Source organism: Coregonus clupeaformis, chromosome 10, assembly GCF_020615455.1.
Source record: "Coregonus clupeaformis isolate EN_2021a chromosome 10, ASM2061545v1, whole genome shotgun sequence".
NCBI lineage: Eukaryota > Metazoa > Chordata > Actinopteri > Salmoniformes > Salmonidae > Coregonus > Coregonus clupeaformis.
The window spans coordinates 48,826,502-48,883,154 of NC_059201.1; the positions used below are offsets into that span (position 1 = coordinate 48,826,502).

Below are 56,653 nucleotides of genomic sequence, written 5' to 3' on the forward strand. Positions count from 1 at the left end.
ACTGTTCAAATAAACCTACCATTAAAATTATAGACTCATCATGTCTTTGTCAGTTGGCAAACATAAAATCAGCAGGGGATCAAATACTTTTTCCCCTCACTGTACATGTTGCTTATGAGTGCATTTCACACTACATTTGGATTATAATTGGAGTTTAAGGCTCGAATGAATGTCCTGCTTAATATAATGTTTGTGTCATCACCGCAAATCAACCGCATTATATTTAAAAATAACTTCAACTTCAACCAGTAAAATGGCTCTTTGGTTATCCTTTGCTACAGCCTATGGCTATGTCAGTGATTGTTAGCATTCTAGCTAACAACTGCTGCATCCAAAATAGTTATTTTACAAAGATCACAACCTAATATAATCTTAGTGACTGTTCTAGCAAGAATCAAACCATCATTATAAGCGTAGGAGAGCCCAAAAAGTTATTTTGTTTAGAAGTAATAAAAACTTAAGTCTAGGCTATGTTGAATGGGTGCAGATGGCGATGGCTTTCTTACTGCAGCCAAGAGTCGTGCGCATCCGTGCGTGACGTCAGTGTGTCGTGCACTGGAAAGTATGGAACGCCATTTGGGTCTTTGCATTTCAAAAAAGATACACGTGAAATAACATTTTGATGCATCAAATAACACAATTCGAAGCATCAAATAAGCTTGTTGACCAATCAGGACCTGGATATGACTGCACGTCACATAATAATTTAACACGTTCATTACTTTTTTACGTAGTTATTACACATTGATTACACTATCACTTGTATTTCATATGTCACAGCGATTCACCGATATATATGATGCTGGTAAAGTTTTGTCTTGCGCACCTGCATCTGCCTTACAAGTGCAGACACAATTCCCCAAGCTCTGGGACAGTGCTGGTCAGAAAAAAAGCTGGCTAACTGATGGATACAAACAATGTTCTTCCCCAAAAACATAGCAAAACGAGATCTGTTTCTGTAGCTATAGTTAGCTAGCTGTCATCATCTAGAATACCCCTAATTTATAAAACAGGTCGTATTCAATTAATGAAGCTATGTGAAGCTAGCCAAAATAAGGATTAGCCACAATAATAGAATTTGCGGTTTTGCCTTCAAAATAAGAGTATTTAATTGAAAGTGATGCAAATTAATACAAATAGTGGAATCATGCCATAATTGAATAGATCATGCTAAACAAATTTGGAATGTTATTATGTAAATTCAACAAATTCATTTGTTAATTTGACAAATCTGTTGAAATCACACTGGCTGTATTAGACTTCAGAATTGCATTGGGGCGTCGTCCGGGTTTGGCCGGTGTAGGCCGTCATTGTAAATAAGAATTTGTTATTAACTGACATGCCTAGTTAAATAAAGGTAAAATAAATAAATAAATGTCATTGTACGGCCTTACTCCATTTAATTGATCCACAATTCATAGGTTATCAGTCAGGGAGACCCACAGAACACAAATATTAGTGTTAAAATATTTGGCATGGGTCCTCAGATGCTCAAAAAGTTATACAGCTGCACCATCGAGAGCATCCTGACTGGTTGCATCACTGCCTGGTATGGCAACTGCTCGGCCTCCGACTGCAAGGCAATACAGAGGGTAGTGCGTACGGCCCAGTACATCACTGGGGCCAAGCTTCCTGCCATCCAGGACCTCTATACCTTGCTGTGTCAGAGGAAGGCCCTAAAAATGGTCAAAGACTCCAGCCACCCTAGTCATAGACTGTTCTCTATGCTAACGCACGGCAAGCGGTACCGGAGCGCCAAGTCTAGGTCCAAAAGGCTTCTTAACAGCTTCTACCCCCAAGCCATAAGACTCATGAACAGTTAATCATGGCTACCCGGACTATTTGCCCCCCCCGCCTAACATTGACTCTGTACCAGGGCTATATACCCCCAGTATATAGCCTTCCTACTGTTATTTTACTTTACTGCTGCTCTTTAATTATTTGTTATTTGTTATTTTTTACTTATCTATTTTTTACTTAACCAACAATGCAGTTTTAAGTAAAAATAATGTTAAGGGCTTGTAAGTACTCGGTGCATGTGGCAAATAAAATTGGATTTGTAGCTCATATTGAGGGACTCTGAAACCACTGTGAGATGAGCCACATTTATTGAATCGGTCAACCTACTACTGTGCATTCGGAACGTATTCAGACCCCTTGACTTTTTCCACATTTTGTTACATTACAGCCTCATTCAAACAACAATCTACACACAATACCCCATAAAGACAAAGCAAAAACAGGTTATTGGACATTTTTGCTTATGTATAAAGGTTTTCATCAAGGATCTCTCTGTACTTTGCTCCATTCATCTTTCCCTTTATCCTGACTAGTATCCCAGTCCCTGCCGTTGAAAAACATCCCAACAGCATGATGCTGCCATCACAATGCTTCATCGTAGGGATGGTGCCAGGTTTCCTCCAGACGTGACGCTTGGCATTCTGGCCAAAAAGTTCAATCTTGGTTTCTGTTATGAGAATTATCTAACAAACTATTTCAGTGTCTCTGTGCATCTCCCAAAAGGTTGTAAGGCTTTTGGATCAAGAAACGGACAGAGTCCCGGTCTGCATAGTCAGGCCTTTATTCATTGAGAATTCTGCCACAAAATGGTCGTACAATATTTTTATACGCACACATCATGTGAAAATCCCACCCCTCTGTAGGCGGGCTGTAGTTTTCCACTTTAAAACTGCTCTCCTGACCATCAGTGCACACACACACACACACACACACACACACACACACACATATACACACATACATTTTCTTATCATAGTCTACTCCCTGCATTCCTTAGTTATCGCCGTTCTCACAATATTCTGCACCATGTTTAACAGTTCTCCTTCTTCTTCGCCGTCCGGTCTAACTCCTACTCACATTGCTAAATAGTAACACAATGTCATCATCTTTACTGGTCCTACACTCACACATTACCAGGTAGTAGATTCTAACACATCTCACACAGTTTCGGAGTATAATAATTAGTCACTACTAAGAAAGTACTAATCATACTTAAAACAAGAACATTTCACAACTATATTTAAGGGTGGAACATTTAGTCATTACTTTTAACCTCTATATATTTTCATTTCTATATCAGTTTCATCAGACCAAATAATCTTGTTTCTCATGGTCTGAGACTCCTTTAGGTGCCTTTTGGCAAACTTCAAGCGAGCTGTCATGTGCCTTTTACTTCCATCTGGCCACTCTACCATAAAGGGCTGATTGGTGGAGTGCTGCAGAGATGGTTGTCATTCTGGAAGGTTCTCCCATCTCCACAGAGGAACTCTGGAGCTCTGTCAGCGTGACCATCAGGTTCTTTGTTACCTCCCTGACCAAGGCCCTTCTCCCCCGATTGCTCAGTTTGGCCGGGCGGCCAGCTCTAGGACAATTCTGGGTGGTTCCAAACTTCTTCCATTTAAGAATGATGGAGGCCACTGTGTTCTTGGGGACCTTCAATGCTGCAGACATTTTTTGATACCCTCCCCCAGATCTGTGCCTCGACACAATCCTGTCTCGGCGCTCTACGGACAATTCCTTCGACCTCATGGCTTGGTTTTTGCTCTGACATGCACAGTTAACTGTGGGATCTTATATAGACAGGTGTGTGCGTTTCCAAATCATGTCCAATCAATTTAATTTACCACAGTTGGACTCCAATCAAGTTGTAGAAACATCTCAAGGATGATCAATGGAAACAGGATGTACCTGAGCTCAACCTGAGCTCAATTTCGAGTCTCATAGTAAAGGATCTGAATACTTATGTAAATAAGGTATTTCTGTGGGGTGATTTCCCACAGTCAATGTCCCTCAATAAGAGCTACAACGCTAATATTTGTGTAAACTCTTCACAGTTGTGTTCTGTGGGTGTAACTGAGTAGACTGTTACTCCATTTCATTGCTCCACATTCCAACACTCCAAAGTTGTTTAGCATGATCTGATCTAAATATGGCATGATTCCACTGTTTGTATTTATCCACTATTGTGGCTAATCCTTATTGTTGCTAGCTTCACAACACAAAATAATCTGAAACAACCTAAACAAACAGCAACTATATTCAACAAATTTGTAGAGTCACAAGCTTGAATATTTCGTGCTATGAATATTGGACCATATACTTTTTCTCCCCTAAAATGGGGGGACTATGTACAAAAAGTGCTATAATTTCTGAACGGTTCAGCCGATATGGATGAAAATACACGCAGATTCAAGTTGACAGTCTGCACTTTAACCACATAGTCATTATTTAATTTTAAATCCAACATTTTGAAGGATAGAGCCAAAATAATAAAAAATGCTTCACTGTCCCAATAATTATGGAGGGCACTGTATTCACTGCAGTATTAAGGCTAACATTGAGTTCATGAATTATGGGCTAATATGCATATGCTTCTAAATTAGGCTATAGGCTACATCTCGAGTCTGTCTTCATTGTTTTGGTGCTCAATTACGCACCTGTCCTCTCTGCTGCCACGGCTATTCCTTTTAAATCTTGTGGAGTCCCAGGAAAAGTCTGACTACAAAAACTTGTTGGACACTTATTTAGACTTGTTTTCTGTGGCTTATTGTAGCCTATTTAAGGAGAGATGCATGCTTGCTCTTGCTTGCTGAATGTAAAATAGGGTACAGCATTAACGGGCGGGGAGTTGGAAAGGAGAAGCCCATATTTACCGATAGTAGGCCTATCTTAACACTGGGCTACATCCTGACAAAATAGGCCTACACCATATGAGTGGCCTGCTAATGTACCTTTCTGGACCTTCTAAATCTAAACTGTCGAGAATGGAACCAAACTGATCCAAATTGTTACATAATCAGGCCTAGGCTGTTGGCCTCTGCAGTTATTTAGGCATGAAACAAAACAGGGCGCATGAGCGGTTATTCAAATTAGCACTGCAGTTTACAACCTATGTAGAATAATTGTGTATTCACTTGATAACAATAATACAGTGGGGGAAAAAAGTATTTAGTCAGCCACCAGTTGTGCAAGTTCTCCCACTTAAAAAGATGAGAGAGGCCTGTAATTTTCATCATAGGTACACGTCAACTATGACAGACAAAATGAGAAAATAAAATCCAGAAAATCACATTGTAGGATTTTTTATGAATTTATTTGCAAATTATGGTGGAAAATAAGTATTTGGTCAATAACAAAAGTTTCTCAATACTTTGTTATATATCCTTTGTTGTCAAACGTTTTCTGTAAGTCTTCACAAGGTTTTCACACACTGAAGATGGTATTTTGGCCCATTTCTCCATGCAGATCTCCTCTAGAGCAGTGATGTTTTGGGGCTGTCGCTGGGCAACACGGACTTTCAACTCCCTCCAAATATTTTCTATGGGGTTGAGATCTGGAGACTGGCTAGGCCACTCCAGGACCTTGACATGTTTCTTACGAAGCCACTCCTTCGTTGCCCGGGCGGTGTGTTTGGGATCATTGTCATGCTGAAAGACCCAGCCACGTTTCACCTTCAATGCCCTTGCTGATGGAAGGAGGTTTACACTCAAAATCTCATGATACATGGCCCCATTCATTCTTTCCTTTACACGGATCAGTCGTCCTGGTCCCTTTGCAGAAAAACAGCCCCAAAGCATGATGTTTCCACCCCCATGCTTCACAGTAGGTATGGTGTTCTTTGGATGCAACTCAGCATTCTTTGTCCTCCAAACACGACGAGTTGAGTTTTTACCAAAAAGTTATATTTTGGTTTCATCTGACATTTACATTTACATTTACGTCATTTAGCAGACGCTCTTATCCAGAGCGACTTACAAATTGGTGCATTCACCCTATAACCAGTGGGATAACCACTTTACAAATTTAAAAAAAAAAAAATTAAGAGGGGGGCGTAGAAGGATTACTTTATCCTATCCCAGGTATTCCTTAAAGAGGTGGGGTTTCAAATGTCTCCGGAAGGTGGTGAGTGACTCCGCTGTCCTGGCGTCGTGAGGGAGCTTGTTCCACCATTGGGGTGCCAGGGCAGCGAACAGTTTTGACTGGGATGAGCGGGAACTATGCTTCCGCAGAGGAAGGGGAGCCAGCAGGCCAGAGGTGGATGAACGCAATGCCCTCGTTTGGGTGTAGGGACTGATCAGAGCCCGAAGGTACGGAGGTGCCGTTCCCCTCACAGCTCCATAGGCAAGCACCATGGTCTTGTAACAGATGCGAGCTTCAACTGGAAGCCAGTGTAGTGTGCGGAGGAGCGGGGTGACGTGAGAGAACTTGGGAAGGTTGAACACCAGACGGGCTGCGGCATTCTGGATGAGTTGTAGGGGTTTAATGGCACAGGCAGGGAGCCCAGCCAACAGCGAGTTGCAGTAATCCAGACGGGAGATGACAATGCCTGGATTAGGACCTGTGCCGCTTCCTGTGTAAGGCAGGGTCGTACTCTCCGAATGTTGTAGAGCATGAACCTGCAGGATCGGGTCACCGCCTTGATGTTAGCGGAGAACGACAGGGTATTGTCCAGGGTCACGCCAAGGCTCTTCGCACTCTGGGAGGAGGACACAACGGAGTTGTCAACCGTGATGGCGAGATCATGGAACGGGCAGTCCTTCCCCGGGAGGAAGAGCAGTTCCGTCTTGCCAAGGTTCAGCTTGAGGTGGTGATCCGTCATCCATACTGATATGTCTGCCAGACATGCAGAGATGCGATTCGCCACCTGGTTATCAGAAGGGGGAAAGGAGAAGATTAGTTGTGTATCGTCAGCGTAGCAATGATAGGAGAGGCCATGTGAGGATATGACAGAGCCAAGTGACTTGGTGTATAGCGAGAATAGGAGAGGGCCTAGAACTGAGCCCTGGGGGACACCAGTGGTGAGAGCACGTGGTGCGGAGACAGCTTCTCGCCACGCCACTTGGTAGGAGCGACCGGTCAGGTAGGACGCAATCCAAGAGTGAGCCGCGCCGGAGATGCCCAGCTCGGAGAGGGTGGAGAGGAGGATCTGATGGTTCACAGTATCAAAGGCAGCAGACAGGTCTAGAAGGACAAGAGCAGAGGAGAGAGAGTTAGCTTTAGCTGTGCGGAGAGCCTCCGTGACACAGAGAAGAGCAGTCTCAGTTGAATGACCAGTCCTGAAACCTGACTGGTTAGGATCAAGAAGGTCATTCTGAGAGAGATAGCAAGAGAGTTGGCTAAAGACGGCACGCTCAATAGTTTTGGAAAGAAAAGAAAGAAGGGATACTGGTCTGTAGTGTTGGTTTTTTGAGAAGGGGTGCAACTCTCGCTCTCTTGAAGACGGAAGGGACATAGCCAGCGTTCAAGGATGAGTTGATCAGCGAGGTGAGGTAGGGGAGAAGGTCACCGGAGATGGTCTGGAGAAGAGAGGAGGGGATGGGGTCAAGCGGGCAGGTTGTTGGGCGGCCTGCAGTCACAAGTCGCAAGATTTTATCTGGAGAGAGAGGGGAGAAAGAAGTCAAAGCATAGGGTAGGGCAGTGTGAGCAGGACCAGCAGTGTCATTAGACTTAACAAACGAGGATCGGATGTCGTCAACCTTCTTTTCAAAGTGGTTGATGAAGTCATCCACAGAGAGGGGGGGGAGGAGGATTCAGCAGGGAGAAGAATGTGGCAAAGAGCTTCCTAGGGTTAGAACCATATGACATTCTCCCAATCCTCTTCTGGATCATCCAAATGCACTCTAGCAAACTTCAGACGGGCCTGGACATGTACTGGCTTAAGCAGGGGGACACGTCTGACACTGCAGGATTTGAGTCCCTGGCGGCGTAGTGTGTTACTGATGGTAGGCTTTGTTACTTTGGTCCCAGCTCTGCAGGTCATTCACTAGGTCCCCCCGTGTGGTTCTGGGATTTTTGCTCACCGTTCTTGTGATCATTTTGACCCCACGGGGTGAGATCTTGCGTGGAGCACCAGATCGAGGGAGATTATCAGTGGTCTTGTATGTCTTCCATTTCCTAATAATTGCTCCCACAGTTGATTTCTTCAAACCAAGCTGCTTACCTATTGCAGATTCAGTCTTCCCAGCCTGGTGCAGGTCTACAATTTTGTTTCTGGTGTCATTTGACAGCTCTTTGGTCTTGGCCATAGTGGAGTTTGGAGTGTGACTGTTTGAGGTTGTGGACAGGTGTCTTTTATACTGATAACAAGTTCAAACAGGTGCCATTAATACAGGTAACGAGTGGAGGACCGAGGAGCCTTGTAAAGAAGAAGTTACAGGTCTGTGAGAGACAGAAATCTTGCTTGTTTGTAGGTGAGCAAATACTTATTTTCCGCCATAATTTGCAAATAAATTCATTAAAAATCCTACAATGTGATTTTCTGGAGAAAAAAAATCTCAATTTGTCTGTCATAGTTGACGTGTACCTATGATGAAATTACAGGCCTCTCTCATCTTTTTAAGTGGGAGAACTTGCACAATTGGTGGCTGACTAAATACTTTTTTTCCCCACTGTACATTCCTCATTGCACTATATTGTTGTAGCCCAGGTATAATAATTGTATTGTCTAAATACGTAGGCCTAATCAATAGTGGAGCTTTGCGTGCCTGGGGACCACAGAGCGCAGCGTGGAGGAATGCACTACAGATCTACCATTTCATAACGTGTTAATTTATTTGACAGGTAAATATTTAGCCAACAGTCCTATTATTTAGCTAATGAATGGCCTAATATCTAGCTAATATTTAGCTTCTTACTTTGGCTACACATCACTAGCCACTCTTCCAGCTGTTCCCGTTCGCAACAGGCTATAGGCTACGCATGCCTCTCCGCAATGGGCCATTCCTATAGGCTACAAAAGCGATAGGACATTTATTTTGATACTTTTTTATACTAGGCCTAATAGCCTATTAGGGGAAAGAAGCAGGCTTGCTCTTTCTAATTGCTGAATCTAAAACAGGCCTACAGCATAGAAAATGTATGTCGGGGAAAGTTGAGGAGAGAAAATGCATTGGTGTGATCGCTTTTGGCCGGTTATGATAACATTGTTGCACTGATGTATTGCAAATAGTTGCACAGGACATACACAGATGAGCACAGTCAAAAAGAAGACCCAAAGGCATTGACAACCATTAGCAAAATGGGAATCACTTGCAAACCACTTGAGCAAGGAGGCAATGACATGCTATAAAAGATTAGCAGGCTAAACAGTGTTTGTTGTTGAATTGCTACATTTAAATACTATATTATTTTTCATTAGGTCTTCATGTAGCCTACATTGAAGTATTATTTGTAGTTGTCACTGACAATGAACACACCCTGAAAGCACTGAATGGTCTGAACCAGTATCTGTGCGTTAGAGACCTCATGAATGGTCTTGTGTTACCACCTAATTAATAGGCAGCGTGCAGTAGGATGCGTTGATCAGTTGATTGACAGGTATAGGACTGTAGAATGATAAACTATCAATGATCCTCTTGTATGGATGCTCACCAACGTTTTATAGTTATGTAGCCTATAGTTTATCATTATAGTTTTTGTTATAGTTATTGGCTTGGATGGCCCGGGCCTTAACACAACACAACTAACGTTTTCATCAAAACAGAACTAGCCTTGGCTACTAATAGGTATAGCTAACGTTACCGAACTTGAATGAAATAAATATAAAACTACACTTATACTTATTTACTTGACATTTATACTCTTTAAATGGACTCTTTTAAATAATTTACTCTGGCAAGTTAGCCACCAGCGCGTAGCAGTAGGTAAGTCAAGCGGAAGTCTGTCACGCTCGTTGAGAGACCGGTCAGACCAAGGTGCAGCGTGGTATGCGTACATATTTATTAATGAAGATAAACACTTGACAAAAGCAACTATGGGCTATACTCACAACAAGCCTAACAGGAAAACAAACAAGATCCCACAACTAAGGTAGGCAACCAGGCCTGATCCCCAATCAGAGACAACGAGCGACAGCTGCCTCTGATTGGGAATCACACCCGGCCAAACATAGAAATACAAATACTAGATCCTAAACATAGAATCTAATAACATAGATCTCAACAGAAACTCACACCCTGACCCAACCAACAAGAGTTCTCTCGATCAGGGCGTGACAAAGTCGAATCCATCACTTCCGTTGTTTGGCTGTGCCCATATAGCAACGTTCGAAAATGAGGCGCATATGTTCTGGTGGAAGGATTAAATAAAGCAAATTTACTCATTACAACAACGTCTTTAATGAAAACATGTCCTTAATCTTTTTTTTTTATGTTGGCAACCATTTTATAAAAGCAAAATTACCCTTGAACCCGGGGATTATTGTGTGATAACTCCCTCCTAAGGCTGTTCCTGGCCCGGGTTCTAATGGTTTATTGCTTAAATAGAAAACAGTGGCTTTTTTTGTCTTTCAAACTTATATAATGTTAAGTGGTACAGTATCTATATGAGTGGATGCTGCTGAGGGGAGGACGGCTCATAATAATGGCTTGAATGGAGCGAATGGAATGGCATCAAACACATGGAAACCATGTTTGATGTATTTGATACTGTTGTGGAGAATAACCACTATACTTTATTACAAATAAGGTCTTATAGAGTTTTTGTTGCATCAAGAAATGACTTTAATAAAGTTTCAACAAAGCCGATACAAGTCTACAGAGTGGCACACCGTTCTCTCTCTCTCACGTCACATTATATACCATCATCCCCAACTCTTCTAGCTCTAAATCCCTCCCCTCTTCAGTTTCCCGCTCTTTATCACTCCACGCCCACTTCCTTTGTCTCTGAGGGCGGCTAAACTCGACTTTTATTATGCACATAATACTCCAACCAATCACTCACTCCCCTGTCTTGCACACACACTCATGTTTAGTTTAAACATGACAAGGCCCTAACATACACAAACCTCACCCCATCATGCTGTAATCAATCAAGAAGATACCAAGGAGACAAAGGTCTAGCCCAAACTCCATTCAACCCTGGTTCCGCTCCCTTCATGGTGTTTGAAGAGAGAGACAAAAGGCCACAAGCTAGTTTCAGTCTCTCATTGGATAAGACAGCCATGGATTGAAGTACAGTGAGGGAAAAAAGTATTTGATCCCCTGCTGATTTTGTACGTTTTCCCACTGACAAAGACATGATCAGTCTATAATTTTTATGGTAGGTTTATTTGAACAGTGAGAGACAGAATAACAACAAAAAAATCCAGAAAAACACATGTCAAAAATGGTATAAATTGATTTGCATTTTAATGAAGGAAATAATTATTTGACCCCTCTGCATAACATGACTTAGTACTTGGTGGCAAAACCCTTGTTGGCAATCACAGAGGTCAGACGTTTCTTGTAGTTGGCCACCAGGTTTGCACACATCTCAGGAGGGATTTTGTACCACTCCTCTTTGCAGATCTTCTCCAAGTCATTAAGGTTTCGAGGCTGACGTTTGGCAACTCGAACCTTCAGCTCCCTCCACAGATTTTCTATGGGATTAAGGTCTGGAGACTGGCTAGGCCACTCCAGGACCTTAATGTGCTTCTTCTTGAGCCACTCCTTTGTTGCCTTGGCCATGTGTTTTGGGTTATTGAATACCCATCCACGGCCCATTTTCAATGCCCTGGCTGAGGGAAGGAGTTTCTCACCCAAGATTTGATGGTACATGGCCCCGTCCATCGTCCCTTTGATGCGGTGAAGTTGTCCTGTCCCCATAGCAGAAAAACACTCCCAAAGCATAATGTTTCCACCTCCATGTTTGACGGTGGGGATGGTGTTCTTGAGGTCATAGGCAGCATTCTTCCTCCTCCAAACACGGCGAGTTGAGTTGATGCCAAAGAGCTCCAGTTTGGTCTCATCTGACCACAACACTTTCACCCAGTTCTCCTCTGAATCATTCAGATGTTCATTGGCAAACTTCAGATGGCCCTGTAAATGTGCTTTCTTGAGCAGGGGAACCTTGCGGGCGCTGCAGGATTTCAGTCCTTCACCTTTAATGGTTTTAAACAATTTACTGTTGTAGTCGTTCTGGATAAGAGCGTCTGCTAACTGACTAAAATGTAAATGTAAATGTGCCATGATTACCATGTTCCTCTTGGGATATTTTATCATACTGTTTGTTGTAATAAGCTATTACATAAAGTAATCAAGCAATATATGATATCTCCTTAATTTCCCATAATATCGCTACATGAGATAATTCACTCAAGATCCTTAAATCTGAAATAACAAGGACGGATTAGGCTGTCAGTAAATTTCTCAAAACCATAAAATGCTAAATGCTTAATTCCCCTATTCTCACAGACCATCCTCAGCTGACAGTGAGTTCTACAGTCATCAGAGAGAGAGAATCAGTTCAGCTGAGTTGTGAGACTCCTCCATCTCTCCATGTGTCTCACTGTTACTTAAGAGTTCGACAGTATTCATAGATTTTACATACTGTTAGTATGTATGGCTTACCTGTAATGTTTTTAAATGCAACTTTCAAAGAAGCACACTCTGTTCTTCTGATCTCACTGACCCACCTCCTCCCAGGCTGACAGTCAGTTCTACAGTAATCAGAGAAAGAGACTCAGTTCAGCTGAGCTGTGAGACTCCTCCATCTGTCTCTGTGTCTCCCAAACTAACACAGCAGTTCATTCCCGATCGGTGGCCAATGTTCATTCAGGTCTTTCTGAACAGGGTGCGACTTTTCCTCCCGAGCAGGGATCGTAAGTCGATGGCTGGTCTGGTAGTCGATGGCTGGTCTGGTAGTCGATGGCTGGTCTGGTAGTCGATGGCTGGTCTGGTAGTCAATGGCTGGTCTGGTAGTCGATGGCTGGTCTGGTAGTCGATGGCTGGTCTGGTAGTCGATGGCTGGTCTGGTAGTCGATGGCTGGTCTGGTAGTCGATGGCTGGTCTGGTAGTCGATGGCTGGTCTGGTAGTCGATGGCTGGTCTGGTAGTCGATGGCTGGTCTGGTAGTCGATGGCTGGTCTGGTAGTCGATGGCTGGTCTGGTAGTCGATGGCTGGTCTGGTAGTCGATGGCTGGTTCGGTGTTCAACGGCAGGTCGCCTACTGTCCCTCGCTCCGCACCAGCCCAGCTGCGTGGTAGAGTTGGGTTTAGCCTATCACAGCAGCGTCGGGCGTGTCCCCAGTGTCTGTAGTCGTGGGAGACACAAAACATACAATTAGAGCCAACAATTGGGGTCACACTCAAACGTTCAAAGCAAGCACTTTCCTTTAGTAGTGCTATAGAGAGCGTTGTGATTTGTGTCTTTCCCACTGCAGGGGACCAGCGAGAGGAGCAGTGAGTCGATAGAGAGGTCTCTGGTCCAGTTCCTTTTAACTCTAGTTCTGGGGCGTGTTTAGTAATTCATTTGGGGAGGGAGTAGTTGATAGAGAATTGGCAACAGCTGTCTCAGTGTCACTTTATTCCATGCTAATCTGTGGAATCACAGGACTCCATACAAGCTGGCAAATTAGTCCAGTTCATACTTGAGAATGTAAGGAATTAAGGTAAAGTCAATTGTTGTAAACACACATTATTAAATGGCATTCATAAATAGGCATGATATCAAATAAGACATGCTGATACGTAATATAAAGAGAATGGTAGGCTCTAGTTTAGTAAGAGTCAGTGTCACTTGTGATATATACATCACATTCAAATAGAGTAATGCAAAAAGGAGTCTCTGTTCTTTCCTAACAGATCCAAAACCAGACATTACAGTCCATTTTGATGGGGACTTCAACATCATCTGTTTGATTTCTGGATCTGTGAGTCCTGACACCACCTGTAACCTGTATGTTGGAGAGGAGAGTCAGCCATCCTTCACAACAAAGATCAAGAAGAGAAAAGCATCCAAACAGTGGTTCTGTCAATTCTTTGTAACTGAGAGTGATCTGGTCAGTGGTCTTCAGTCAGTGAGGCGTAAGGAGGTGAGCTGTGACTACAGAGTGAGCTCAGGACCAAACTCTCTCTCTCCACACAGTGATGGGTACAGCTTTACAGGTGAGTCATTATCTATGCAATAATAATCTATCAGTGCTGCAGGTCTTCATTATCTGACTCACTTTAATTTTAGCATCTTCTTAGTATTACTATATTCATTCTGACCCACAAACTAAATACCACATTTCAATCCCAAATTAATTTAGATCTGGTGGGAGTTCACATTAGTGATCCAACAACTATACAGACACCTTCTATAGCAGGTAGGCTACACATTTGTTATTTTATAGTGGCACTGCTGTTATTTTAAAACATAGCAGGTTTCAGCAATAAGAATAGTTGTGTAAATGTGTAAATTAAGCTGTTCTGTTAGATAATTAAGCAGTTCTATAGATAGGACACCTGCCTCAACACTAATGCCTGGGATCATCAGCACAAGTAATATCATTTCTGTGTTCTTCTAGGAATAGACTAACTTAGTTTATTCAGCTAGTAACTTGGTAATTATTGCACTGATGTATTGCAAATAGTTGCACAGGACATACACAGATGAGCACAGTCAAAAATAAGACCCAAAGGCATTGACAACCATTAGCAAAATGGAAATCACTTCCAAACCACTTGAGCAAGGAGGCAATGACATACTGTAAAAGATTAGCAGGCTAAACAGCATTTGTTGTTGAATTGCTCCATTTAAATACTATATTATTTTTCATTAGGTCTACATGTAGCCTACATTGAAGTATTAGTTGTAGTTGTCACTGACAATGAACACACCCTGAAAGCATTGAATGGTCTGAACCAGTACTTGAATGAAATAAATATAAAATTTCACTTATACTTGTTTACTTAACATTTATACTCTATAAATGGACTCTTTTAAATAATTTACTCTGGCAAGTTTGCCACCAGCTTGCTGCAGTAGGTAAGTCAAGCAGAAGTCGAATCCATCACTTCCGTTGTTTGGCTGTGCCCATATAGCAACATTCGAAAATGAGGCACATATGTTCTGGTGGAAGGATTAAATATAGCAAATTTACTCATTACAATAACGTCTTTAATGAAAACATGTCCTTAATCTTTTTTTTTTAATGTTGGCAACCATTTTATAAAAGCAAAATGACCCTCGAACCCGGGGATTATTGTGTGATAACTCCCTCCTAAAGGCTGTTCCTGTCACGATCGTCCGATACAGAGGACCAAGGCGCAGCGTGGAAAGTGAACATACTTATATTTATTAGAGTAATCACACGAACAAAATAACAAACGATAACGAAACGTGAAGTCCTTGGCTACAATATAAACATTACATTACATTACATTTACATTTTAGTCATTTAGCAGACGCTCTTATCCAGAGCGACTTACAGGAGCAATTAGGGTTAAGTGCCTTGCTCAAGGGCACATTAACGTCATTTAGCAGACGCTCTTAGCCAGAGCGACTCACAAATTGGTGCGTTCACCCTATAGCCAGTGGGATAACCACTTTACAACTTGGGGGGTTAGAAGGAACACTCTATCCTATCCCAGGTACTCCCCAAAGAGGTGGGGCTTCAAATGTCTCCGGAAGGTGGTGAGTGACTCCGCTGTCCTGGCGTCGTGAGGGAGCTTGTTCCACCATTGGGGTGCCAGAGCAGCGAACAGTTTTGACTGGGCTGAGCGGGAGCTATGCTTCCGCAGAGGAAGGGGAGCCAGCAGGCCAGAGGTGGATGAACGCAATGCCCTCGTTTGGGTGTAGGGACTGATCAGAGCCTGAAGGTACAGAGGTGCCGTTCCCCTCACTGCTCCATAGGCAAGCACCATGGTCTTGTAGCGGATGCGAGCTTCAACTGGAAGCCAGTGGAGTGTGCGGAGGAGGGGGGTGACGTGAGAGAACTTGGGAAGGTTGAACACCAGACGGGCTGCGGCATTCTGGATGAGTTGTAGGGGTTTAATGGCACAGGCAGGGAGGCCAGCCAACAGCGAGTTGCAGTAGTCCAGACGGGAGATGACAAGTGCCTGGATTAGGACCTGTGCCGCTTCCTGTGTAAGGCAGGGTCGTACTCTCCGAATGTTGTAGAGCATGAACCTGCAGGAGCGGGTCACCGCCTTGATGTTGGCGGAGAACGACAGGGTGTTGTCCAGGGTCACGCCTAGGCTCTTCGCACTCTGGGAGGAGGACACAGCGGAGTTGTCAACCGTGATGGCGAGATCATGGAACGGGCAGTCCTTCCCCGGGAGGAAGAGCAGCTCCGTCTTGCCAGGGTTCAGCTTGAGGTGGTGATCCGTCATCCATACTGATATGTCTGCCAGACATGCAGAGATGCGATTCGCCACCTGGTTATCAGAAGGGGGAAAGGACCATAAACCATACGGAACAAGAAACCACACCAAACGAATGCCTAACGGCTACCTAAGTATGGCTCCCAATCAGAGATAAAGAGCTACAGCTGTCTCTGATTGGGAGCCACCCTGGCCAACATAGAAATACAAAACTAGACTATCACCCTAGCACACAAAACACAAAGAAACAACACACCCTGGCTCAACATAACAGAGTCCCAGAGCCAGGGCGTGACAGTACCCCCCCCCCCCCCAAAGGCGCGGACTGCGACCGCGCCAAACATAAACCGAACAGGGGAGGGCCGGGTGGGCATTCCTCGTCGGAGGCGGTTCCGGCTCCGGGCTTGACCACCACCCTCCAACCAACCCCCCAAAGCGCCCCTGGTCCGGTCTGGCCCTGCTGGCCGGAGCTGGACTGAACACTGGTGTGGAAGTCTGTCACGATCGTTGAGAGACGGGTCAGACCAAGGTGCAGCGTGGTATGCGTACATATTTATTAATGAAGATAAACACTTGACAAAAGCAACGTAACATGAAGTCCTGTAGGCTATACTCACAACAAGCCTAACAGGAAAACAAACAAGATCCCACAACTAAGGTAGGCAACCAGGCCTGATCCCCAATCAGAGACAACGAGCGACAGCTGCCTCTGATTGGGAATCACACCCGGCCAAACATAGAAATACAAATACTAGATCCTAAACATAGAATCTAATAACATAGATCTCAACAGAAACTCACACCCTGACCCAACCAACAAGAGTTCTCTCGATCAGGGCGTGACAAACTCGAATCCATCACTTCCGTTGTTTAGCTGTGCCCATATAGCAACGTTCGAAAATGAGGCGCATATATTCTGGTGGAAGGATTAAATAAAGCAAATTTACTCATTACAACAACGTCTTTAATGAAAACATGTCCTTAATCTTTTTTTTTTTTATGTTGGCAACCATTTTATAAAAGCAAAATGACCCTCGAACCCGGGGATTATTGTGTGATAACTTCCTCCTAAAGGCTGTTCCTGGCACAGGTTCTCATGGTTTATTGCTGAAATAGACAACAGTGACTTCATATTTTTTTGTCTTTCAAACTTATATAATATTAAGTGGTACAGTATCTATATGAGTGGATGCTGTTGAGGGGAGGACGGCTCATAATAATGGCTTGAATGGAGCGAATGGAATGGCATCAAACACATGGAAACCATGTTTGATGTATTTGATACCATTCCACTTATTCCGCTCTAGTCATTACCACGAGACCATTCTCCCCAATTAAGATGCCACCAACCTCCTGTGATATATATGAGTAGTTAAACATAGAAAATTAATTCATAATTAAATTAAGAGACACTCCATCATCCCTCTGATCTCACAGATCTTCCTCAGCCCAGTCTAACAGTGATTCCTGCAGTCATCAAAGAGAGAGACTCAGTTCAGATGAACTGTCAGACTGCTCCATCTGTCTCTGAGTGTTACTTCAAAATAGAGGGGCAAGTGGAATTTACCCTACCATCACCCTGTCAACAGACACTCACAGGAACACTACTGTTGAGGTGGACAGGTCAGAGTTCACCAGCTGAGGTCAAAATACAATGTCAGTACATTGCTACAGGTTCACAGTTTAGATCCATATACAGTGAGCCTTCTACAGTCACAATTCAGGGTAAGAAGATTGTTTTTAATGGTTGTAAACAATTTACTGTTGTGCCATGATTACCATGTTCCTCTTGGGATATTTTATCATACTGTTTGTTGTAATAAGCTATTACATGAAGTAATCAAGCAATATATGATATATCCTTAATTTCCCATAATGTCGCTACATGAGATAATTGACTCAAGATCCTTAAGTCTAAAATAACAAGGAGGGATTAGGCTGTCAGTAAATTTCTCAAAACCACAAAATGCTAAATGCTTAATTCCCCTATTCTCACAGACCATCCTCAGCTGACAGTGAGTTCTACAGTCATCAGAGTGACAGAATCAGTTCAGCTGAGTTGTGAGACTCCTCCATCTCTCCATGTGTCTCACTGTTACTTCTACATAGAGGGGGTGAAGAATCTTCCAGACTCATCGTGTACGCAGACAATAACAGGAACTGAGCTGCTCAAGAGGGCGGGTTCAACAATTCCAGCTGTGGTCAAAGTGAAATGTTACTACGCTATAGGGAAGTCTCACATATCTCCTATCAGTGACCCTGTCTCAGTCACTGTTCAGGGTAAGTAGGTGGTTTGTAAAATTATACACTTCACTGTTATACTGTATGCTCATTATGCTTGTTCAGAAAATTAGATCTTATGTCATATTTCACCAATGTCTTCATTTCACATAATAGGTCTTACTGTAGATTTTACTGTACTATGCAAACATAGATACTGATGTAGTTGAAAATGAAGAGTTCGACAGTATTTATCGATTTTACATACTGTTAGTATGTATGGATTACCTGTTTTTAAATGCAACAATCAAAGAATTACACTCTATTCTTCTGATCTCACATACCCACCTCCTCCCAGGCTGACAGTCATTTCTACAGTAATCAGAGAAAGAGACTCAGTTCAGCTGAGCTGTGAGACTCCTCCATCTGTCTCTTGTTCTCCCAAACTAACACAGCAGTTCATTCCCGATCGGTGGCCAATGTTCATTCGGGTCTTTCTGAGCAGGGTTCGTTTGTTCGGTTCTACCCGAGCAGGGTTCGTTCGGCTCTACCTGAGCAGGGTTCATCTCTTCCTCCCGAGCAGGGATCGTAAGTCGATTGCTGGTCTGGTAGTTGATGGCTGGTCTTGTAGTCGATGGCTGGTCTGGTAGTCGATGGCTGGTCTGGTAGTCGATGGCTGGTCTGGTAGTCGATGGCTGGTCTGGTAGTCGATGGCTGGTCTGGTAGTCGATGGCTGGTCTGGTAGTCGATGGCTGGTCTGGTAGTCGATGGCTGGTCTGGTGTTCAACGGCAGGTCGCCTACTGTCCCTCGCTCCGCACCAGCCCAGCTGCGTGGTAGAGTTGGGTTTAGCCTATCACAGCAGCGTCGGGCGTGTCCCCAGTGTCTGTAGTCGTGGGAGACACAAAACATACAATTAGACCATGTACTGGCCAACAATTGGGGTCACAGTCACACATTTGAAACAAGCACTTTCTTTTAGTCGTGCTATATAGAGCATTGTGATTTGTGTCTTTCCCACAGCAGGGGACCAGCGGAGAGGAGCAGTGAGTCGGTCGAGAGGTCACTGGTCCAGTTCCTTTTAACTCTAGTTCTAGGGCGTGTTTAGTAATTTGGTTAGGGAGGGAGGAGTTGATAGAGAATTGACAACAGCTGTCTCAATGTCACTTTAGTCCATGCTAATCTGTGGAATCACAGGACACCATAAAAGCAGGCAAAATAGTCCATGCGATTCCATTTGATTTCACACGTGAGAATGTAAGGAATTAAGTGAAAGGCAATCGTTGTAAACACACAGCACACATGATTTAAATGGCACTCATAAATATGCATGAAAACTATTCAGACACCTTCTATAGCATTCTGAGAGAGATATCAAGAGAGTTGGCTAAAGACAGCATGCTCAAGAGTTTTGGAGAGAAAATAAAGAAGGGATACTGGTCTGTAGTTGTTGACACCGGAGTGATCGAGTGTAGGTTTTTTGAGAAGGGGTGCAACTCTCGCTCTCTTGAAGACGGAAGGGACATAGCCAGCGGTCAAGGATGAGTTGATGAGCGACGTGAGGTAAGGGAGAAGGTCTCCGGAAATGGTCTGGAGAAGAGAGGAGGGGATAGGGTCAAGCGGGCAGGTTGTTGGGCGGCCGGCCATCACAAGTCGCAAGATTTCATCTGGAGAGAGAGGGGAGAAAGAAGTCAAAGCATAGGGTAGGGCAGTGTGAGCAGGACCAGCTGTGTCATTTGACTTAACAAACGAAGATCGGATGTCGTCAGAGTGGTAGAAAGTGGCTTTAGCAGCAGAAACAGAGGAAGAAAATGTAGAGAGGAGGGAGTGAAAAGATGCCAGGTCCGCAGGGAGTCTAGTTTTCCTCCATTTCCGCTCGGCTGCCCGGAGCCCTGTTCTGTGAGCTCGCAATGAGTCCTCAAGCCACGGAGCAGGAGGGGAGGACCGAGCCGGCCGGGAGGATAGGGGACATAGAGAGTCAAAGGATGCAGAAAGGGAGGAGAGGAGGGTTGAGGAGGCAGAATCAGAAGATTGGAGGGAGAAGGATTTAGCAGAGGGAAGAGATGATAGGATGGAAGAGGAGAGAGTAGCGGGAGAGAGAGAGCGAAGGTTCCGACGGCGCATTACCATCTGAGTAGGGGCAGAGTGAGTAGTGTTGGAGGAGAGCGAGAGAGAAAAGGATACAAAGTAGTGGTCGGAGACTTGGAGGGGATTTGCAGGGAGATTAGTAGAAGAACAGCATCTAGTAAAGATGAGGTCAAGCTTATTGCCTGCCTTGTGAGTAGGGGGGGACGGTGAGAGGGTGAGGTCAAAAGAGGAGAGGAGTGGAAAGGAAGCAGAGAGAAATGAGTCAAAGTTAGACGTAGGGAGGTTAACGTCACCCAGAACTGTGAGGGGTCAGCCATCCTCAGGAAAGGAACGTATCAAGGCGTCAAGCTCATTGATGAACTCTCCAAGGGAACCTGGAGGGTGATAAATGATAAGGATGTTAAGCTTGAATGGGCTAGTGACTGTTACAGCATGGAATTCAAATGAGGAGATAGACAGATTGGTCAGGGGTGAAAGAGAGAATGTCCACTTGGGAGAGATGAGGATTCCTGTGCCACCACCCCGCTGACCATTTGCCCTCGGGGTATGTGAGAACACATGGTCAGACGAGGAGAGAGCAGTAGGAGTAGCATTGTTTTCAGTGGTAATCCATGTTTCCGTCAGCGCCAAGAAGTCGAGGGCCTGGAGGGTAGCATAGGCTGAGATGAACTCTGCCTTGTTGACCGCAGAATGGCAGTTCCAGAGGAAGCCGGAGACCTGGAACTCCACGTGGGTCGTGCGTGCAGGGACCACCAGGTTAGAGTGGCAGCAGCCACGCGGTGTGAGGCATTTGTATAGCTTGTGCGGAGAGGAGAGAACAGGGATAGACAGACATATAGTTGACAGGCTACAGAAAATGGCTACAATAATGCAAAGGAGATTGGAAAGAAATGAACTAAACATCTGGGAAAGCGAAAGAGCGTGGCCTCCCTCACTTACGTTTCACTGAAACACCCAAATATATCTCTCCCAACTTCCACCTCAGAAACTATAATTGTTGTAAACTACAGCGGTTCAATGTTTTCTAGGAATAGACTAACTTAGTTTATTCAGCTAGCTAACTTGGTAATTATTGCACTGATGTATTGCAAATAGTTGCACAGGACATAGACAGATGAGCACAGTCAAAAAGAAGACCCAAAGGCATTGACAACCATTAGCAAAATGGAAATCACTTGCAAACCACTTGAGCAAGGAGGCAATGACATGCTGTAAAAGATTAGCAGGCTAAACAGCGTTTGTTGTTGAATTGCTACATTTAAATACTATATTATTTTTCATTATGTCTATATGTAGCCTACATTGAAGTATTAGTTGTAGTTGTCACTGACAATGAACACACCCTGAAAGCACTGAATGGTCTGAACCAGTACTTGAATGAAATAAATATAAAACTACACTTATACTTGTTTACTTGACATTTATACTCTATAAATGGACTCTTTAAAATAATTTATTCTGGCAAGTTTGCAACCACCGCGCTGCAGTAGGTAAGTCAAGCAGAAGTCGAATCCATCACTTCCGTTGTTTGGCTGTGCCCATATAGCAACGTTCGAAAATTAGGCACATATGTTCTGGTGGAAGGATTCAATAAAGCAAATTTACTCATTACAACAACGTCTTTAATGAAAACATGTCCTTAATCTTTTTTTTTTTTTATGTTGGCAACCATTTTATAAAAGCAAATGACCCTCGAACCCGGGGATTATTGTGTGATAACTTCCTCCTAAAGGCTGTTCCTGGCACAGGTTCTCATGGTTTATTGCTGAAATAGACAACAGTGACTTCATTTTTTTTTGTCTTTCAAACTTATATAATATTAAGTGGTACAGTATCTATATGAGTGGATGCTGTTGAGGGGAGGACGGCTCATAATAATGGCTTGAATGGAGCGAATGGAATGGCATCAAACACATGGAAACCATGTTTGATGTATTTGATACCATTCCACTTATTCCGCTCTAGTCATTACCACGAGACCATTCTCCCCAATTAAGATGCCACCAACCTCCTGTGATATATATGAGTAGTTAAACATAGAAAATTAATTCATAATTAAATTAAGAGACACTCCATCATCCCTCTGATCTCACAGATCTTCCTCAGCCCAGTCTAACAGTGATTCCTGCAGTCATCAAAGAGAGAGACTCAGTTCAGATGAACTGTCAGAATGCTCCATCTGTCTCTGAGTGTTACTTCAAAATAGAGGGGCAAGTGGAATTTACCCTACCATCACCCTGTCAACAGACACTCACAGGAACACTACTGTTGAGATGGACAGGTCAGAGTTCACCAGCTGAGGTCAAAATACAATGTCAGTACATTGCTACAGGTTCACAGTTTAGATCCATATACAGTGAGCCTTCTACAGTCACAATTCAGGTTAAGAAGATTGTTTTTAATGGTTGTAAACAATTTACTGTTGTGCCATGATTACCATGTTCCTCTTGGGATATTTTATCATACTGTTTGTTGTAATAAGCTATTACATGAAGTAATCAAGCAATATATGATATATCCTTAATTTCCCATAATGTCGCTACATGAGATAATTTACTCAAGATCCTTAAGTCTGAAATAACATGGAGGGATTAGGCTGTCAGTAAATTTCTCAAAACCGCTAAATGCTTAATTCCCCTATTCTCACAGACCATCCTCAGCTGACAGTGAGTTCTGCAGTCATCAGAGAGAGAGAATCAGTTCAGCTGAGTTGTGAGACTCCTCCATCTCTCCATGTGTCTCACTGTTACTTCTACATAGAGGGGGTGAAGAATCTTCCAGACTCATCGTGTACGCAGACAATAACAGGAACTGAGCTGCTCAAGAGGGCGGGTTCAACAATTCCAGCTGTGGTCAAAGTGAAATGTTACTACGCTATAGGGAAGTCTCACATATCTCCTATCAGTGACCCTGTCTCAGTCACTGTTCAGGGTAAGTAGGTGGTTTGTAAAATTATACACTTCACTGTTATACTGTATGCTCATTATGCTTGTTCAGAAAATTAGATCTTATGTCATATTTCACCAATGTCTTCATTTCACATAATAGGTCTTACTGTAGGTTTTACTGTACTATGCAAACATAGATACTGATGTAGTTGAAAATGAAGAGTTCGGCAGTATTTATAGATTTTACATACTGTTAGTATGTATGGATTACCTGTTTTTAAATGCAACAATCAAAGAAGCACACTCTATTCTTCTGATCTCACATACCCACCTCCTCCCAGGCTGACAGTCAGTTGTACAGTAATCAGAGAAAAAAGAGACTCAGTTCAGCTGAGCTGTGAGACTCCTCCATCTGTCTCTTGTTCTCCCAAACTAACACAGCAGTTCATTCCCGATCGGTGGCCAATGTTCATTCAGTTCTTTCTGAGCAGGGTTCGTTTGTTCGGTTCTACCCGAGCAGGGTTCGTTCGGCTCTACCTGAGCAGGGTTCGTCTCTTCCTCCCGAGCAGGGATCGTAAGTCGATGGCTGGTCTGGTAGTCGATGGCTGGTCTGGTAGTCGATGGCTGGTCTGGTAGTCGATAGCTGGTCTGGTAGTCGATGGCTGGTCTGGTAGTCGATGGCTGGTCTGGTAGTCGATGGCTGGTCTGGAAGTCGATGGCTGGTCTGGTAGTCGATGGCTGGTCTGGTAGTCGATGGCTGGTCTGGTAGTCGATGGCTGGTCTGGTAGTCGATGGCTGGTCTGGTAGTCGATGGCTGGTCAGGTAGTCGATGGCTGGTCTGGTAGTCGATGGCTGGTCTGGTAGTCGATGGCTGGTCTGGTAGTCGATGGCTGGTCTGGTAGTCGATGGCTGGTCTGGTAGTCGATGGCTGGTCTGGTAGTCGATGGCTGGTCTGGTAGTCGATGGCTGGTCTGGTAGTCGATGGCTGGTCTGGTAGTCGATGGCTGGTCTGGTAGTCGATGGCTGGTCTGGTGTTCAACGGCAGGTCGCCTACTTTCCCTCTCTCCGCACCAGCCCGGCTGCGTGGTAGAGTTGGGTTTAGCCTATCACAGCAGCGTCGGGCGTGTCCCCAGTGTCTGTAGTCGTGGGAGACACAAAACATACAATTAGAGCATGTACTGGCCAACAATTGGGGTCACAGTCACATGTTTGAAACAAGCACTTTCCTTTAGTCGTGCTATAGAGAGCATTGTGATTTGTGTCTTTCCCACAGCAGGGGACCAGCGGAGAGGAGCAGTGAGTCGGTCGAGAGGTCACTGGTCCAGTTCCTTTTAACTCTAGTTCTGGGGCGTGTTTAGTAATTTGTTTGGGGAGGGAGGAGTTGATAGAGAATTGACAACAGCTGTCTCAATGTCACTTTAGTCCATGCTAATCTGTGGAATCACAGGACACCATACAAGCAGGCAAAATAGTCCATGCGATTCCATTTGATTTCACACGTGAGAATGTAAGGAATTAAGTGAAAGGCAATTGTTGTAAACACACAGCACACATGATTTAAATGGCATTCATAAATATGCATGACAAACTATTCAGACACCTTCTATAGCAGGTAGGCTACACATTTGTTATTTTATAGTGGCACTGCTGTTATTTTAAAACATAGCAGGTTTCAGCAATAAGAATAGTTGTGTAAATGTGTAAATTAAGCTGTTCTGTTAGATAATTAAGCAGTTCTATAGATAGGACACCAGCCTCAACACCAATGCCTGGGATCATCAGCACAAGTAATATCATTTCTGTGTTCATCTAGTCGAGTGTTTAGATTGTATCTATGCACTGTTATGCTTCTGCTGTTAGATAACATGGTGATCTTATTCTAGGAAGCTGACAACAACAATCAACACCTTATCTGTCCTGAAAGACTTTATCACCTTATGAATTGGTCTTATCATCTCTATAATGAGGAGAAATATAATCTACCTGGGCTAGAAGCAATCTGTCCGTAGTGATTTTTATAGTCCTACTTTGCCCACTTTGAAAAGACAAGTCATAAAGATATTTAAAAAGGCCAACAACAACATAATGATCATTAATATGATCGTGAATAACATGCTAATTGTATTAATATGCCTTCTCAGTGGGTTTGACTCCAGGTCCTAGATCTACTTTGCCGGCCAGCACGACAGTGAGTCCTACAGAAGGTGTGTTGGTCCTCTAAATCACCATCTCTGCAAATACCAATAGTACAGTCAATGGTTTAGATTACGGGCCTGTAAAATTAAGTGACCAACATTTTAATGTAATACTGTATTCTTGTGTAATCATATTGCTTCCGACTAGTTTCAACTGTTACTTCTACTTTGACCCCAGACACCACAGTGAGACCAACTACCAGTAAGTAGGCCCACTAAGGTTAACTTACATCTATATTTTTGTTCACATTAATTCACTAAAGCTCCAACCGATTTATGAATTGACCCATTCATAGCTGCTTGTGATTTTCAGTCCGGATTTTGATTTTTTTTTTTGTTCATCTGATTTGTAGATAATGTGTAGTGTACTTCTCTCTTTCTGCTTATTTTGTGACCTTAGATATTACATTAATTTATATTTGTTTTTGTGTAATATGAGTTATCTCATCTCACCAGGTTTTACCTCTCCTTTGACCCCCAGTACAGCAGTGAATCCTACATCAGGTGTGTTGATAATCTTTCTCTAGTTAGTAGATAGAACCTAAACAAATAGAATAGCTTTATCTTACCCAGGTTTTTTACTCACACATTTTCCCTGATAAAAAAGAAAGTTGATATTTAATTAATTAAATCAACCCATTTAGATATCTTAATTTTTGTATAGTCAGATCCAATGACTTTGCTTTGCACCACGTTCGACTACTAGTTCTACTTTGACAACTGATACCCCAAAGTGGCCACACGATTTTAGTTTAGTGGCGTAATAAGTTGTGTTGTGTGTTAACTGTTATTAAACAGTCTCTCTCTTGCATGTGCCCAGGAGGTCAAAGCTCCACAGAAAGCGTTCTGGGTAAGTATCCTTCTCTAGCTGACTACCTGTTTTTTCACACACAAATCTTGAGATGTAGTATTGACCCTGGGAATACAAGTTAATAACCTTTCCAATGTCACCAAACAGTTGTGCAATTATGGCAGGCAGCAGTGGGTGTGGCTTCTGGAGTGGGCGCTCAAATACTGTTTCCACTTGTACGTTATGTCAAGGGTCTGTTAATTTTTTTGTGATCAACATTTGATTTTTATTTCACCTTATACAGCACACAAGGCAGGATCATGTTACAAATATTAGCAGACATGACAACACTAACATAAAATAAACTATTTACATACTGTCAGGAGTCAATTATTTGAGTGCACAATATGACATTTACAGGAAGGAAGTAGAGTTTACAATAAAAAATATTCTATATTATTCTCAGAAAAGAAACTGTCGTCCCCCCACTCCCTTACCATGTAGGTCCACTGCTTGGTCAAGAGTTGTCTGATAGAGTTTTGCATAATACATCCCATGCATCAGCTGATCGCTCTATACGAACAATATCTTGATAATATGATAACCATGTTTGAGGCGAGAGGATTGTAGGGGTAATCCAAACACTAAGGATAACCTTTTATTGCTGCTGTTAACCCCGCATAAAGGCTTATTTTCTGAACCAGTTGCAGTACAAAGGAAGAGTGATCATTCAACAAAAATAATGGTGGATCTTTGTTCACAGGGAAACACACTTTTTGTAAGGAAATCTGAAACATGTGACCAGAACTTCGACACCTTAGGACATTCCCAAAACATGTGCATTAGTGTTTCAACAGCATTCATACAGTATCTATCACATATTGGAGTAGGAATCAGCTTCATCTTAAAACATCTAAATAGGATTGCATAACTTCTATGCATAACCTTATAATGTATAAGCTGGTGTGCTGGGTTTTTAGAGGTAACAAATATATTTTCCCAAATGGTATCCCAGTTCAGGTCATGCCCCAATCCCTGAATTTCACAGTTCCAAACTAGAGTGATACCAATGTAGAGCATTTTACAGACAGCAGGCAATCACAAGTGGCAGAGACCATTTTAGAAGTTAATGAAAGGTCTGTCCATGTAAGCATTATGTGGGATGTTAACGGGGCATCCCATGGTACACCATAAGCTTTTAAGGGTCTGGGTTTTAACAATAATATGCCAAATTATGACATTTTAAACATTTAATCTTTCTACTGACTGAGTGGTGTTGTTTTCTAACAGAAATAATGAATACCTTTCTTCTTGTGTAATCAGATACAGAATTCACTTTTATTACTTCCAACAGGTTCGACTGTTACTTCTACTTTGACCCCTGACATCACAGTGAGACCAACTAGTAAGTATCCCTTACTTTGCAATTCCATTTTTGTTCACTCTAATTCACTAAAACTCCAACAGGTTTACTCATAGACTTATTCATAGCTGCTTGTACTTTCACTCTAAATTGTTGTCCCTTTCTTAGATATGAATGGCGCTGGAGGGGATGGCTGCCGTTTTATGGGCTCCTAACCAATTGTGCTATTCTGGGTGTTTTTTCACGTTGTTTGTAACTTTTTTTGTACATAATGTTTCTTATGACCGAAAAGAGCTTCTGGACATCAGAACAGCAATTACTCACTGGAAAAATATTTTTTCTGTAATGAATTGGAGGAGAAAGATTGACATCTCCTCTCGGACCAGGCACATGAAGAGGAGACGCCGATACAGGGGCTGCAGATCCGGATGCTTGGTGAGAATTAGTCTGCAAGTGGATAATCCGCCTTTACCGTCTGTCCCACTATCTTATGTTTCACCGAGTCGTGGCTGAACGAGGACCTGGATAATATGCAGATGGCTGGGTTTTCCGTGCATCGGCAAGACAGAACAATAAACTTCCAGTAAGAGGAGGGGTGGTGGTCTGTGTCTATTTGTCAATAACAGCTGGTGCGCGATCTCTAATATTAAGGAAGTCTAGAGGTTTTGCTCGTCTGAGGTAGAGGATCTCATGATAAGCTGAAGACCACACTATTTACGAAGAGAGTTTATCTATATTTTTCATAGCTGTCTATTTACCATCACAAACCGATGCAGGCAATAAGACCGCACTCAACGAGCTGTATAAGTCCATAAGCAAACAAGAGAATGCTCACCCAGAAGCAGCGCTCCTATTGGCTGGGGACTTTAATGCAGGAAAACTTAAATCCGTTTTACTTCATCTCTACCAGCATGTAAAATGTGCAACCAGAGGGAAAACAACTCTAGACCACCTTTACTCCACACACAGAGACGCGTACAAAGCTCTCCCTCGACCCACCATTTGGCAAATCTGACCATAATTCTATCCTCCTGATTCCTGCTAACAAGCAAAAACTCAAGCAGGACGTGCCAGTAACTCGCTCATTACGGAAGTTGCCAAATGACGCGGATGCTAAGCTACAGGACTGTTTTGCTAGCACAGACTAGAATATGTTTAGGGATTCATCCGATGGAATTGAGGAGTATACCACCACAGTCACCGACTTCATCAATAAGTGCATCGACGACGTCGTCCCCATGGTGACCGTACATACATATCCCAACCAGAAGCCATGGATTACAGGAAACATCCGCACTGAGCTAAAAGCTAGAGCTGTCGCTTTCAAGAAGCGGGTAACTAATCCAGACGCTTATAAGAAATCCTGCTATGCCCTCCGACGAACCATCAAATAGGCAAAGCGTCAACACAGGACTAAGATTGAATCCTACTACACCGGCTCTGATGCTCATCGGATATGGCAGGGCTTGTAAACTATTACGGATTACAAAGGGAAACCCAGTCATGAGCTGCCCAGTGACGAAAGCCTACCAGATTAGCTAAATGCCTTCTATGATTGCTTCGAGGCAAGCAACACTGAACCATGCATTAGAGCACCAGCTGTTCCGGACGACTGTGAGATCACGCTCTCCGTAGCCGATGTGAGTAAGACCTTTAAACAGGTCAACATTCACAAGACTGCAGGGCCAGACGGATTACCAGGACGTGTACTGAGAGCATGCACTGATCAACTGGCAAGTGTCTTCACTGACATTTTCATCCTCTCCCTGACCGAGTCAGTAATACCGACATGTTTCAAGCAGACCACCATAGTCCCTGTGCCCAAGAATGCCAAGGTATGCAAGCGGTACCGGAGTGCCAATTCAAGGTCCAAAAGGCTCCTTAACAGCTTCTAACCCCAAGCCATAAGACTGCTAAACAGTTAATTAAATGGCTACCCGGACTATTTGCATTGATCCCCTTTTTTACACTGCTGCTACTCACTGTTTATCACCTATGCATAGTCACTTTAATCCTACCTACATGTACATATTACCTCAATAACCTCCTGTATTAGCCTCGTTATTGTTATTTTATTGTGGTACTTTCGTTTATTTTAATATATGTATCATTGTTTTAGCAAATATTTTCTTACTTATGAAAAACTGCATTGTTGGTTAAGGGCATGTAAGTAATCATTTCACGGTAAGGTTGTATTGTAACGCCTGTTGTATTCGGCACATGTGACAAATTTACATTTGAGTAATTTAGCTGACGCTCTTATCCAGAGCGACTTACAGTTAGTGAGTGCATACATTATTTTAATTTCTTTCATACTGGCCCCCCGTGGGAATTGAACCCACAACCCTGGATTCGAACCAGGATATCTAGTGGCACAGCTAGCACTGCGATGCAGTGCCTTAGACCACAGCGCACTCGGGAGATAAATAAAAGTGTATTTTATTTTATATGAAACAAATGTACATTTTTCTTCTCATCTCTTCTCACCAGGTTTGACCTCTCCTTTTGCCCCCAGCACAGCAGTGAATCCTATATCAGGTGTGTTGGTCATCTTTAGTTAGCAAAACTGAAACAAATGGACTTCCTTTATCTTACCCAGGTTTTTGTATTTTTTTTCCCGATCACAAATTTGCCTAATTACTAGAAAAGAGGTAGATATTGGATTGACTAAATAATCCTATTAAGATACCTTATTGTATAACCAGATCCAATGACTTTGCTTTGCACCAGATTTGACTGTTAGTCCTACTTTGACATCTGACACCCCAAAGAGTCCAACTGAAAGTGAGTGTGGCCACACGATTTTAGTTTATTGGTATTTACTAAGTTGTGATGTGTGTTAACTGTTAAAAAAACCGTCTCTCTCTTACATGTGCACAGGAGGTCAAAGCTCCACAGACAGTGTTGTGAATTCAAACGGTCAGAAAAGAGTTTTGGGTAAGTATCTTCATTTAGTACTTGTCTTTTCCTGCTAAATCAAATCAAATCAGATGTTAATTGTCACATACACGTGTTTAGCAGATGTTATAGCGGGTGTATAAGGAATGGGATTTAAGAATATATACATATATGGACAAGCAATGACAGAGCGGCATGGACTAAGATACAGAATAATATTATAGAATAGAATGCAGTATATACATATGAGATGAGTAGTGCAAGATATGTAAACATTATTAAAGTGACTAGTGTTCCATTTCTTAAAGTGGCCAGTGATTTCAATAGGCAGCAGCAGCCTCTAATGTGCTAGTGATGGCTATATAACAGTCTGATGGCCTTGAGATAGAAGCTATTTTTCATTCTCTCGGTCCCAGCTTTGATGCATCTGTACTGACCTCGCCTTCTGGATGATAGCGGACTGAACAGGCAGTGGCTCGGGTGGTTGATGTCCTTGATGATCTTTTTGGCCTTCCTATGACATCGGGTGCTGTATGTGTCTTGGTGGGTGGCTAGTTTTCCCCCGGTAATGCGTTCGGCAGACCGCACCACCCTCTGGAGAGCCCTGCGGTTGTGGGCGGTGCAGTTGCCGTACCAAGCGGTGATACAGCCCGACAGGATGCTCTCAATTGTGCATCTGTAAAAGTTTGTGAGGGTTTTAGGTGATAAGCCAAATTTCTTCAGCCTCTTGAGGTTGAAGATGCTCTGTTGCGCCTTCTTCACCACACTGTCTGTGTGGGTGGACCATTTCAGTTTGTCGGTGATGTGTAAGCCAAGGAACTTGAAGCTTTCCACCTTCTCCACTGCGGTCCCGTCGATGTGGATAGGGGGGTGCACCCTCTGCTGTTACCTGAAGTCAACGATCATCTCCTTTGTTTTGTTGATGTTGAGTGAGAGGTTATTTTCCTGGCACCACACTCCCAGAGCCCTCACCTCCTCCTTGTAGGCGGTCTCGTCATTGTTGGTAATCAAGCCTACTACTGTTGTGTCGTCTACAAACTTGATGATTGAGTTGGAGGCGTGCTTGGCCACGCAGTCATGGGTGAACAGGGAGTACAGGAGAGGGCTGAGCATGCACCCTTGATGGGCCCCAGTGTTGAGGATCAGCGAAGTGGAGATGTTGTTTCCTACCTTCACCACCTGGGGGCGGCCCGTCAGGATGTCCAGGACCCAGTTGCACAGGGCGGGGTTCAGACCCAGGGCCTCGAGCTTAATGATGAGCTTGGAGGGTACTATGGTGTTGAATGCTGAGCTATAGTTAATGAACAGCATTCTTACATAGGTATTCCTCTTGTCCAGATGGGATAGGGCAGTGTGCAGTGTGATGGCAATTGCATCGTCTGTGGATCTATTGGGGCGGTAAGCAAATTTTAAGTGGGTCTAGGGTGACAGGTAAGGTAGAGGTGATATGATCCTTTACTAGTCTCTCAAAGCACTTCATGATGACAGAGGTGAGTGCTACAGGGCGATAGTCATTTAGTTCAGTTACCTTTGCTTTCTTGGGTACAGGAACAATGGTGGCCATCTTGAAGCATGTGGGAACAGCAGACTGGGAAAGGGAGAGATTGAATATGTCCATGAACACACCAGCAGCTGGTCTGCGCATGCTCTGAGAACGTGGCTAGGGATGCCGTCTGGTCCGGCAGCCTTGCGGGGGTTAACATGCTTAAATGTCTTAATCACATCGGCCATGGAGAAGGAGAGGCCACAGTCCTTGGTAGTGGGCCTCGTCAGTGGCACTGTGTTATCCTCAAAGCGGGCAAAGAAGGTGTTTAGCTTGTCTGGAAGCGAGATGTCGGTGTCTGCAACGTGGCTGGTTTTGTTTTTGTAGTCCGTGATTGTCTGTAGACCCTGCTACATACGTCTCGTGTCTGAGCCGTTGAATTGCGACTCCACTTCGTCTCTATACTGATGTTTTGCCTGTTTAATTGCCTTGCGGAGTGAGTAGCTACACTGTTTGTATTCTGCCATATTCCCAGTCACCTTGCCATGGTTGCATTTATTTTTTGTTGTCATTTAGCAGATGCTCTTATCCAGAGCGACTTACAAGAGCAATTAGGGTTAAGTGCCTTGCTCAAGGGCACATCGACATATTTTTCACCTAGTCGGCTCAGGTATTAGAACCAGCGACTTTTCGGTTACTGGCACAACGCTCTTAACCACTAAGCTACCTGCCGCCCTCAGACAGGACAGTGCCTATCCCAAATGCGGTGGTTAACATATCCCAGTCCGCGTGATCAAAACAATCTTGAAGCGTGGATTCCGATTGGTCAGACCAGTGTTGAATAGTCCTTAGCACGGGTACTTCCTGTTTGAGTTTCTACCTATAGGAAGGGAGAAGCAAAATGGAGTCGTGGTCAGATTTGCCTAAAGGAGGGCGGGGGAGGGCCTTATAACCATCCCGGAAGTTTGAAAAGCAATGGTCGAGGATTTTAGCAGCGCGAGTACAACAGTCGATATGTTGATAGAACTTCGGCAGCCTAGTCCTCAAATTTGCTTTGTTAAAATCCCAGGCTACAATAAATGCAGCCTCAGGATATGTGGTTTCCTGTTTGCATAAGGTCCAGTGAAGTTATTTGAGGGCCATCGTGGTATTGGCTTGAGGGGGGATATACACGGCCATGACTATAACCGAAGAGAATTCTCTTGGGAGATAATATGGTCGGCATTTGATTGTGAGAAATTCTAGGTCGCGTGAACAGAAGGACTCGAGTTCCTCTATGTTACTACAATTACACCATGAGTCGTTAATCATGAAACACACACCTCCGCCCTTCTGCTTCCCGGAGAGATATTATTCCTGTCTGGGCGATGAACTGAGATCTGGCTGGACCGAATTCGACAGAATATCCCAAGAGAGCCATGTTTCCGTGAAACAGAGTATGTTACAGGCCTTGATGTCTCTCTGGAAAGCCAATTCAACTGGGTTTATTCAAGTGACTGATTGATTGTGCCTGGGAGGAATCCTCACTATCAGTATAAGCAATTTGTCAGTACGCCCAAAACATTGTTTGGAGAACAGAACGGGGTGTCTCAGTTTCAAGGTCTCAGCTTGAAGAGAAGAAGCCTCGTGAGGTATTGGTTGGTCACATGCATGAACCAAATATTAATGATGAATTAATGATGAATAAGTAATAAGCTAAATTATGCAAATATAACTTGTCTGTGTAAGCAGTATATAAGAGAACTAACTGCCCCGGCGGAGCTCCCGACCGACGTGTACTATGGTGCATTAAGTTTGTTGGCACCTCTCCAGCTTGCTGATAATAAAGAATGATTCATTTAATATTGATTTCAGGTGTCCCTGGTGGTAATTTCCACGACAAGTCATTTAGCAGACGCTCTTATCCAGAGCGACTTACATTAGTGCATTCATCTTAAGATAGCTAGGTGAGACAACAAGATATCACAATCGTAGCAAGTACATTTTCCCTCAACAAAGTAGTTATCAGCAAAGTCAGCGCCCTCCTGTACTCCCTGTTCACCCATGACTGCGTGGCCAAGCACACCTCCAACTCAATCATCAAGTTTGCAGACGACACAACAGTAGTAGGCTTGATTACCAACAATGACGAGACCGCCTACAGGGAGGAGGTGAGGGCTCTGGGAGTGTGGTGCCAGGAAAATAACCTCTCACTCAACATCAACCAAACAAAGGAGATGATCGTGGACTTCAGGAAACAGCAGAGGGTGCTTGCATGCTTCAAGATAGCCACCATTGTTCCTGTACCCAAGAAAGCAATGGTAACTGAACTAAATGACTATCCCCTGTAGCACTCACCTCTGTCATCATGAAGTGCTTTGAGAGACTAGTAAAGGATCATATCACCTCTACCTTACCTGTCACCCTAGACCCACTTCAATTTGCTTACCGCCCCAATAGATCCACAGACGATGCAATTGCCATCACACTGCACACTGCCCTATCCCATCTGGACAAGAGGAATACCTATGTAAGAATGCTGTTCATTGACTATAGCTCAGCATTCAACACCATAGTACCCTCCAAGCTCATCATTAAGCTCGAGGCCCTGGGTCTGAACCCCGCCCTGTGCAACTGGGTCCTGGACATCCTGACGGGCCGCCCCCAGGTGGTGAAGGTAGGAAACAACATCTCCACTTCGCTGATCCTCAACACTGGGGCCCATCAAGGGTGCATGCTCATCCCTCTCCTGTACTCCCTGTTCACCCATGACTGCGTGGCCAAGCACGCCTCCAACTCAATCATCAAGTTTGTAGACGACACAACAGTAGTAGGCTTGATTACCAACAATGACGAGACCGCCTACACTACGCCGTGAAGGACTGAAATCCTGCAGCGCCCGCAAGGTCCCCCTGCTCAAGAAAGCACATATACAGGGCCGTCTGAAGTTTGCCAATGAACATCTGAATGATTCAGAGGAGAACTGGGTGAAAGTGTTGTGGTCAGATGAGACCAAAATGGAGCTCTTTGGCATCAACTCAACTCGCCGTGTTTGGTGTTCTTGCCTGTGACCCCAAGAACACCATCCCCACCGTCAAACATGGAGGTGGTAACATTATGCTTTGGGAGTGTTTTTCTGCTAAGGGGACAGGACAACTTCACCGCATTAAAAGGACGATGGATGGGGCCATGTAACGTCAAATCTTGGGTGAGAACATCCTTCCCTCAGCCAGGGCATTGAAAATGGGTCGTGGATGGGTATTCCAGCATGACAATGACCCAAAACACACGGCCAAGGCAACAAAGGAGTGGCTCAAGAAGAAGCAGCTTAGCCAGTCTCCAGACCTTAATCCCATAGAAAATCTGTAGAGGGAGCTGAAGGTTCGAGTTGCCAAACGTCAGCCTCGAAACCTTAATGACTTGGAGAAGATCTGCAAAGAGGAGTGGAACAAAATCCCTCCTGAGATGTGTGCAAACCTGGTGGCCAACTACAAGAAACGTCTGACCTCTGTGATTGCCAACAAGGTTTTTGCCACCAAGTACTAAGTCATGTTTTGCAAAGGGGGCAAATACTTATTTCCCTTATTAAAATGCAAATCAATTTATAACATTTTTGACATGCGTTTTTCTGGATCTTTTTGTTGTTATTCTGTCTCTCACTGTTCAAATAAACCTACCATTAAAATTATAGACTGATCATGTCTTTGTCAGTGGGCAAACGTACAAAATCAGCAGGGGATCAAATACTTTTTTCCCTCACTGTATGTATATGTACTCCGAGCATGTGCTGAACAACTGGCAAGTGTCTTCACTGACATTTTCAACATGTCCCTGACTGAGTCTGTAATACCAACATGTTTCAAGCAGACCACCATAGTCCTCGTGCCCAAGGACACTAAGATAACCTGCCTAAATGACTACCGACCCGTAGCACTGACGTCTGTAGCCATGAAGTGCTTTGAAAGGCTGGTCATGGCTCACATCAACACCATTATCCCAGAAACCCTAGACCCCACTCCAATTTGCATACTGCCCCAACAGATCCACAGATGATGCAATCTCTATTGCACTCCACACTGCCCTTTCCCACCTGGACAAGAGGAACACCTACGTGAGAATGCTATTCATTGACTACAGCTCAGCATTCAACACCATAGTGCCCTCAAAGCTAATCACTAAGCTAAGGATCCTGGGACTAAACACCTCCCTCTGCAACTGGATCCTGGACTTCCTGACGGGCCGCCAGGTGGTAAGGGTAGGTAACAACACATCTGCCACACTGATCCTCAACACGGGGGCCCCTCAGGGGTGCGTGCTCAGTCCCCTCCTGTCCTCCCTGTTCACCCATGGCTGCATGGCCAGACACGATTCCAACACCATCATTAAGTTTGCCAACGACACAACAGTGGTAGGCCTGATCACCGACAACGATGAGACAGCCTATAGGGAGGAGGTCAGAGACATGGCCGTGTGGTGCCAGGATAACAACCTCTCCCTCAACGTGACCAAGACAAAGGAGATGATTGTGGACTACAGGAAAAAAAAGAGGACTGAGCACGCTCCCATTCTCATCGTCGGGGCTGTAGTGGAACAGGTTGAGAGCTTCAAGTTCCTTGGTGTCCACATCACCAACGAACTATCATGGTCCAAACACACCAAGACAGTCGTGAAGAGGGCACGACAAAGCCTATTCCCCCTCAGGAGACTGAAAAGATTTGGCATGGGTCCTCAGATCCTACAGCTGCACCATCCTGACCTGTATGGCAACTGCTTGGCCTCCGACCGCAAGGCACTACAGAGGGTAGTGCGTACGGCCCAGTATATCACTGGGTCAAGCTTCCTGCCATCCAGGACCTCTACACCAGGCGGTGTCAGAGGAAGGCCCTCAAAATTGTCATAGACTCCAGCCACCCCAGTCTCACTGCAAGCGGTACCGGAGTGCCAAGTCTAGGTGCGAAAGACTTCTCAACAGCTTCAACCCCAAGCCTCCTGAACAGCTAATCATGGCTACCCGAACTATTTGCACTGCCCCCCCACCCCATCTTTCTACGCTGCTGCTCTGTTAATTATTTATGCATACATTTACGTGATTTAGCAGACGCTCTTATCCAGAGCGACTTACAGTTAGTGAGTGCATACATTTTTATTTATTTTCATACTGGAATCGAACCCACAAACCTGGCGTTGCAAATGCCACGCTCTACCAACTGAGCTACATCCCTGCCGGCCATTCCCCTCCCTGGACGACACTGGGCCAATTGTGCGCTGCCCGATGGGTCTCCCGGTCGCGGCCGGCTACGATTCGCCTGGATTCGAACCAGGATCTCTAGTGGCACAGCGATGCAGTGCCTTAGACCACTGCACCACTCGGGAGGACACTTTAACTATACCCACATGTACATATTACCTCAACTACCTCAATTAGCTGGTGCCCCCGCACATTGACTCTGCACCGGTACCCCCCTGTATATATAGCCTCCCTACTGTTATTTTATTTTACTTCTGCTCTTTTTTTCTCAACAATTTTTTGTTGTTGTTTTATTGTACTTTTTTTATAAAAAAATTAATGCATTATTGGTTAAGGGCTGTAAGTAAGCATTTCACTGTAATATCTACACCTGTTGTATTTGGCGCATGTGGCCAATACAATTTGATTTGATTTGATTTGATATTCTTAAATCCCATTCCTTACTTTTTTGTGTGTATTGGGTATATGTTGCGTAATTGTTACATATTACTGCAGTGTCGGAGCTAGAAGCACAAGCATTTCGCTACACCCGCTATAACATCTGCTAAACACGTGTATGTGATTTGATTTGATAATGACCTCTCCTGATGTCATCATGTCAACAAACAGCGGTGCAATTATGGCAGGCAGCAGTGGGTATGGCTTCTGGAGTTGGCATGTTCCTGATGGGAATGACAGCTGTCTGTATCTGTAGGAGGACCAGTGAGTACTTCTGATTCTGCATAACAAATAATTTGCAAGCATTTTCCTTTCTCATTTGAATGTAAGTGCCTTTGACATGGGTTAATCTATCAACTCCCTTTGGTCATATTGTATAGGTTAGGCTATAATCAATATAATTAATTTAGCCTAATTTGTTTTTCAGAGAAAAACTATTCCCAGAGGTAAGAATTCCCCTTGTGGATATTTTATGATGCAGATTCTATCTCAACCTTTAGTTCTGTATTGTCCATGATGAGATGTTCTTACCACAACCTTCTTATAATTGTATTTTGTATAGATCTACAGCCAGACAGGATGATCACAGCCGATGTATGTTCCAAGAAAACATCAAACACTGCACACACTACAAACACAACTACACACATACATGTACAAACACATATTGTAATTACATTTTCATTTAGTATCTGTTCTAGATGATTTGGTGATGGGAGCTGTGAGCAGTGCAGGCATGTTGGATTCAAGGGATGCTGGGATCAATTCTCTCATCACCTTTGTACCGTCCACGTTTTTGCCCTCAGGTGAGTTTGTAACAGAATGTCTTCTGTCCCTGTCTTCCTGACCTGGGACGTGAATTTGGGACCCCCAGCACAATAACACTTGGTCACTCAATGCCAACCATACTAACTTAACATGTATTAGTCAGAGCATCTTAAGAGTGTGAGAACAGAGATGAAAGTCACCAGGGTGGTTTGAGTCAGGAGGAGAAGTGTGAAGTGACATCAAGCTCTGTTATTTTCACTTCTTCTGACCCCACCCCACCCCAACCCCCCACACACACAACCTCTTACTTGTGGCTTTGTCTCTCTCGTTGACATGCAGGTCCTGTGCAGGTATCTGCAAATGAAAATGTAAGTACAGCAAAAATATTAACCTTGGATAGAGATACATACTTGTTTTCGGACGGACAGACAGACAGACTGAGGGATAATATGGATCTATCTCTCTCTCTTTCCTCCAGGTGGATTCAGAGAATGTAAGGATCTACAGCCTGATCACTTCTGTACCATCCACATCTATACCATCAGGTTAGTCTATTTGTTGTTTAGGCTTGGATTTTGGTCTGATGTAGTCACATCAGTAAGCATGCATGTATTTAAGTTATACATAAGATAATGTGTTAGAGCATCTTGAAAGCATGAGAATAGAGCTGTAAGTCTACAGGATGGTTTGAGTCAGGAGGAGAAGTGGGAAGTGACATTAAGCACAGCAAAGTGACACGCAGAACCACACCCACACTGACGCACACACACACACACACACACACAAAAACACACACACAAACACACACACACATACATACACACAAACTCTAACTTAGGTTCCCTCTGTGATGTACAGGCCCTTTTGAAGAAAATGGACAGTCATCTGAAAACGACAATGTAAGTTCAGAATCACCCACTGTGTTTGGTGATTGTGAACGACTCTCAGTTTCAGATTGATGTTACATCCTCTTAGTATACACATTTACATGTACAATATTGTAGATTCAAAGGACTGAAGTTAAACTGTCTGTTTATTTTCTCTAGTCTGATGCGTACCACGTATACAGCTCAATCCCCGACAGACCAGCAACATCAGCCCAGCCGGATGGGTTGTACAGTCTTCTGCAGGCACACTGAAACTACACCACTGGCTTTCTATAACTATGTCTCACAGAAATACTCTTCTATGTAGGATGTCCTTTATTTGTCATACAACATGGTACTGTGAATAAGTATCTAATACATCTACTGCTGTGCCGTTTCTAGTCATAAGAGACATAAGTGGCCGCTAGAGCCCCCCACACACACCAAAAAAACGTCCGTTGGGGTCTCAAGTTACTGTTACTTAGGAAAGTAGAATACACAACGTGCAGTTTCGAAATGTGGTTCTTCATAAGCAGTTTTCCTCTTGTTATGTCACTGACAGTCACTCAATTAGCCCATGTCAGCTACATTTGATAGATTGCTAGGCAAGTTAGTCTAGCCAGCTATCTAAGCCTTGTAGCAATGGCTAAATTACTGCCCAGGGGCCCTGACATCCAGGGGGCCCCCAATGATTTTGTTAGTCACTCTCACTCAGATATCAAATGAACATGGCATAAGTCATGGCAAAATGTGTAGAATTGCAGGAAATTATCTTTAAAATGTCTCTCCATCCCATGGCAAAATGTGTAGAACTGCAGGAAATTAGCTTTTAAAAATGAATTGTATTATTTCAACCCCATGACACAATGTGTAGAATTGCAGGAAATTAACTTTATAACTGCAAAGTTCTCTCCGCCCAATGGCAAAATGTGTAGAATTGCAGGACATTAACTTTAAAGCTCCAAATGTTTCTCTCCGCCGCCATGAGGGGGGGCCACTAAAATGTTTACAAAAAAACTGAGCTAAAAGTCAAATGTTAATTTAACAATTTTTGCGGCAAAGGTTTGCAAACCCCAAAAGCCTTATCTTATAGCAAAAGCATTTATATTGATATTGCCCACACACTTTGCTTCATGCTACAAAATATAATATTTTAGTTTTAAAAGTGTTTACATTGTTGACAACATCAGATCATCAAAACTTAAAATACAGATTTCCTAAATGCTATGCAAATCTCCCAATTTCCCTGTGTTTACCTGTTATTTTCCAAGTTCCCAGTTTAATTTCAATTTACTCAGCACTTCAGTCGCTCCTTCAATGTGCAGTGTTGTAGACACTTTCTAGCGTTTTAGTCCAATGACTGCGAAGTGGTTAAGATGCAAACGGTGTGAGACCATAACTTTCATTACATATTTTTATAGTTAACATGCGGGGATTAGCCTCGTTTGACCTTCCTGATCTTGTGAGCTTACATTCTGTTTCGATGCACACTTGAGCTCAGCGTTCAGGATGGTGGATCAGGCTATGGGGGATGGCTTTGTTTGTTGAAAAAATGGGTGGCTCCCCCCTCACCTCCTATATAAATCCTTCTTCTATAAGACCCTTGAGGTACAGTAAATACAAAATCCTATGCTTTTTTGCTCTGTTTGAAATACTCTCTTCTGTAAAACAAAAAAGTAACAGAATAAATTGACTTATACCGTTCCCTCGTCTTTGTTAGTATTTTACATTATTTGATTTTGATATTGATTATTCAAGATAATGCTAAAAAAATGTACAGTTATCTGTCATCTTTTTATGGCCATTGGTGACTTTTGGATGTTGGCAATATATACTGTAGTTGGTTTTGGCTCATGTAAGGAGCAGGAGACATTGACCCCTCCCCAACCTCCCATCACACCAGTTGATGAACTTTCTTTGTGGTTTTCCTGTGAGCAGGCTCCTCATCTTCCTCTCTATTAAAACCATTCTCTCAGTCACAGACACCGTACTTATTATGTAGTTTGTGACAGTCTGTTTCTCAGGAAAATAGCATTATTCTCCCCTGATCTGGCTCATCATCTGTTTTTCGTCATCCTCATTTGCTGTGAGTTATTCCTCCGATCCAACTCTTGCACTAGTATATATACTGTATACAGCTGTAACATTGGTATTGAGTGTCTTATTTTATCAATTTGATCATATTTCATGTGAATATTGTATACAAAACATTAAGAACACCTGGTCTTTCACCAATTTCATTGGATTTAGGTGAAAAGTTGGGTGAAAAAAAGATCAAATACATTTGCTGTATCTGTTTCTGACTGTTTCTGAAACACAAAAACAATTGCAAATATTTTTGGACCTGTAAACAGATCGTTTGCATTCAATAATGTTTTGCATTTACTTTTTACCTAAATATACTGCACTGCTTGCGAATTCTCAAATAAAATTATGAAAACTACAGTAGGCCTACTTGCAGTGGTAGCCTACACACTTCAATGCAAAAAACTGCCTGTTCACCTGTCAAATTCTACTGTAGGCCTGTGTTATAAACCGCGCTCCCTTTCGGATGCATAGATCAAAAACAAATGTAATATCCTGCAATAGATCTAATAGGCCCAATTAAATGAGATATGCATGGTAATTTGTTGTATGGCTACTTCGTGAATATGAACTTTTCATGGCCAGAAAAGGTGAGGAATTTATTATGCAATGGTTATGATATATTTATTATGTATTATGTTTATAAATGAATATTGTATACTCGAGAAATGTGACATTACAGTATTAAGACATAGCCTACAAACGCCAATGGAAAGGGTGAACTGTCTGTTCTACCGTTAAAATGCGCATGTTGTAGGTGTAATGAATACTCGGACAGAGTGGTAAGATCCAATCGCAGAATAGCGATGCTTTATTAGAGTACAGACAAGGGAATAGCTTAATCGTGGTCGGGCGGGCTGTGGTCAAAACCGGGCCAGGCAGAGACAGGCAGAGGTACCAAGGGAGCGGGCTTAGTCGTAGTCGAGGTCACAGGCACAGGATCAGAGAACGGTAATCACTGGGGTAGACAAGTAGAGGATTAAGCAATACGGGGAGTCAAACAACAAGGCACAGGTCGGATACACGGGTAATCAAAAACAACAAACTCTCTCTCTCTCTCGGAACAAAAAGCTTAGCAAGTCACAATGGAACAATACCTCGCACCGACTGAACTTCTGAGCACACCTTATATCCTACCCTAATTACGGACAGGTGTGCTCAGAACTCAGATGAACCAGATCGAGTCTGATGACTCCCCCTCTCTGTAGATCGGGGAAGTGTCAGACTCTGTCTAGACCCAGCCAACCCCCGATCCCTTACAGTATCCCCCTCCCCAGGGCCGGCTCCCTGACGGCCTTCTACCTCTACCGGGTGGTCTTCCTCTGGGTCGGGGTCCGGGATGATCTGGGTGTTCAGCGTGGAAAGTGGCCTTGAGAGCGGGGTCTAGTATGTCCTTAGCAGGGACCCAGGACCGTTCCTCCGGTCCATATCCCTCCCAGTCCACGAGATATTCGATGCCCCCTCGTCTCCGTCTTGACTCCAGTATCTCGTGGACTGTGTAGGTGGTGTCCTGTTCATCCTCCAAAGGTGGTGTAGTAGGTTGTTGAGCGATTGGTGGATACATCGGGCTATAATGGACAGGTTTCAACAGGGAGACGTGGAACGTAGGGTTTATCCTGTAGTGTCGAGGGAGTAACAGACGGTAGGTGACAGGGTTAATACGTCTCTGTACCTTGAAGGGACCAATGTACCTGGGTTGGAGCTTCTTGCAGCTCCGTCGGAACCGCAGGTCTCGGGTAGACAGCCACACTCGCTGCCCGGGTTGATAAGTGGGAGTAGGTCTCCGGCGTCGGTCGGCGTAGGTCTTTTGCTGTTGTGAGGCTTGACTGAGATGTTGATGGGCCGTCTCCCAGACCTGCGCACTCCGACGGAACCACTCGTCCACCGCCGGTACCATCCCGGGTGCGGTATCCCACGGGAACAGGGGTGGTTGATACCCTAGAACACACTGAAAGGGCGTTAGACGTAGGGAGGTGTGATTGAGTGAGTTCTGAGCATACTCTACCCAAGGAAGGAATCGGCTCCACTCTTGCGGCTGCCGCGAACATTGTTGCCGTAGATACTTCCCAATTTCCTGGTTGAGCCGTTCTGTCTGCCCATTGGCCTGGGGATGATATCCGGAGGTGAGGCTCACCGAGATGCCCAAGCGTTCGCAGAAGGCCTTCCAAACCCGGGATACGAACTGGGGTCCCCGGTCGGAAACAATATCCTCCGGAACACCAAACTGCCGGAACACCTGGTTAAACATAGTCTCCGCCATCTGAGTGGCGTTAGGTAAACGGGTCATGGGTACTAACCGACACATCTTGGAGAATCGATCGATGACCACGAGAATTACAGTATGGCCCTCTGATTCTGGTAGGTCGGTAACAAAGTCCATAGCAATGTGCGACCAGGGTCGTTGAGGAGTTGGCAATGGCATCAGCTTACCCTCCGGTAGTGCTCGAGGCGCCTTGGACTGAGCACATACTGGGCAGGATAATACGTAGTCTCTGACGTCATCTGTGAGGGAATCCCACCAGTATTTTCGACTGATGAGTCGTGTAGTTCGAGTGATTCCGGGATGACCAGTTCCTAGCGACGTGTGGCACCATTCTATCAGTTGAGGTCGAAGCGGAGCTGGTACAAACACCTTCGACACCGGGGTTTCTGGAGGGGCTGGTTCCGCTTGTAGGCTCTCTTGAATCGTGTCATCGATAGCTCACCTGACAGGACCAGCACGGCAACTCATGGGGAGGATAGGTTCTGGTTCAACCGGTCTGTCAGCGCGCTCAAACCGTCGGGAAAGCGTGTCCGCCTTACAATTCTTGGACCCGGGAATATAAGAGACAGTGAATTGGAAACGGTTGAAGAATAAAGACCACCTTGCCTGTCGGGAGTTCAGTCGTTTAGCACTGTGAAGATACTCCAGATTGCGGTGGTCCGTGAGCACTTGGAACGGATGAGCTGCTCCCTCCAGCCAATGTCTCCACTCCTCCAGTGCTAACTTCACCGCCAGTAATTCACGATTTCCCACGTCGTAGTTCTGCTCGGCCGGATTCAGCTTCTTAGAAAAAAAAGCACAGGGTCGTGATTTGGTCGGCTCACCTTGGCGCTGGGATAGCACGGCTCCAACTCCAACCTCCGAGGCGTCCACCTCCACGATGAACGGCAAGGTAGGATCCGGCTGACATAAAATGGGAGCGGTGGTAAATCGTTGTTTCAATGTCTCAAAAGCCCGCACTGCCCCCTCCGTCCATTTCAGACCACGACCCTTGTGGCTGGTCATCGCCGACAGGGGAGCTGCGGTTGTGCTGAAATTACGCACAAACCGTCTATAGTAATTGGCAAACCCTAAGAATCTCTGGAGCTCTTTCACCGTCTGGGGTTGAGGCCAGTCTCGTACAGCTTGCACCTTGGATTCATCCAGTTTTACCCCGTCGGGAGTGAGTATGGCCCCAAGGAAGGAAATCGTTGTGACATGGAATTCACTCTTTTCGGCCTTCACGAACAGAGAGTGTTGTCGGAGTCGGTCCAGAACCTGGCGTACATGGGACACATGTTCACTCAGAGAGTTAGAGTAGATTAGGATGTCATCAATGTACACTATGACAAAGCGATCAATCAAGTCCCTGAAAATGTCATTCATGAACGCCTGGAACACAGAGGGCGCGTTAGTAAGTCCATAGGGCATGACACAATATTCATAATGTCCTCGATGGGTGATGAAGGCGGTCTTCCATTCATCCCCTTCTCTAATGCGCACCAGATTGTACGCACTCCTGAGGTCCAGTTTACTGTAGATGGAGGCCTGCCCCACCTGCTCGAGGGCTGCTGGAATCAAAGGAAGGGGGTAACGATTTTTAATGGTAATATCGTTCAAACCTCGATAGTCTATACAAGGACGCAGTCTGCCATCCTTTTTCTTAACAAAGAAAAAACTGGATGCGGCGGGAGACGTAGATGGGCGAATGGCCCCTTGCTGTAGTGCCTCATCAATATACTTGCTCATTGATTCTCGTTCCGGCTGTGACAAAGGGTAGATTCGTCCGCGAGGAGGTGTAGCCCCGGATAGCAGATCAATTGCACAATCCCAGGCCCGATGCGGTGGTAACACGGTAGCCCTCTCCTTGGAGAACACCTGCGCGTAATCCTGGTACTCTGTAGGAACAACAGTAGACACTGCACCCTTCGCATCCTCCACAGTAGACGTTTTGCAAGATAAAATGAGGCACTCTGCCCTACATACCTCACTCAGATTTCCAAGAGATGACCGGATCATGGGTAACGAGCCAGGGGTGGCCGAGGACTAGCGGCTCCCGTGGAGCGGAGATGACGAACAGAATGATGTTCTCATGGTGCAGGGAGCCCACTTGTAACTTGATTTCCTCGGTACGGTGCGTAATGAACCCAGTGCCCATGGGCTCACCGTCTAGCGCGTTGACTCGCAGGGGGGGTTGAATTGGGATAAGTTGAACTCCCAACTCCTTTTCTCCAGAGGACATACAGTGAGGGAAAAAAGTATTTGATCCCCTGCTTATTTTGTACGTTTGCCCACTGACAAAGAAATGATCAGTCTATAATTTTAATGGTAGGTTTATTTGAACAGTGAGAGACAGAATAACAACAAAAAAATCCAGAAAAACGCATGTAAAAAATGTTATAAATTGATTTGCATTTTAATGAGGGAAATAAGTATTTGACCCCCTTTCAATCAGAAAGATTTCTGGCTCCCAGGTGTCTTTTATACAGGTAACGAGCTGAGATTAGGAGCACACTCTTAAAGGGAGTGCTCCTAATCTCAGTTTGTTACCTGTATAAAAGACACCTGTCCACAGAAGCAATCAATCAATCCGATTCCAAACTCTCCACCATGACCAAGACCAAAGAGCACTCCAAGGATATCAGGGACAAAATTGTAGACCTACAAGGCTGGAATGGGCTACAAGACCATCGCCAAGCAGCTTGGTGAGAAGGTGACAACAGTTGGTGTGATTATTCGCAAATGGAAGAAACACAAAATAACTGTCAATCTCCCTCGGCCTGGGGCTCCATGCAAGATCTCACCTCGTGGAGTTACAATGATCATGAAAACGGTGAGGAATCAGCCCAGAACTACACGGGAGGATCTTGTCAATGATCTCAAGGCAGCTGGGACCATAGTCACCAAGAAAACAATTGGTTGCACACTACGCCTTGAAGGACTGAAATCCTGCAGCGCCCGCAAGGTCCCCCTGCTCAAGAAAGCACATACACAGGCCCGTCTGAAGTTTGCCAATGAACATCTGAATGATTCAGAGGAGAACTGGGTGAAAGTGTTGTGGTCAGATGAGACCAAAATGGAGCTCTTTGGCATCAACTCAACTTGCCGTGTTTGGAGGAGGAGGAATGCTGCCTATGACCCCAAGAACACCATCCCCACCGTCAAACATGGAGGTGGAAACATTATGCTTTGGGGGTGTTTTTCTGCTAAGGGGACAGGACAACTTCACCGCATCAAAGGGACGATGGACAGGGCCATGTACCATCAAATCTTGGATGAGAACCTCCTTCCCTCAGCCAGGGCGTTGAAAATGGGTCATGGATGGGTATTCCAGCATGACAATGACCCAAAACACACGGCCAAGGCAACAAAGGAGTGGCTCAAGAAGAAGCACATTAAGGTCCAGGAGTGGCCTAGCCAGTCTCCAGACCTTATTCCCATAGAAAATCTGTGGAGGGAGCTGAAGGTTTGAGTTGCCAAACGTCAGGCTCGAAACCTTAATGACTTGGAGAAGATCTGCAAAGAGGAGTGGGACAAAATCCCTCCTGAGATGTGTGCAAACCTGGTGGCCAACTACAAGAAACGTCTGACCTCTGTGATTGCCAACAAGGGTTTTGCCACCAAGTACTAAGTCATGTTTTGCAGAGGGGTCAAATACTTATTTCCCTCATTAAAATGCAAATCAATTAATAACATTTTTGACATGTGTTTTCTGGATTTTGTTGTTGTTATTCTGTCTCTCACTGTTCAAATAAACCTACCATTAAAATTAAAGACTGATCATGTCTTTGTCAGTGGGAAAACCTACAAAATCAGCAGGGGATCAAATACTTTTTTCCCTCACTGTATGAGATGGTTGTGGTTCTGTACAGAGAATAATATAAATGAATATACTATTAAACATAGCATGAGAATTAATGAGTAATAGCACATGAGCAATAATAAAATTGACTGTATAAGGAGATAGTGACATAAGCAAAGGACTATATAAATCACAGCATCAACTGCTATTAAAAACGAGCAATAGTAACAACCAACAGTAAATGCACAAGTTTCAATAACAACATCACTCACTTCTGTCCACGCACTCCATCACTCTTGTCCACTTGGAGAGAGACTGAGGAGGCTCTGACCTGAGCAGGCAGAAGGACTGTCAGGTGTCCTGCCCCCTAGCAACCTATTGGTGGCCTGGTAGCAGAGGTCACTGGGAGTTTGGGGAGACAGTTTATGATCGCCTAGTCTCTCTGGAATTGTTGGGGGATGGGTGGAGTGAGCTGCATGAAGTTATAAAACTCACAGGCAGGGAAATCTGTAACAGTGGGAAGGAACATTGCCTTTCACTTTCCATCACGCTGTAGCCGAGATCTTTAAATCGAGCCCCTTGTAACCCTAGTTTCATTATTAGTTCCTTGAGAAAAAGAAAAAATTCACCGAAAAAATCATCATATATTTGCAAAGCTTCTTGGTATCATCTAACAGACATATTCATGAAAGCTTTGATTCATTTCAACAGAATGAATCAGATCACACACACACACACACACAGAGAGAGAGACAGTTTGGGGGAAACTGATACATACCAACCAGTGTCCAGTTACATCTGTTGCAAGTACTGTGCGATTTATGGTAAGTAGGTAAGATATTCTAAAGCGGAAGATATCTTAGCAAAATACTGTTGCTGTTATAAATAATTAAGATGCTTATTGGACAGTTTCTTCTCACTAGGTTTGACTTCCGGTTCTCCTCCCCCCTTCAGCATGACAGTGAATCATCCAACAGGTGTGTAGGTTCTCTGAGAGAGCCTGTTAAAAAGGGTTTACATTAAAATCGGTTTTACATTACAAAATGTGAACATTTCTAATACACTACATGACCAAAAGTATGTGAACAGCCCGTTGAACATTTGCTGCTATAACAGCCTTCACTCTTCTGGGAAGGCTTTCCACTAGATGTTGGAACACTGCTGCAGGGACTTGCTTCCATTCAGCCACAAGAGCATTAGTGAGGTCGGGCACTGATGTTGGGCGATTAGGCCTGGCTCGCAGTTGGCGTTCCAATTAATCCCAAAGGTGTCCGATGAGGTTGAGGTCAGAGCTCTCTGCAGGGCAGTCTTCCACATCGATTTTGACAAACAATTTCTGTATGGACCTGGCTTTGTGCACAGGGTTATTGTCATACTGAAATAGGAAAGGGCCTTCCCCAAACTGTTGCCACAAAGTTGGAAGCACAGAATCATCTAGAATGTCATTGTATGCTGTAGTGTTAAGGTTTCCCTTCACTGGAACTAGGGGGCCTAGACCGAATCATGAAAAACAGCCCCAGACCATTATTCCTCCTCCACCAAACTTTACAGTTGGCACTATGCATTGGGGGCAGGTAGCGTTCTCCTGGCATCCGCCAAACCCAGATTCGTCCATCGGACTGCCAGATGGTGAAGCGTGAATCATCAGTCCAATGGCGGCGAGCTTTACACCACTCCAGCCGACGCTTGGCATTGCACATGGTGATCTTAAGCTTGTGTGAAGCTGCTCGGCCATAGAAACCCATTTCATGAATCTCCCTACGAACAGTTCAGTTGCATCCAGAGGCAGTTTGGAACTCGGTAGTGAGTGTTGCAACCGAGGACAGACTATTTTTCCACGCTACGTGCTTCAGCACTCGCTGGTCCCCCTTTTGTCCGGCATCTCGCAAACACACTGTCAGCAGCGTCTCTAGTAGCCTACTTGAGCCAACTCTGAGCTGGGGTAGTTCATTTCACGTCTAATCGTTTGAGAGAGTGGCACAGCTTCAGGAAGTAAGGGTGCTGAGGGTGCTGTATCACCCCCTGAAAAATTAAAAAGTATTTATTAATAAAAAAAGAAAGAAATAACAAAACCCTGTCCTCAAACATTTACACTACAAGTCAAAAGGGTTTTTGTTTATTTTTACTATTTTCTACATTGTAGAATGTAAGTGAAGACATCAAAACCATGAAATAACACATATGGAATCATGTAGTAACCAAAAAAGTGTTAAACAAATCAAAATGTCAATTAGCCACCCTTTGCCTTGAAGACAGCTTTGCACACTCGTGGCATTCTCTCAACCAGCTTCACCTGGAATGCTTTTCCAAAAGTCTTGAAGGAGTTCCCACATATGCTTAGCACTTGTTGGCTGCTTTTCCTTCACTCTGCCTTCCGACTCATCTCCCCCGGGGCAACATTTGTTTAATACCCCCCCCTGAGACTTGAAACATTGTATGTAGGTGTCTTTCCTCATGCTGAACAAATTTGCCTCAAGGACAGGATAGATTTTCCTCCATCTTGGAAATCTTTTCAAACCTTTGAAAAATGTATTCTCAGGAAACACACTGTAGGTACAAATAACACCAAATTCGTTATGTAGGCCCTTGGTACATCTCTTAATTTAGCTGAGCCAAGTGATTGGTTCAGAGATGGCAGAGTTATTGATAAATCAGGGAATCAGATTTGTCCATTTAAATCCTTAGTAAATTCTCTTCATAATGGCCTATCAACTTGAAACTTTTTAGGGTCATCAAAGACATTACAATGATAACCTAAAAAATGAGGAAACTATGAACTATTCACTCAATTCGCCCTTGCACTCCTTCTAAACAACACCATTTTTAGAAACATTGCCAAAGGCTAGTCTGCAAAATTCTGCAAAACTTAGTCCAGTCTGTTCAAAACTGATTTTAGTTTTGGGAACAGAAACCTGTATTGAGATCAAATGTTTAATCGATGATAAAATTAGCAGAATGACGGCCAAAAATCCATCTCGCTCCAACTTCTCAGTCAACATTTCCATGTGGGACCCATATCGGTTAATGAAGGGCTGTTTCACAGGCCCCATTAGAGAAACCCAACAGTGACCCACCAAGTTTTGTCCTCAGTATCCACGTTGGCCCCACATGTGGTTGCCATGTTGGTCTTTATGTGGGTTCATGTTGGGCTTATTGAGGGACCCCAGTGGGCAAATGTGTGATAACCCATGTGGGCCCCAGATTTTTACCCAGGTGGGTTAAAGAAGGGTTAACACTTGGACCCCCATGAAGGATAACCACAAGGGTCCCACAAAGTTTTGTCCTCAATAACCACATTGGCCCAACATGTGGTTGCCATGTGGGCTTCATGCGGGTTCATGTTGGGCTCCATAAATTGCCCTAGCGGGCGAATTGAGGACTTACCTGCATAGGTCCCAGGTGTTTACCCAAATGGGTTACCACCTGGGACCCATGCAGGTAAGTCCTCAATTTGCCCGCTAGGGCAATAAGTAGGCTGTAAATGTGGTTTTCAATTGGGCTGTCCACCTGGGACCAAACTGGTTTTATTCTCATTCTCCAAGCAGCCCCCAGATGTTGCTGCCCAAGCTGCTTTTTTAAGAGATGAGAAAAGCATGGTTTTCTTTAAAATAAAAAGTGTATTTATATCACATCAAATGCATTGCAGGAACTCCTATTAGAGGGATAGTTCAACCATATTACACATTTACACATTGGATTCCTTACCCTGTAAGCAGCCTTTAGACAAGTTACGACAATAATCCATGCTTTGGTTTTATTTACCTGGCCACTGTTTCCAAATGCTAACTTTTTAGAATTGTAGTACATATCCAATGCAAATCAATGATACAAACATTAGCATTTTTTGCACTTCCTGTCTAAATCATCCTAAATCAATAATACAGTATGTACAAATGTGTATTTTCAAAGGTCTAAAGTGAAATTGTCTGTTTCTTTTATCTAGTCTGATATGTACCACGTATACAGCTCAATCCCCGACCCACCAGCAACCTCAGCCCAGCAGGACAACCTACTGATGTAGTTTTGAAACCACAACTGTGACTTTCTCTGAAGTGCCGTGAAAAAGTATTTTCCCCTTTCTGATTTTCTCTATTTTTGATACTGAATGTTATCAGATCTTCAACCAAAATCTAATATCAGATAAAGGGAACCTGAGTAAGATACTTATTTTATTTTATTAACAAAGTTATGCAACACTCAATTCCCCTGTGTGAAAAAGGAATGGCCCCCTTACACTCTAACTGGTTGTGCCACCTTAAACTGCAATGTCTGCAACCAAACGTTTCCTGTAGTTGTTGATCAGCGTCACGACTTCCTCCGAAGCTGCCTCCTCTCCTCATCTCATCATTACATTTGTTTTGTCTTGTTTATTACACACACCTGGTTCATATCCCCTCATCAGTACCTGTATACGTTTTCCCACTGCCCCCTTGTCTTTGTGTGTGATTGTTTATTGTGAGGATCGTGAAGCTCGGTAGAGCTCCTTGTATTTTGTATTCGCCGGGTTATTTTCCCTGTGTGCCTTGTTTATTCCAGTGCGCCTGTTTTGCGCACTGGTCTGTTGACGCTTTACTGTGTCACTCTGTATTCCGGAATAAATCCTGTTATTCTGTGATTTACCCTCCTGCGCCTGACTCCTTCAAATCACTCATCACAATCAGTCTCTCATGTCACTCTGTATCAGAGAATTCTACAGGAGAATGTCAGGCCATCCGTCTGTGAGCTGAAGCTAAAGCGCAGCTGGGTCATGCAGCAAGACAATGATCCAAAACACACAATCAAGTCCACATGAAAATGGCTAAAAAGCAACAAATGTGAAGTTTTGGAATGACCTAGTCAAAGTCCAGACCTAATCCCAATTGAGATGTTGTGGCAGGACTTGAAACGAGCAGTTCATGCTTGAAAACCCACAAATGTCACTGATTTAAAGCAGTTCTGCATGGAAGAGTGGGCCAAAATTCCTCTACAGCGACATGAGACTGATCAACAACTACAGGAAGCGTTTGGTTGGAGTCATTGCAGCTAAAGGTGGCACAACCAGTTGAGTGTAAGGGGACAATTACATTGGGTGCTGCATAACTTTGTTTCTGAAATAAATGAAATAAGTATGTAATTGTTGTTATTTTTTCCACTCAGGTTCCCTTTATCTAGTATTAGGTTTTTATTGAAGATCTGATAACATTAAGTATCAAAAATATGCAAAAGTAGAGAAAATTAGAAAGGTGGCAAATACTTTTTCACAGCACTGTAGCTACTGATCGCAAAATGTCCTATGTCTGCACCACACCCTTTGAGTCTCTTACAGAATGTTGTATGTAGAGAATGGCTCTATGATGGTATTTATACTTATTTATACTTATTTTATGTTTTACTAGTTTTCGTGTAAGATCATTATGATAAACCGTAATGGCTAAATACATTAGCTTTTTATTCATTAGTTTAGCTAATTCCATTAGGATTACTGTAAAATAACACCAACATAAAAGCAACTGTTGAAGTTTAGTAAAGAAATGGAGCTGAAAGACAATGATAGAAAATGTGTTTATTTATTTAGATGTTAGCAGCGTTCTCAAAAGGAAGCGGTTTAGGATCGGGGTAAGCATTAGGGGTTTTAGTCAAGGTTACAATAACATTTTTAAAACAGGCAAATGTTCATATTTTCAGTTTGTAGCCAGAGCTCTGAACTTTATTCCTTTCACGGAACTTAAATGTATTTTCTGTCCTTCACATGCAACTTTTTAGTCTTTAAAATGTTCTCTGCTGTCAAATGTAAAGCAGGCAGAATACATTGACTTCAATCATCCTCCAGTCTCTGTTGTTTTACACGATCCCTTCCCTATCCCAAAAGACAGAATTAGATTCTTCAAAATAAAGCTACAAATATTTACCTCTAAAAACGGTACAATCGCGGCTCTATGCCATAATATTTAAAAAAAAAAATTCAATTCTATAGTACTCTTTTTTTTAAAGGTGCCATTTTTTCTAGTTCTTTTCATTCATATAACTACCTTGACATAGAAACTCTTGTTACTTTCTACAGTGCATGTACAGCAGACAGGGATATTGATTTATTTGTCTGTCATCCACTTAGGTGTCTGTAATGCTCTCAGGATCTCATCATTGCAGTCACAGTGCTTTCTCATTCTTTATTAGGGGTCCAGAGCGAAGCTGTGAAACCTATTGTTATTCTTAGATTTTATTTCCCCTTGACATGGTCAAATAACTCAAGCATAGATAACTTTATTCTAATTTTGCTTACAGAAACTGGAATAACTTGGTCAAAAAGAATTGCACCGATTGGCCTATAGGTGGCGCTGATATAAGCAGTCTAACTTAAACCTTCATATCTGCTGCCCCATTTGACCTAGAGACAGGAACATTTGTATGTAGGTGTCTTTCCTCATGCTGCACACATTTTTCTCAAGGACCCATAAGGTCCGTTAGGATAGATTTTCCTCCATCTTGGACATTTTGGAAAATCTTTGAAAAAACGTGGTTTGCTTGGTTAAGAGATGGCTGAGATGGTTAAGTTATTGATAAATCTGAAATCAGATTTCACGTATCCATTTAAATCCTTTGTAAATTCACTTCACAATGGCCATTCAACTTCAAACGTTTTAGGGTCATCAAAGACATTACCGTTATGAACCATGTTAAGTTTGACATTGTGGAATCTCCTGCTCCAAGAGAGGGACACTGGCGCTGCTGACCTAAAGCTCTGGGAGGGGGCCGTTATCGCTGGCGCCATGACCAGGTTCTCAAGACCATCGCAGAAGCAATCGACACAGGAATCGGCAAGAGCAAGCGAGCTCGGGACACCTGTCAGAAGATCACTGTCGTTCGAGCTGGAGAGCAGCCAGGCTCAAAATCCAGACCACCAGCAGGGATCCTAGCTACTGCTCGGGACTGGCAGCTGACAGCAGACCTGGAGAAGCAGCTCAACTTCCTGCAGCACATTGTCAAGACAACCCTTAGACCAGACATAACCCTGGTCTCAGTCCACAAAGACCATAATTATTCTGGAACTGACAGTCCCTTGGAAAGTTCGTCTTCAGGAGGCATACGAGAGGAAGAGGGCGAAGTTTGAGGGACTGGTCATGGACTGTCAGAAGCAGGGTTGGAAGGCTAGGTGCATGCCTATCGAGGTAGGCTGCAAGGGTTTTGATGGGCAATCCCTCTACAGAGCCTACAGCACACTTGGCATCAATGGAGCGAAGAGGAGGAGAGCCATCAGCAACACCATCGAGGCAGCTGAAAAAGCCTCAAGATGGCTCTGGATCAAGAGATGAGATCCATGGGGAGCAGCGTAATGCCACCTGGAGACAAGTCAGGGTCTGATCAACATTGGCTGGGTCGCCTGGGTGAGGGTGTGTGATGTTGACCCGGAACAACCTATGACTCCAGGTTACATCACTGATGTGTTCAGGAGCATCGAGATGTATTCATTCAATTAAAAAAATAAGGAAACTATTAACAAATCACTTTTTTTCTATTTCTTAGATTGTTTTTAAATCACCTGACATCCATTTTTGGGAGATGTAAGGTATTCGCATATCCGGTCATGAAAGTTATTATCTGTCGTATTTGGTTTTGAGGCTTCTTTGGTGCGTGACGTCAATCCGAGCCCTTACCAAAACATGGCGGACAGTTTCACTCGCCATCTGAAACCAGTAATGACCACCAACTGCAATGACAGTTAAATTCAAATTAAATAACATTGCTGCTGAGGAGGCCTTGCTAGCTAGCTACAGTGTTTGCGTAATCTCAGCCGTTTTCTTGTAAAACAGAACGCGTTAGCTAAACTGCTTCTAGATTTGGGATCTCGTGTGTGGACTGCATGTCTCGTAAAGCCCAAGGGCGGCCTCCCTGTGCACCCCTAAACACGTCACCTCTCGGCCGTATAAACGTATAACTGTGGATATCTTGGGTCCCCTCCCTCTAACCAGCCATGGGAATAAGTACATCCTTGTAGTCTGAGATTATTTCTCGAAATGGACAGAGGAGTTTCCTCTTCCCAACGAAGAAGCCTACTCCATCGCCAAGGTTTTAGCAGAGGAGTGGATTTGTCACAGGCAGGTCTTTGCAGGGGAGCTGTGCTTTGATGAACGTTGGACTTGTAGCCTTTGCAAGTATCCGCATTGCACTCACCTTTACAGAGGAAGGTTTTGGCCAGTTCTCCTTAACCGTTCAGACAAGTAAAAAAATCAGTCTTAATTGTCTGAAGGACAAGTGGCAGAAAAAGTTAATGTCAAGCCTTGTAGATAATTCCACCATGGGCAACTGGCTATAAGAACTGAGCCGATGGACAAGGGGCAATTAAATGTGGTATATAAACCTTATGTCCTCAAAAGCTATGTGAATATAAAGTCACTGCAACCTTAGATGGCTGCACCAGACCAGTTAGTGGCACTATAGATCTCATCGGCACCAGTGCCACCATAGGATACTAGAGCAATAATTATTGGTCAAGTGGACTTTGTCTCATGTAAATGAATGTTAAGATTTAAATTATGTCAAATACTGTGATTAGTATATCTGTATAATCACATATCGTTGACCGTATTATGTTGTCTAAACATAGCGAAAAGTGGATATTTTATTCTGTAAAATTCTGTCTTGCCACTTGCACAGTCAGCTTATTACAGCTGTGAGAGTGTGCTGAAGTATTTTTCATCCTGTGAACCCCGTTCATTGCTGCTCGCAGGTATATTTTTTTCAGTCTAATGTCAATATGGTTTTCCCCTTGGAATATTGTTCTGTTTCTCATGAACAATGTCTTCTAATTCATTATTTCTCTGCTGGTCAGGGAGATGCTTTATAATTGGGCAGTCTCTCTATTGGTAATAAGCAACTCAGTTAGTTATGAGCAAGTTCTTCTTGTTGGCGAGGCTCCCTGTGCGTTGTCATCATTTGATGGTGTGCCAGTCTATCAATCTCTCCAGTGTTGGGTCCTGTGTTGGGTCCAGGACGGTGGGCCTCGAGGGCGGTGTGGTCACCTGCTAATGAGAGTGGCCAGTAGGGGGAGCAGTGCTGCTGTGAGGGGGGCAGAGAGGCCTGCTGCTCCTCCACACTCCATGACATTCTCCTGCATCAGACACAGTGGGCATCACAGGAGTTTCAGACCTTAGAAATGAATTAATACATACAGTGGGGAGAACAAGTATTTGATACACTGCCGATTTTGCAGGTTTTCCTACTTACAAAGCATATAGAGGTCTG

General features: G+C 43.8%; 1 protein-coding gene across 1 annotated transcript; it reads left to right on the plus strand.

The window, feature by feature from the left end:
- Positions 1-22,835: 22,835 nt before the first annotated feature.
- LOC123491616 lies at positions 22,836-39,709 on the plus strand. The gene is made up of 17 exons (XM_045223059.1): positions 22,836-23,320; positions 25,419-25,481; positions 25,621-25,674; positions 25,929-25,976; positions 26,293-26,322; positions 27,617-27,667; positions 30,116-30,163; positions 30,356-30,409; positions 30,506-30,562; positions 37,843-37,935; positions 38,099-38,117; positions 38,234-38,265; positions 38,361-38,477; positions 38,779-38,807; positions 38,918-38,984; positions 39,298-39,338; positions 39,486-39,709. The coding sequence occupies exons 1-17, from the start codon at positions 23,014-23,016 to the stop codon at positions 39,576-39,578; spliced, it is 1,203 nt and encodes a 400-aa protein (XP_045078994.1). The 5' UTR covers positions 22,836-23,013; the 3' UTR covers positions 39,579-39,709.
- Positions 39,710-56,653: the final 16,944 nt, after the last annotated feature.

Coding starts and splice junctions, on each gene's coding strand:
- LOC123491616 (XM_045223059.1), top strand. CDS start 23,014: ATGCTTAATTCCCCTATTCTCACAGACCATCCTCAGCTGACAGTGAGT. Junction 26,323..27,616: donor CTCCACAGAAAGCGTTCTGG/GTAAGTATCCTT, acceptor TACTTCCAACAG/GTTCGACTGTTACTTCTACT. Junction 38,266..38,360: donor ACAGGATGATCACAGCCGAT/GTATGTTCCAAG, acceptor ATTTTCATTTAG/TATCTGTTCTAGATGATTTG.